The sequence below is a fragment of the Poeciliopsis prolifica genome, unplaced genomic scaffold (assembly GCF_027474105.1).
Source record: "Poeciliopsis prolifica strain line A6 unplaced genomic scaffold, Auburn_PproV2 SCAFFOLD018, whole genome shotgun sequence".
In the NCBI taxonomy this organism is placed as follows: domain Eukaryota; kingdom Metazoa; phylum Chordata; class Actinopteri; order Cyprinodontiformes; family Poeciliidae; genus Poeciliopsis; species Poeciliopsis prolifica.
This window is the reverse complement of record NW_026562393.1, coordinates 1,659,445-1,717,500: the sequence shown is the minus strand read 5'-3', so window position 1 is coordinate 1,717,500 and position 58,056 is coordinate 1,659,445. Positions and strand designations below refer to the sequence as shown.

General features: G+C 39.3%; 5 protein-coding genes and 1 long non-coding RNA gene across 8 annotated transcripts in view; 3 read left to right on the top strand and 3 right to left on the bottom strand.

Moving 5' to 3' along the window:
- tap2t (transporter associated with antigen processing, subunit type t, teleost specific) overlaps window positions 1–4,640 on the bottom strand; it is an 11,021-nt gene extending 6,381 nt beyond the window's left edge. Inside the window, exons 1-8 of one of the 2 annotated variants that reach the window (XM_055043285.1) lie at window positions 4,441–4,640; window positions 3,087–3,622; window positions 2,160–2,274; window positions 1,941–2,071; window positions 1,573–1,778; window positions 501–698; window positions 269–397; window positions 1–181 (exon numbers count right to left, since the gene is read on the bottom strand). The exon at window positions 1–181 is cut by the window's left edge and continues 11 nt beyond it. In XM_055043285.1, the coding sequence (XP_054899260.1) occupies window positions 1–181; window positions 269–397; window positions 501–698; window positions 1,573–1,778; window positions 1,941–2,071; window positions 2,160–2,274; window positions 3,087–3,582 (1,456 nt within the window). In that variant the 5' untranslated portion in view covers window positions 3,583–3,622; window positions 4,441–4,640. Of the gene's footprint in view, window positions 182–268; window positions 398–500; window positions 699–1,572; window positions 1,779–1,940; window positions 2,072–2,159; window positions 2,275–3,086; window positions 3,749–4,440 lie in introns of those variants that run through there. The other variant, XM_055043284.1, reaches the window with a different exon arrangement.
- A 4,442-nt stretch (window positions 4,641–9,082) lies between these two features.
- Window positions 9,083–21,760, bottom strand: slc16a5a (solute carrier family 16 member 5a). Its single transcript, XM_055043166.1, has 5 exons — window positions 21,520–21,760; window positions 18,174–18,640; window positions 14,246–14,389; window positions 12,448–13,281; window positions 9,083–9,381 (listed from the first exon to the last, which is right to left on the bottom strand). The coding sequence occupies exons 2-5, from the start codon at window positions 18,535–18,537 to the stop codon at window positions 9,167–9,169; spliced, it is 1,557 nt and encodes a 518-aa protein (XP_054899141.1). The 5' UTR covers window positions 18,538–18,640; window positions 21,520–21,760; the 3' UTR covers window positions 9,083–9,166.
- Window positions 9,209–14,640, top strand: LOC129368260 (uncharacterized). The gene is made up of 2 exons (XR_008606827.1): window positions 9,209–9,404; window positions 14,227–14,640. It is a non-coding gene; the product is annotated as an uncharacterized LOC129368260 (long non-coding RNA).
- Window positions 21,761–24,209: 2,449 nt separating the features above from the next.
- Window positions 24,210–33,594, bottom strand: kctd2 (potassium channel tetramerization domain containing 2). Its single transcript, XM_055042967.1, has 6 exons — window positions 32,947–33,594; window positions 31,107–31,215; window positions 30,914–31,005; window positions 30,622–30,717; window positions 30,223–30,348; window positions 24,210–30,033 (listed from the first exon to the last, which is right to left on the bottom strand). The coding sequence occupies exons 1-6, from the start codon at window positions 33,307–33,309 to the stop codon at window positions 30,004–30,006; spliced, it is 816 nt and encodes a 271-aa protein (XP_054898942.1). The 5' UTR covers window positions 33,310–33,594; the 3' UTR covers window positions 24,210–30,003.
- A 704-nt stretch (window positions 33,595–34,298) lies between these two features.
- Window positions 34,299–43,517, top strand: tubgcp2 (tubulin, gamma complex associated protein 2). Its single transcript, XM_055043253.1, has 18 exons — window positions 34,299–34,374; window positions 34,736–34,899; window positions 35,513–35,641; window positions 35,800–35,967; window positions 36,548–36,704; window positions 36,804–37,011; window positions 37,575–37,774; window positions 38,035–38,224; window positions 38,622–38,767; window positions 38,842–39,022; window positions 39,141–39,321; window positions 39,862–40,034; window positions 40,560–40,688; window positions 41,005–41,125; window positions 41,203–41,346; window positions 42,112–42,228; window positions 42,659–42,816; window positions 43,176–43,517. Exons 2-18 carry the CDS (start codon window positions 34,750–34,752, stop codon window positions 43,249–43,251), a joined length of 2,628 nt encoding a protein of 875 aa, XP_054899228.1. The 5' UTR covers window positions 34,299–34,374; window positions 34,736–34,749; the 3' UTR covers window positions 43,252–43,517.
- A 1,356-nt stretch (window positions 43,518–44,873) lies between these two features.
- On the top strand, window positions 44,874–56,573 carry LOC129368318 (zinc metalloproteinase-disintegrin-like protein H4 subunit A). Of its 2 annotated transcripts, XM_055043244.1 has the most exons (23): window positions 44,874–45,004; window positions 47,119–47,225; window positions 48,185–48,258; window positions 48,336–48,411; window positions 48,675–48,751; window positions 49,004–49,214; window positions 49,590–49,655; window positions 50,168–50,230; window positions 50,313–50,482; window positions 50,569–50,650; window positions 50,728–50,867; window positions 50,961–51,147; window positions 51,562–51,651; window positions 51,863–52,061; window positions 52,145–52,247; window positions 52,353–52,518; window positions 52,603–52,683; window positions 52,969–53,053; window positions 53,327–53,450; window positions 53,522–53,666; window positions 53,751–53,798; window positions 54,415–54,465; window positions 55,273–56,573. In XM_055043244.1, the coding sequence occupies exons 1-23, from the start codon at window positions 44,962–44,964 to the stop codon at window positions 55,399–55,401; spliced, it is 2,517 nt and encodes an 838-aa protein (XP_054899219.1). In that variant the 5' UTR covers window positions 44,874–44,961; the 3' UTR covers window positions 55,402–56,573. The 2 variants fall into 2 exon arrangements, 1 of the variants encoding a protein (XP_054899219.1); XR_008606842.1 differs by lacking the exons at window positions 54,415–54,465; window positions 55,273–56,573 and having other exon boundaries at window positions 53,565–53,666.
- The last annotated feature ends 1,483 nt before the right edge of the window (window positions 56,574–58,056 follow it).

The window sequence follows — 58,056 nt, the reverse complement described above, 5'->3', positions numbered from 1 at the left end:
GTTCACCAGAGGGAGCAGAGGGATAACTGAAACTGATATTTTGGAAAGCTATTCTCCCATCCAGCGTCTTAGGAGCCAAGTCTCCTTCCTCTTTGCTTTTTGGTGTCCTGTCCAGGTAACTCAGCACTTTGGAAATCACTCCCACTGTGGACATCGTCTCTCCGTAGCAATACATGATCTCCTGTGCCAAGAATAACGTCTTCATCAATAAAATCCAGAATGACTGACTCACATCTCAAACATATCGTGTATGTTTCACTGAGCTCACCCTTAGATTGACTGACATCGGCTTCTGGTACAAGAAAAAGGACACCAGACTACCGATGCTGAGCTGACCGGCAGAAATGAGGCTTCGGGCTTGAATCAGCATAAATATCTTTATACCCAGAGACACCAGCTGATTGCAAAAAGAACATAGAGGAATTACTCACACAGTTGTAAAAGAAAAATCTAATGGATATGTTTCACTCCTTGTGTTTGTTGGAAAAAATAGATCTCACCCTTCGTATTAGAAGATAAACAGCGCTGTATATGTCTGACTGTCTTTTGATGGCACACTGCTCTTCTAGAGCCACATGGTATCGCCTCAGCTCCTCTTTCTCTGCGTCGAAGCTGCGGACCGTTCGGATCCCGCTGATCGTCTGGGAAGCCAGATCTTTGTTCTGAGCGAGGCATTCCTGGGTCCGATCTTTCAGGTCCTGTGTGACACACAGGAAACAGCCATCCACTTATGGAGTTTAGACAATTCAATGAAAGCATTTTCTCACTGTCTTATCCGTGAGCCAACAAAATGAAACAAAATGAAGCATTTCCTGTCATTTTAAATTTTACGATCGCTGAGTTCAGGAAGGAAATCAGACATTCCTCTTCATGTCGACCCTCCAGCTCATCACCTTAAAACTCCTTTCGCACTTTTCTCCTTTTAGAACCACAAACTTCAATATATGTTAGTATAAATAACACATTATAAATAAAAAAATAGTAGCATGCTGTGCATTTACATTGAACACCCTTTACTCTGACATCCCTAAATAAAATTCAAAGCCATCAATTGCCTTCAAAATTCGCCTAATTGGTAAATTTTAATTAGATAGATATGTGTATTTAATCCATTGTAAGGAATTGCATGATTGTGAAGTGAAAGGATTTGGCCACATGGATACCAAATATTTTACAATTAAAACCCTAAGAAGTTTGCAGTGAATATGTATTCAAGATATAAAATCCACTGTAGCCGGTTAGCTTTACAAAACGTCTAATTAGTGAATGAACTCCACTTGTGAAGTTGTGGAGAAGTTTAAAGCAAGCAGGTTCAGCTTTAAACCAATATTAAACAGAGATTTGTTCGATCTTGAGATGAAACGAATCCATCAGTTCCAGCAAACAGGGACCAAACCAAAAGACCTCAAACTAGGGCATCAACCTTTTCGTTACAGCAGAAGAACCTGTCTACCCATCTCCTGGGTGGAGGGCAAGAACATCCAGGGTTTGCAGGGTAACTAACAGAAAACCTTCCTACAAAAAGCCCCGAAAGGAATTGAAGTGAATCTGAGGTATATAGCAAAAACCCACCTTGGACAGCTTGATGTATTTATTTTGCAACATGGCCAGGAGTGGCATCTCTATGCAAGTAAGCACGGTCAGCTCCCAGGACAGGCCCAACATCACTCGAAGCATGAGGAACGTTTTGACTGTGCTGCGAACTGTTGCATTGGCATTCAGAGCCACGGTTCGTCCCATCCTGTCAACGTCACTGTGCAGCCGAGAGGACAGTCGTCCTGGACAGAAAAAAGGTCTTGGTAAATTACAAAGTCCTGCAAGGTTCCATTGTTAGTAAAATAAGTTCACAAGTTCTCAGTTCACGGTCTGCGAGTCTTCAACTAAAGCATTGAAACACTTTTAAAAGATGCTTGTGATTATTACATTTAAAAATCTCTCACCTGGGTTGTTCTCCTCAAAGAAGTGCACCTCTTGCTTCAGGAGGTTGTGAAACAGCAGATGTTTCAGTCTCTTGTTCAGTCTGGCCAAAGCAGCCATAAAAATGCCTCCTCTCATCCCAGAGAACAGCGCGCTGTCAGTGCAGGTAGATACATCAGCTGTCAACCCCTGAATGATCAAGTGGTCTTCTTGTCAGGCCACAAATTGTTGTATTTTATTACCTTCCAGAAGAAATAAGCACTAGATGCCCGACTGCATAACCAAAACCGCTTTGAAGCTGTTGACCGCTGAGCAAGTCAATCACTTTTCCCTGATATAAAGGGATGTAAGTATCACCTGTTGGAAGAAAAGGAAAAAAAAATACTGTAAGTTGGTTTACTTACTTTAAAAGCAATGAATGGCAGCAATGGTTCGTTAAAAGAAAAAAGAAAAAAAGCATGGCACGCTTACTGGTACCAGAAGCGAAATGAAGGTTTTAAGCAATGGTTTCAAAACCACAAACATGCTGTTCCTATGGTGTGAAGAAGCTTTACTGGGATTCTAGGAAAGGTGTTCAGTTTACTGTAGCTGTTTGCATATCAGAAAACATGTGTTATATGACTGTAAGCAAAAAGTAATGAACGTTTGGTGGAACATCAACCCCTGATATGTGTTGATTTTAATGTGTGTCCATTTCATATGTATATTAGGATGAAGGGTGTAACATTCAGTGTTTAACTGTGTCACCTCATGTGCCACACACATAAGGCATGAAATTGTATATCCAAAAAGAAGAAATATAAATGAAGGCAATGCTGAAACACATAACCAGCTATTGTCAGCTACATGTATCCATGTTCTTCCAGGAAGCTAATATAAATTTAGTGGATGTTGCTTGCATATTTTCTCTACAGTCTATGTTTTAAAAATCCAAAACAAATATTATGTATTAATCACTGAATAATAAAACATCAACAACAGTAGGAATAATTATTGCTTGCATATGTTTGTATCAAAATAAACTGCATTGCAAATGTTCTTTTTAATTGTTGTATTTTTGATGGGTTTTGATGGTATTTAATTGATGTCATCACACTGTGAGAATCTCTTATCAGTCAATAATTATTACTAAATGTTAGATAAGGTTGACTATCAGAGGTTATACATACAGATGACTCCCATGATGAGGAAGCTAAAAGCTGCGATCAGATGAACTGTGTCTGGTTTGAAGTACGTCAGCACTCTCATGAGCAAACGTTTAGTGTCCAGATTGTCTTTTGTCTTCTGTCCATTTGGAGAAAGCCATTGTTCCCACACCAAACAGGCCAACGATGAGGACGCAGCACCCATCAACAGCATGCTGATATCAGGAGAAGGTCCTATGGGCCGCTCTGAGGGAGGTGTGCTGAGGATCCGTCCAGTTTCAAACACAGGGGAAATAAGGCAAAGGAGCGCTGCTAACCTTTGGAGTACTGCCCGCTGTTTTCCATCTGTTAGCGCTGAGATAAACACATGGAGAAAAAGCCACTTTATCAGTCCGAAGGCCCAAACTCCGGCCAGTCCGCCAGAGCTGGAGCACTTCCACAGCACCAAGCAAGCCCACTGTGTTGAACACAGCAATGCATCGAGGAGAATGATGCACAACGCCCATATTATCACCGCCATTAGTTTCTGTTGATGGTTGGTCCAACTCCAACGGCTCGAGCTGATCCAAAAGAGACAAGACATATACATCAGCTTTATTTCAAGTAGATTGTATGTAAATATTTTTGACTAATCAAAAATGTGTAGTATAAATATTGTCTTCAATATAACACCCATGTTTCCTTCCACACTCTATATGAGTACCTGTACAGTTTAAAAGACCAAGATGGAGGCTTCTGATGCAAGCACTTAAAAATAAATATTTAATTTCCAGATTTGTTATGAAAGATGATTTAGTGAAATATTGTTTGTCAGAAGAATATAAACCAGTGTATTTGTTCAAATTTGAAACAACAGATGCATCTTTAAAGTCTAACACAGTAGGTCCATGTTAATTTATAGAATGTACAAAACCCATAAGCCAATATAAAATGACATTGGTCATATGGTGAACATTAACACATTTCCCCGAATATAACCTGGTTTTTCATAATCTTCCAGAACAGAAAAATATGTAAACTACATTGCAGACTTATTTTATTTAACATGGAGCGTTTGTTTTTATGCTCTTCTTCATGTTGAAAACTTTGCACGCAGTTGTCAGGAGCACGGAAAGCTAATTTTAGTCGTACCGTGTTAGCAAAGAGAACCCAGCATTGTTTTGTATCGTAAAACAGTAATAATGAGTCATTTGATAGCTTTTTTAAACCCAGGCACTAGACCAAAGCCAAGCTAAAAGTACTGCAGTGTTCAGCTTCCATGTTAGCTAAAAACCGTCAACCTGCAGCTACTAAATATGCATTATGTTAAACCTGTTAGCTACTTAACATTTGCCTGAAGCCCATGGTATGATTTAAACACATGATTCGAGTGACTTACCGTTCTCTAGTGCCTAGCCTCAAGAAGCTAGCTGCTAGCTGCTAACTTACTTTCGGTTTCACTTTTACCTTCACTTGAGTCATAGCTGTTTGCTAATTATCAGGGAACATAAAAAACACGAAAAAATATTTATACACCGGTGTCTTCATTAGACTCGGTTGTTTCTTGCTCCTCAACAGTAATATAGGTGTAAAGTTAAGTTTTGACAGTTGCACCCGCGCAATTGAGTCATTCACACTTCAGCCACGAGATGGCGACAGTGTACAATATACCAAGAAGAATATATTACACACTGTGCAGCGCTTTCCCGACAATTTACAAATATTAAATTGAATTACGATCGAACCACCTTTCAGCCAAGCTGCAACTCCTCTGGAGTATGTCTCTTCCAGATTTGTATATTTAGACACAACTATTTTTACTTCTACTTGAGTAATATTGCAAAGTTTTGCTATGAAGTTTCTGGACGTTGCATGCTTGTCTGTGTGTAACTTCTCTGAAAAAGGACTAACATGTTTTAATCAAAATGTATGAGACACAGACACTGCGTCTCATACACACCTTACTTGTGTACAAGTTTTGTTCTGTTAAATGTGATTTTCTGTCTGTTGTGGAGATCAATTGAATATACTATAAATACCATATATTGTCATTGTAATTACTTTGCCCTTTTCAAACACAAATTAATGTAAGCATTGGTAGATAAGTTTCATATTAAAAAAATAATTTGGAAGTTTTTATTCTGCTCAAAATGTATTTTGTTAACACATTTCTACATATTAGCCTGAATTTGCACATTTCTTTATATTGTCAATATTGAATCAGATTTTACTAAGCAACCGATTGAATCAGTTATTGTCCTCGACTACTCTTTTCATGAAACACTTTTTGAGTGAAAATGTTTGACTGTTGCAAACATTAAGTGGAATATCTTAAGATTTCTACTTTTTACTTATGGATTGCACAATAGATAACTCAATTTAACTGATTCTCCCAGCTGAGCCGAGAATCTTTGTAGCTCCTCCAGAGTTACCATCAACGTCTTTGCTGCTTATGTTTTTAATGCTCTCCAACCAGCCTGTAAGCTTAGATGATCCACTCCCTCCGGCTTAGTTGAAAATGCATTAAAAAAAAATAAACTAGAGCTTATAGTCTATCCAGTAACGGGAGACTTTCATCGTTTTGTTGTCTAAATTGAAGAATGAAATACACATAAAAACTCACACAAGATAAAATCAAAATTCAACTATTTATTACTCTCTTACATCATAATGTATAAATAAAGAATTTCTAAAGATACAATTTGGTAAACAGCAAGACAAGTCTCCAAAATGTGCTAACAAATCCTCTGACAAGTAATAAACCTTCGGGTTAAACAGTTTATTACTACGACACATTGGATACCTGAAATATTTCTTAAATGCTCAACAGTTTCTCGCTCACTTTATTAGCTCTGAACTTAAATGGACGAAGTGACTGTTAACTGAAACATCGAATTGTTGAAAAGATACACCGCCATGTTGGAGCTGCTTTCGTTTTTTCACCACAAGGTTTGGTTCAGTGGAAACTGTGAAACACAAGGCATCATCTGTGAAAAGGGAGAAGTTTACCTAACAAACCAGCTACGTAAAAAGGCACTGTTCCATGACCGGGTGAGAGCAACAAACATGACTTGTTTTCCATTAAAACAATAAATTTTTGATTTTCTGACACCTTCAGCGGTTTAAAATAGATTATACTTGAAGCTATTGGAAAACGTTAACCTCGATGCGTTTAAAAAGTCCAAAACAAACCCTGCTCAAACTGCTAGACACTTTAAAGTGACGCTGATTCACACAATTTTTATTTGATTAAAATACTAGAGTTAAGCTACAAATCAAAATATGTCCCTGTACCCAAATACAGTTGCATCTCAATAAGTTACATTAGCATCAATTTATTTCACTGAATCACATAATACCTCCCTGAATTCAGGTTTACATAATTGAGAGAATGGCTGTGCGCTTTGTGCCTAGCAGAGTCATCAACTCACGCTACAAAAAAAGAGCAATGCTAAAATTGCCAGCTATTCAGTGCTGTATCAAAGCCCATCAATGGAAAGTTGAGTGGAAGGAAAACTAATATAAAAATGGAACATATCTGAGACATGAGCTACAAGACACTCCTGCAGAACAGGGAGCAGATGGAGCTTCCCCTGGTCAAGGAGAACCAGGAGCAAAAATGCACAGGAGTTGAAAGCAGTTTTTAAAAGTAACCTGGGTTTTCTTAACAGCAGAGATTCAGGTTTTAAACCAAATTACTGAAATAATATTCTAGCAGACATATATTAAGAATATAAGCATCAGGTCAATTCAGGCTTTTGCAAGTTATCCAGTTTTGAAATTTTATCTAATTTTAGTTGCTTTTACTTTTGACATTGTCTGAATTGGTATGTATTGCAGACCCATTGGCCTTAAAGTGGCAGTGTGATAATCTCATCACTATACAGTAATAGTGTACTGTAGATCCATATACTTATGGATCTGCTCCATTTTAGCACTTTATTCTTAGAGAAATCATTAAGCATGTAAGCTTTGGAGTCAGGCTCTTTAATCAATAGATTTATGAGTCTCATAAGACTGATAGTTAATATAAACCTGGATTAATTTGACTTGTTCCTTCAGGCTTTGACACAGTTTAACTGAAAATGACAGGATATTCAAAAAGATAAAACATAATTGAGACATAAACGAGACAAATTTGACCTCAGTATGATTGGATGAGTCAAGGTGGGACTTTCAAATCTTAAAATGATAAATTGTTAAGCATGGTGGTGGCAGCATTATGCTGCTGAGCCACTTTGCACCTGAGATACTGGTGTCCATGGTCTCCAGTTCAGCTTGGTTTTCCAAAGATCCCAATTTCCCATCAGAACTGGATTCTGAATAAATTACTGCGGTTCTGATCCTCCTCAAAGCCAGTGATAAGAAACAAAACAATTAAAAATAAATTTTTGATTCTGCCAAGAAGGTGAGTCAAAATCCAGACAGAATTACCATAAAGCTTCACAAGGTGGGTCACTCAGTTGCAGCAACTTATTTTTGAAATTTAGGAGATGAAGCAAGATAAAGCACAGATGCAAATCTAAGTTTCAGTCAAGACATTCGGTCTGGTGGTTTCCTAAGACATTCTTGTTTTATAAGCCAAACATTTGGGTTACAGTTGGCTGGTCATGCACATCACATACAGAGAGATCTCTGGACCTGATGGAAAAAAGCAGATTGTGCAGAACAAAGGCACCTTTTCCAGAGAACAACCCAACACAAACGGTAAAACACAGTGGAAGTGTTATATGTGGTTACATAAATGCCAAAAAACAAATCCTCTGTCAGACAGCCAGAGTTGAAAGTTTAACAATTAGTTTGATTATGACAAAGAAATCATTTATTTATGCTACATGACATAAATTCAAGGTGCAGAAGGTTACAGTTGTTTTAGTGCATTTCCTAACTAGTTGCTTTTTTTCTTCTGTTGTGCTTCAGGTCCAGTGAACACCTTTGAATTGAATTTATTGTTCACGCAAACATGGCAACACACTGAACTTTTTTTAATTTAATGTGTTTAAATCTTAATGCAGAAGGAGTGAATAGTTCAAGAATGCTCTTCTGGGGTCATCTGAGTTTGGTCTTTGGATATTTGGTTAATAGTAAACAGACGGGTAATCGGGAGTGATCCGTTCCTACCTCAGTTGATCTTCACCCTACACTCCTTTGCACACTCAAAGACTAAAATAGCGATAAATCCAGCAAAGATTCAGAATTAGTGTGCATTTTCTTTTCTTATAAACGTCCCGGCATGATTAATAGTCTAGTGATACAGATGGCGTGGATAAGACCAGCAGCATTTTACAATAAACAGTACAATCACATTCATGTTGTAAGTGCACATTTGTTCATTTTGGTATGCAACTTTAACCCAACTAGCTGCGTTTCCATTACAAACGTGCACAAAACTTTGTTGAAAAAACAATTTCACAACTGCGGTGTTTCCGTTAAGTAAGAAACGCAACGAAGTTCACGTGAATAAATTTGTTCACCTCATAAATCATAAAAAAACAAAAAAAAAAAACATGCTGTGGCATCATCATGCTACCGCTTCCTGTTGTCTTCATCTATTCTGCCAGTAATAACATATGCTGCTTGATCACATGATGCGAAAACAAGGTTTTCTTTTCACTTTTTCAAAATACAATAATTTTGATACGGCTGAAACAACTTCATCCTAGTACAAAAACTTTTTAACCAAAAATGTGAGCTTCTAAAGCAAATTTCCTTTTGTAATTCCGAATTGTGCGATTATACGGTCAATGGAAACGCAGCTAGTGAAAGTTATTCCAAGTATTTTACTGGCAGGCTGCTCCAAGTATCAGGAATAATCTGCCAAACTGTCAGAGCTCTGAATGGCGACATGGACACAGTGGCAGCAGGTTCCCAGGCTGGTGATACGCTCCGTCCCCAGGCTGAGACTCCGTCCCCAGGCTGAGACTCCGTCCCCAGGCTGAGGCCCCGTCCCCAGGCTGAGGCTCCGTCCCCAGGCTGAGGCTCCGTCCCCAGGCTGAGGCTCCGTCCCCAGGCTGAGGCCCCGTCCCCAGGCTGAGGCCCCGTCCCCAGGCTGAGACTCCCTCCCCAGGCTGAGGCTCCGTCCCCAGGCTGAGGCCCCGTCCCCAGGCTGAGGCCCCGTCTCCCTGCTAGGGCTGGTCACTGTACTCGCAGACAGGAGAGGCGTCGGCCGCAGGTTTCTCCGCTTCGGGCTGAGCAGAGAGCCGACCCTGCTGCGACGCCTTCCTGTCCTTTTTGTCCAGCCAGAGGAAAGACAGCATCAGGAAGAGACCGGAGGAGGCAACAACGGCACTGCAAGCGATAAAGACGTAGAAATATTGTTGCGTGCGGTCCACCAGGATCCCTGTAGCAAAGGAAACAGTGACAGTAAGTATTTTAACGCTACAAGTTGCTGCAGAACTGCTAACTGCAAGATGCCAAACACTTGCCATAAGCAGTGGCTTTAAGCTTTCCTTTCTTGGAGTGCTAAAATAATTGTGACTAAATGATTATTGAATTAATTAAACTATTTTTAAATGGAGTACACACGGTAAAATGCCATTTGCCAAATACCATACTCAGAGCAGTAACAAAGCCAAAACTGTACAAAATAATTGAATTTGAGGTAAAAAAAAAAAAAAAAAAAACTGTAAATTTGTGGGTTCATCAGGTTCAAATTCTGTAAAAACTTAGACATAATTAGACCTCTTTAACGCACCTTTTCCTAAATAATTAACCTGCTAATCCAGAAAATAGCCTACAGATCAGCCTTACAATCTATTGATTTCTGCTGTGCATCAGAAATCTGGACTTGCAAACAAATGTTTCATATTTTAAAAAAGGAACTGAATCATTTGTTTATTTGTAACTTTTAATGCATTTCTAATATTGCATAAAAAAATTTAAAAAAAAGGTATACAATTTAAGATTGATTCATTTAAAAATACTGTATGTTTTTGTTCAAGCGGTGCTTCCTGGCTGCTCCGTCTGCCCGTCTCCTCCTCCACAGTCTCTTATCTCAACACCAATCACCCAGAGAGACAAATGTTCGTCATTCCACCTCCCATAACTTGTGCAATAAACCAAAACCTTTAGAGTCAGTCTAAGCTCCATGTTTAGCCTCTGCATATAAAACATCTGTTGGAATATTCCAAATCTCACAGATTTGTTTTCTGCTTTTAAATGGCAACTAAAGGATTTTCAACAACTTTTATGAACTTTTATTGGAGAAATTGGGTAAAGGATATCAGGCAGACAACACTAGAAGACAAGGTTCATCCTCTGGCAGATTTTTTTTGTGTCAAGGCCAAAATTACCACCAGTTTTTCCCCCATGTGATCTGTCTGACACAAGCAGCACTAGTCTTTGAGAATCTGATGTAATTTGCTGAAAAGCAATATTCTGATTTACACAAACATGCAGAAGCACGTTTTCCCTGAAGTCATGCATTGCAGCTCATTTAAATCTGGGTAAACTGTGCAGACGAAGTGGGACGCCATTTACTCTGAACTACATTTGCATTTTGTTCCTGAGCAATAGACACACACAAACTCAGGTTCACAAACATTTGGCACCGGCATCTACATTAGTAAATGTTTGATAATTACTTATCCATATTTACAGAATGCTATTTAAGCATCTTGGAGTTTCAGTGTTCATGATTAGGATTAATTTCTACTTTATACACAACCTCAAACCTAATGCTGTGTTTATCCAGAGTGATTTCCCAAGCTGGTGGCAACATTAAGCATTTTCCTGTTTGGAAAAGAAAGTTTACCGGAAACGAAAAGATGTCTATCAGAAAGTGCAGCTACTTTATGCAGAAAGCGGTAATGAACGACATGAGGTCAGGCTGCACAGCATGTGCATAATGAATATTTAGTGATTATTATGAGATTGTGCCACAAATTAAATTCATCTTCAAAAATATAAACAGAAAAAGAATGAAACTGAAAACAATAATAATAATATATCCAGCAGTAAAGTTATAGACTAGAATTAGTTCTTTTTGATATTTTTTAAATTTTGGCTGAAGGAAAAATAAAAAAAACATTTTCACTTTAAAAGCCTGAAAAACTGGTGTTTACAAAAATGCACATCATTTAGGCTGACAACTCAATTATTTATTTTAAATGAAGAATTAAATTTAATTGTAGAAACCACTCAATTGTGACTGAATCATTTTTTTGAAAGTTACATCTTTTATATGAACGTTTCCTAGAAATACAATCATTTTCTAACCTGTCATTGTCGACTCATGACTGTGAAGCAACTCGCGTGTACAGCTGGCATAAACCGATCCCGACTTGTTGCTGAGGTTGCGTCATAGATCATCTAAATAGCAGCCTGCTAACTGTAATCTGAGCCCTGAGCGACAGGAACCTTACGATCTTTTCCCCCTCTGCTGCTACTCACAATGTAATGTAGCATATGTCAGGTCCCTAACTCTGTCTTAACACGCCTTATTGACTGAAAACAAACTGCAGTCTGCCCATCACCCTTTAGAGCAAACATGAGAAGTTCTTCCTGAGGACAAGTCATTGTGACATTGTATTAAAATACTGTATTATTTTGTTGATTATTTGTATTCAAATATAGAAAACTGGAGTTTGTTCAACTTGCAAGAAGAGCTGAATAAACGATCCTCACAAATTTACTGGAACCAACAAGAGCAAAACAGAAACTGGAGACACAGATGAGAAAATAAAATATTTTGATGTAACAGTAAGCCATCATCCACTTTCATAAGTACCAGTTCAGCCATTTTCCATTCAAATGTTTTCACCATAAACAAAAAGACTGTTTCACAGTTACACCATGCCACAATTTATCTACCGAAAACTAAGCAAAAATGCACCAATTGAAGGTGGAAACAAATTTACTTCTTACCATTTCTGAAGAAACTGAGAAGATTTTGCTGATCATGTGCAATTATTAATTGATAATCATCAAATGTGACTGTTGCAGGTCTAGAAAGGATAAGTCAGCATGACTTTTAGGTTTGCAAAGTTACAACTCAACCACAAGACTTCTGCAAACAAATTTTTTCCACCAACACTTGTCAGCATTTCGACTTATTTGGAAAAACAGATGACATGTTGCAAAAGGTTCGATACGATGAAGCTTTGAGTTCTGGCAGACACCAATAAGAACCAAATATGATGTCAGCACAAATTACCCATATTTTTACTCATGTTGTGGTGCAAAATGTTAGAAAAGGCTTGATCAAGTGATATTACTCAGAGAGCAATAGTCAACAACAGTGGATAGAAACGCTGGGACGGACTAAATACTGAAATTTTAGATGGAGGCCGATATGATCCAATACTTTTCCGGATGTTATCCGACTGATTTCCAATATCTGATCAGGACACTCTCAGTCTTTACTTTGTGAACTGCAGTTATCATTTTACGATATTTTGTGCGTTACCTGCCAGCGGAGGTCCAATAAGCAGCGTGACGCTCTCCATGACGGCGAGCAGCCCCAGCGCCGACGGAAAGCGCCTCATCTCCACTATATCCATCAGGACGGTGAACATCAGCGACCCGACCACGCTCATCGAAAGTCCGTACGTGACCACGTACGCCACCAGCACGGGGAAGCCGGCCCCGATGCAGCAGATGCAGTCACTGAGCCCGTTGAAGAGCAAGGCGGAGGCAAACACATAAACATGGCGCCCTTTGAACCAGGGCATGTTGAACATGATGGCGAACGGCGGCCGCACCACAATGTTAACGATACCCAGGATGGAGAGCAGCAGCGCGGCCCGGCTCGGCTCCATGCCGTGGGCCGTGGCGTACGGAACCAGATACACCAGCGGCACCACGAAGCCCAGCATCATTAAGGTGATGCCTATGGCAAACACACGGTAATGCCGGTTGTGGAGGAACTGATCGAAGGCCATGTGTTCTTTGACGGAGGCCACCAAAAACCTCCAGGCGGTCCTGAGCCTCGATTCCCGCTTCGTCTGCTTTTCTGACGGAGGAGGTGTGCGGTCCATCAGCGGCTGGCCGCGATGCTTTTTGGGCTGCAGGGGCCGCATCACAGCGCCGCACGCGCAGCAGTTCAGCAGGACGGCCCCCAGGATGAGAAAGCTTCCCCTCCAGCCGAACTCTGAGTGGAGGTAGTTTCCCAGGAAAGGCAGAGTGCAGAGTCCCAGGGCCGTTCCCGTGGAGGACATGGCGTTGGCAAACGCACGCCGACGCACAAAGTAGTGGCCCAGGATGGTGACAGCCGGCTGGAAACTGAAGCAGAAGCCGAGTCCTGAAACAGACGAGATGCTGTTTTTAATAAATGAGAAATAAAAATGAAAGACTTGAGATCTTCTGCTGTAGCAATGCACCGATCAGAATTAAATGGCTAATTCTCAATATCTGTTCTTTGTAAAGCTTTGATTTTCACACATTTTTAGAAACCTGAAATCATCAATATCAGAAGCAGAGGCGATGTCACACTGTGTGAGTGAGAGTTTATCGTCTCTCAATAATAAATCCTCAGAGCATCTGCCAGAAGATCTCAACTAGAGCTGCAACTAACGATTATTTCAGCAATCTGTTGATTATTCTGATGATTAATTGGATTAAAAAATCTGAACATTTTATTATTTAACCTCCATTTTCATACAATAGAAATATGTTAAAATATAAGCATATATAAAAAAAATTTCCTTTTTAGATAAGAAAACAAACATCTTCTTGCCTTCAATGCAGTAACAGAAATCATTTAGTGCATGCATGATTATTTGTAGTAAAGGATGCATCTAATCTGCTTCAACGCTTGTAAAAGTCCTTCTAACATCAACATTTAAAAAGCTCGGTCCTTTCTGCTCGACCCCACTACCATGTAGGGCAAATCTGTTGAATATTCTTTTAGATTTATTATTAATTCAAAAGCAAAATGTGCTTTATACAAGTTTTTTTTGTAACTGAATTTGAACCAAATGAAGCTAAAACTTCCCACTTGAGTTCTGGGTAGAACATAACTACAGACAAAAGGATTTATTTTATTTTTTTACCTTTTATTCAAAATATTTCTGTATTTTGTTCACTTTTGGCCAAATTAATGATCCGATTGTGTTGTTTTCTTGTTTGTTTTTTCAGCAAATTGCTTTTTTTAAAGAGTTTCTGTACTTCAATTACTAAATTAGTGAATTATTTCAATGACAAATTAATTGGAGTAATCGTTTCACCTTTAACCTCGTGTCATCAGTATAGATCACTTTGCTGACCTGTAATTACTCCAGCGGTGACGTAAAGCTCGGCGATGGAGTTGGTAAACGAGCTGGCGGCCATTCCGAGCCCACTCAGCACCCCGCCCAGCATGACGGTGGCCCTGCAGCCGAGCTTCCCCACCAGCACGCTGCAGAACGGACCTGCGGATCACAGGAAATGCTCTTGGTGCAATGCACACTTGTACAGGCAGAGGCTGCTTTCCAAATCCTGCCTACTTCACATAACCTGCTCAGCTGCAATCTGAGAGGAGGAATGATCTAAAAAAAAAAAATGAAGTGTTTGCTTTCTTGTATTTACAATCATCATGTTGAATTTGTAAAGCTGTAAAACTGTTAGGCTGTGAGACATTTTACGTCACGTTCAAAAAATGTACAGAAAAGTTTCTCTGCTCTTTAGTGTGCTGTGTGTCTTTAACTGCAGCTCATAGATGATTTATGAGAGGGAAGCTTCACACTGTGAATCTGAAAGCCTGAGTATTAAATACAGAGATCCCCTTAGTTAAATGTCAGACGGTGGAGTATCAAGTTTAACACTGCGCAACTTTGTTTCTGAGCTACAGGCTGCTACATATTTCCAGTGACAGTGTTTGACCTTGTTGAGCCAACTGCAGAAAAAACAAGCCTCACAACACCACAATTATAAGCTCTTTTTAGCATTTAATGTCCACAGTCTGAACACTGACATCTGTAGATCCTTCGACTTATAAAACTGGAAAGGAAGTGGCAGCCTGGTACAGCTTAATGAAGATAAACCTTCTTATGCCATTTTTCTGGGATTAAGAGCGTTTCAAAGCTCAAAGCATTCCTGCCCCTAAAATCCATTAAAACTGCGTGAAAACCTAACATTCAGTGCTGCAGTTCCAGAGCTTCCCGAACCCGATTTGATCAAACAGCTGAACAGCAACGATATGATTTCAATTAGATTTGGTCTGCGGTGGATCCACAAAGCTTAGGCACCAAACCCAAGCCCATCTGACATGAACAGAGTAGGAAAGAGGAAGTTCACACCGTGACGTGAAGAGGTTCATAAATGAGATCAATACACAGAAAAGCGTGCTGGTCTTCACGCTGTTCTCGGGAATTTGCGTCATCAACAGCAGAGGGGGAGGGGGGGTTGAGAAACGTGTGAGAAACTTCAAATTTTACCCATCGTCAATAACTTTCCGTTTACACATTAACTGAATCAAAAGGCTTCCTGTTCAACAAAATCAACCTGTGCAGACAAGTCAGACGGCCAAATATATTCGATTATATTAACTGAAGTGGTTCCAAATAGATGCTTCTTTCAGAATGTGTTGCTATATCCTCTTATAAGTCTAAAGAAGTTGTAATTTCTACTCCACTTTTCCATCTACTTATGTAGCTGCATGCATGTGAATGTTTTAACCCATGTGTCTCTGATGTAAGCAATAACTGTTTCCAAATAACTCGCAGACTTGGAAACTGGCCGGCTCAGTTTAGCGAGAGCAGGTCAGCTAAATCAAAATGCCGTGCACAGTTTTCCAAGAAAAGTTACTCTGCTGAGCCACAGCTAATTGGATACAGTAGCTATGGTATGCTTGACAAATAAAATCCAGCAAAACAACTAAGAAAAAAAGTAATGACATGCTTAAAATGCATGGTGGCTGCTTGGTATAAATAAACCTGAACTTTTCCATTAGCATGTCATTTCACTTTTGTCCCAAGGGAACAGGGGATTTTACATTCTTCCTCCCAACAAATTTGATTGATTTTCATATGTAATTGTCCAGGATATACATCATATTTGAAGGTGGATAAAAACATTTAAAGAAAAGTGTCCATAATGCTAATGATAACATTATAGATCGGACAATAAAAACTGGTATTTGGTGACAAAATACCACTTTTGCTTTTGGCCGAAAACCTGGTATTTGAAGAGGTGTGTTTAAAACTCACTGCGTGTTGACTTTAGATACCTTTGTCCACACATCCGACCCACCCTGTTTAATGTGTTACACTGAGCTTAAATAAAAGTCTGATTAAAAAAAAAAAAACATTACTGGCTGCACAGATCGTTCTCTTAGTCGTCAACAAATCCTGGTGGAGGACCGCAAAAATTTTTTTTAAAACTATTACAAAACAACATACCGTCTCAAAATAAGATATTTAGTGGCACCATTCATTGTTTAGCTTATGAATGGTGCTAAACCATGAATGGTTTTAGCACCATTCATTGTTTAATGGTTTTAGTTTTAATGGTGCTAAAACTAAAATGGTCAGTTTTAGCACCATTAATGGTGAGGACAGAGCTTAGTGGCTCTGTCTTCACTTTGCATTTGAAGCCTGATCTCTGTCACTGCATACGTTTCACCGAGCCCATTTTATCAGTAAAGAGGCTTTAATAACAAATTTTTGCCCTACTGCAACTCACAGAAATAAAAATATGCTCAAATATTGGTGGCTTCAAACAGTCCCAGGCCAGGTTAGTGGCTGAGGGTTCGTTTTACTGTTCCTGTTACAGATGGATAATATACGACTAGGAGAACTACCTCCAACTGCACCTCAAATCTCCAAATAAATGGTAGAAACGTGAACATGTTCCAGCTGGACGAAGATCCCAAACTGATTTTGGAATAGATCAGATTAGCCAACATTAAGCTTGTGGAATAGTCCAGATGAAAACCCTGTTGAAAATGTATGGACTGAGCTTAAATGTCTGGTGAGAGGAAAACACCAATTTGAAACAACTCAATTTTTCAGAATGACATCTTTCAAAGTCAGAAGTTAATTTGTAGCTGCAAAAAATAACTGGTTTCTCTGCTATGTTCAAAATGAATCTTAAACCAAATAAAGTTGAGGATTCAAGCTCATTTTTTGTCTCAACAATTCACGATTAATTCAAACATTCTCATCGATTCCAAAATGTATTGCAGTTTCTTGTTGTATATTCCCTGAAAAAGAATTCCTTAAATGAATCATTAATCCCTGAAACTGGTATGAAACTCTTGCCAAGGATGAGTGGATGTACGTTACTGGAACCACATGCAGGCTTCAGCCTGTCTGGGTGCCTGAACATATTTAAGCAAGTAAAGAGAAGGGAATAGATGGATGGAGCAAAACGCAGGAGCCTGTGAAAACTAAAACGGTCAGTTTTGGTTTTGGGAAATAAGCCTGCCACGGTTTCTCATGAAATAATCTCATCTAAACCAACACAAACACAGCAAGACTTGCAAATTCCTACTCTCACCTTTCACATGTTTCCCTGAACAATACAAGCATCTATCCCACCCTCTGTAGTGTATAAAAGGCCAACTTCTAAGGATATTACATTTGTGGATGTTAATATAACTGCAACCGCAGTCATATTAATGTCAACATTGTTATATTACTATTATTGTAGGCATGAAGAACTCCAAAGAATGTTTAAAAGCCCCAAAACCGTCCATATTGTTGGGATTGTTAGCCATTTTCTCAGCTGTTTGTTTAATGAGAGCATTAAGAAATATCAAAAAATGTATGTTATTGTGTCTATAGTAGTGACAGACTTCTTTGTGCGACTGGTGTCCTGAAGAAGACAAAGGGAGTCTTCTTCAAGAGCAATCACAGATATACAGTTACCTAAAACAGACGGGAAAAATAAGTAATCGTCCCTTTTATCGTCATCACAACAACGCCACAAACTACTGAGAGAAAACTTACTTTGTGTTAAATATCTAAAATGCTGGTGGCATGTTCTTTTTTGTATTTTTAAGAAGTTATGAGCATGAAGAGACTGAGTGGCTAAAGTCTTTCCTCTGCCTGCATCCCCCAGAATGCTGCACGGTCCAGTCAAATTATTGGATGTTAAATCGGGCGTATTATTTATTGATATTGATCACTATTGCAGCATATATTATTAATTTATTGTCCAGTTCATATGTTCCACCTTTGACCTTTAAAGACAACCATGACTAAGCCGGTTTACCTCCTGCGTGAAGCGCCGACGTCATGATGGACGGCACCCAGGACGTTTCGCTGTTGGAGGCGTGGAACTCGTTCTGCAGGTCTGTGTAGAAGATCCCCACGCAGGAGGGGAAGCCCAGGGTCATAGCCAGGACCAGGATGGTTGCAACCAGCACTGCCCAGCCCCAGCCGCCATCCGGAGCGGTGACAGCTCCTCCCGTTATAGCGACGGGGTCTCCGCTTTCACTCCCCCGCCCTCGCTCACAGTCAGTAGCCGCTTCCTGCCCCTCATCCTGGTCCAAACCGTTGGCCAGGTCGAAGGCCTTGGAGGTCTCCGAGTGGAGACTGGGATCACTCGAGCCCCTGATTCCATTCCGCTGAGTCATTTTCTGCTCGGCTCTTGAGGCGGGACTCTGGTGTTAGCTCTGCAGGGTGTGAAGGAACGTTGGCTGCCCATGTCACTGCAACCACTGGGTCCTTTCAGGAGACCTGGGATCACAATCACATGAGGAGCAACGTCAGAGTGCACACACTTCAATCCCTTTTATTTTTTATCTACTCTTCTTAGCAGATTAGCTCAGATCAGCTTAGGCTCTGACCAGCTTCCCTGCACCTGCTGAAGGAACGTTTCCTCACAGCATGATGCTGCCACCACCATGTTTCAATATGTGGGTGTAGTTGTTATGTGTTCCACACAGATCATTGAACATGTCCTAAAATTAACCCCGGTTTCATCTGACCAGAGTACTTTCCTCCGCACCGATCTGTTCACGTCCAAGTTTTAATATATAAATACACATTGGCATCGAATCAGCACTGCAAGTTGAAGATCTGCACTAATATCATACAAAACAAATCTCATTGAACCCATTTAAATGTACTCAACAGACTTCTTAAATTATTTAGGATACCCTGACATGTTGAATGTGATGTTTTAGAATTTTAATAACTTCAGAAACAAAAAAAAAATCTTGCAATCTTCTATTATGTTAAAGACACAAAATCCTGCAATGCTGACGCACATTAATTTGCCATTTTAACACTGACAAAATAAATAAATTCAACACATCTACATGTGTTTACCAGGGTTTGTTGAGAGGAAAAAAAAGAAAACCCTTACATTTGCATTTTTTTCCAGCTTTTCGTGCCAGTTAGATAAGAGTGTTTGCTTTTAGTTATGACTGGGACCAGGCTGGAGCACAGAGGAGGCCGCGCCTTCACAGCCCTATCTTATAAATAATGAAGCGGACCTGCACTTCCTTGTTAGGCAGCTGCCAAAACAACCTATTTTTAGGTCTTGTCTTATAATATTACTTTGGTTTAAACCCTTATAAATTTCTTCATAGTTGGCAGCCTTTACAGTTTTCTTTGTGAAGACTTTTTTAAACTATTTTTTGAGATAATTAAAAACAACATCTACAAATAGAAATTCATTTAATCTCAGCTGAAAAGTGAGTGGTATTTGTAAAAAGACAGTTGATTATGTGAGGTTGCTGCAAGGTGACCAAGTTGACCAAAAAAAAAAAACAAAAAAAAAACAACTTGGAGCTTTGATCTCGTCTAACATTACAAATTTTCTACAGAGGTTTTCACAGAGCCAATAAAAAAAGCTCCAAAGCTGGAAAATGGACAGAAGATCTTCCCTCATTAATTCAATTAGTCCTTCATTTAGTCATTTTTGCACAATCAAAACCTGCAGGGAGAGAAGCCTGTTGAGCACATTTCCTGTGCATATCCATTTGTCTGCATTTCATAATAAAACATGACCAGACATCCAGAACTTTACGCCTGCAGCCATTCATTTAGCAAAAACCTAAAAAATTTTCGGAGGAACCGGTCTGCTCAGCTTCAGAGGGAATCGAGCCAACGTGACACCAGCATGAGCTTGTGAAAACCACTGAATGAAAGGCCTTCTGTGAAAACTTTCCCCCAGCAGTTGGTCCAAAGACATTCAACACCATTAGCACTTGCAACTGCTGAGCAAATCTCCTGAGACTCTATTCCCAAAAACAAATCTTTCAACCCTGAGGTGTTATGAGGACATGATACAGATTATCTGATCTTTACCATCTTCACTCAAGTGTACAAAAACACAACAGGGATTCATTATTTATTTATTTTGTATTTTTTAACTACGCTATTTTTCCAAATATCTTTATCTAATTTTTAATAGGAGTGCATTGATTTCATATTTCTGGACTATTTCCAATTAGTTAAAACAGATGGCCTGCCAATACTGATTTTGGCCAAAACCTTTTTTTGTTTTTTGTCTGCAATGTCACTAAATATAGCAAAAAAAAAGTCACTGAGTTGTTGTTAACTGGTCCAATACTTCACATGTCCCTCAATGCTGCAGCGTTGACACATGCTCTCAAACAGACTTTGTGATGGGCAAAACCGTGACTTAGGCATGGGCCAATGTGGGACTGTCAAGGTTAAATTGATAACACACATTTATGTTATTCAGACAAAAATTAAAGCAAAGCTGTTGGTCGTAATTGAGTTAATTTAAAAACAGAAAACCACCCCTTAAACTTATTGCTGATAATATTATTAAAGTTAAAATACTGTTAAACAATTATAACTGTTCATTCAGGTTTTATAGAGTAACGTCAATCAATAGGATGGCATTAGTGGTTAATTATATTAAATGAACAAACACGCCTCTTGCAGCCTATGAAAACTTCAATAGCAGTAATTTTTGGAACATGTTTCATTCATTTGTTTGGATTTAATCTACAAATAATTTGCAACATATTTTCTCAGATTGTCAGCAGATGCTGCTTGTCTGGCACAACAACTTGGAAGAAGAGGATCAGTGATGCGTCAACATCTTGGTTTATGACGTTGACTTGTTTTTCTGCAGAAGAGTGCAGTTGACGTGGGGGAGGTTACTGTGGGGTGGCAGAAAAACTCATTTGCCCCAGGAACTATTCCTCGTCCTGCCAGCAATCCTCGTGGATCGCATTAATCTCTGGTGAAATAGTTTGAGGGCAGCTGACCTTCCTGACAGGATGGAGGAGCCGCTTCACTGTCACTGGATGAAGCCTCAGCTGTTAAACTCTCTCGTCAAACAGCCTTTTTAAGGCTCCCTCTCGACTCGTCTTTATTTTCCCTCGTTTCCGTCTTAAAAAGTCACGCGTGTAAAACCCGGGGGTCCGACCCAAATACTTTCAGACCACGCTGCCTCCACCGCCACCAGATGAAAATGTAAACATGTTTCTAAATCTCGCCGTTTCTCGCATCACCGTGAAGCTTCCCTCTGGACGGATGAAGCGCTTCAACATCAGCTCAGCAAACAGGAGGCTTTCACCAGGAGCCGTCTCTTCCGTATTGTTATTACATTTCAAACAAACGCAGTTGCTCACCTTTCCAGCTGCTCCTCGCTGTCTGCCGGAGGAAACGCCGCCGAGCTGATATTGACTCGTAACCGGCCACGGCGTCCGCCGCGTGGGCGGGGACTAGATGCGGATCACGGAGGCGACGGGAGTGAGCGGTGAGCAGGCCTCGATAAGCCCCGCCGCAGGCCGCCCCTGAGCCGATGTGGCAGGCGGTGTTAGCATTTAATAGCGTTAACAGCCAAAAGTTACCAGCAAAACAGTTTTTGCAAACCTTTAATGTGGACCATATGGGCGTTTGCCACAGTCATCATATGAAGAAAATATTATCTGCAGTCAGTGGGATGTTGGTGCCCCAATCATGCTGCTGAACAATCAAACCAACAATAGTTATTCTATGATGTATTTCTTCTGTTTAGCATTAGCAATGCTCAACGTGGAAAATTTAAAGATAGGCAAATGACTGAATAATAGCAACTAAATGCTGTTATGCACTGAATAACAATTTCTTTATTGTTTACATTGCTGTTACAATAATAATGGATGTCTTACTGCTTTTCCTGCTTTCTGCCACTGCTGGTGAAATATATCAAACATGTTTACTGTAATTTTGTGTTTATCAGCTGGTGTAACTTTCAAATAGTTCAAATTATTGCGAAATGCACCTTTTTTTGTTTGCTTCTTCTGGTATGACGTAAGCAAATTGCAAATGATGCTAATGACAACAACCATGCTGCACACACAGAGCAGCTTGGCACTAAAGCAGATCTGGTGTTGACAAAGTGTAGGGACCCCCCAAAAGAAGCTTGGACCGGGTCTGATGTCCAGCCCTGTTTCTTCTCCACACATACCTGTCTGTGAGGAAGTGACAGTCATGCTGCACGTCCTACCAACCCTCAACCTTATCAGCTCAGTGCCTGAGGCCTTTAATCTCTACTAGCTGCCTGCTTCGCATTTTGCTGATTAAACCCACCTGATCATGGATCCACCAATCACCTGCCTGGCATTTATTAGCCTCTTAGGTATAGATGATTCTCCCTCGGTCCAGCTCTTGACACTGTTAACGTTATTTTTCTTCTTGGTGCAATCTGTGTCAGTCTATCTACTGTGTTGCGAGTTCTCCTTGGTTTTGATTAAATGAGACAACAGCTTGCCATAAGGGTCTGCATGAAAAACAGTGGAAGGTGGACACAATGTACAATTCATAGAGGGGAAGTAGCTACAGAATCAGCTGCTGCTTTAACCAACACGTTGCGGACTGAATCACCGAGCCTGAAGAATTTGTTTCAATTTGATTCACCAAATCAGACTTTTAAAGACTATTTATCAAAATGTTCATTCTAGAAAGGAAGAATATATTTTTGGGTATGGATGTGAAACCAACAAAAAATTATTTGTGTGAAGAATTTTAAATTTGGGCTAGGATGTAAAGCAATATCCAACATCTTAAAGAGAAACAAGACAGTGTGGCTACAAACCAAATGCAAAATTGAAAGGTGAGGGAATCTCATAATTCACAATCTCGCAGTTCTGGACTTTATAGCAAAGAGGGAACACTTCAAGAGAAAGTCGTCCAGCAAATAATGTATCAATATGTCCAAATCTGTTGAGAAAAACTGAAACTTTTCGCCCTGCATCAGAATTAACGCTGCACATCATCCCAACAATGTGCAAGTGAAACGTTCAGGGACGCAGAAGATGGTCAGGATAAATACAGGGAAAGAAAAACTGTTAGCGGCGGCAAAAGACTTGAGACTGGAGCCTAGGTTCAACTTCAACTTAAACCAGTAATCTGAAAATACTCATGCAAAATGAATTAGCTACAGGTTATCATGAAAAGTTGGACTGTTTAAACTATCCCAATGTCGATTAAACTCTGAAAAATGTGCTTTGGGCGACCTCTGGTGGCCGTTTGCTATTGTGCAGTCGAGGCTGAATGAGGGTAATGCCAAATCGCTCTCAACATAATAATACATACATCATAAAGTTTTATATGTGTCTTACTAGAATGCAATTAGAAACTAAAAATGTTGGAAAGTTAATTTTATTATGTTTTAAAACATGATGAGAGCACTATTGTTTTAGTGACCATTTAATTTAATGTAATTAATTTAAATTCAGCAAACTGGACCTTAGTGTCTGATTAGTTCATCCACAGAGCAGGTCAACTTTAGGGCAATTATTTCTTAAAAGAGCAGTAGCCATGCCCACTGACATCCTCACACCACAAGTTTGAACTAATATACATAAAGAGATTGATTACTGTTGTAATTAGGTTCCTAAATGTTTAGGTTCATAGTTTGTGATTAATCGCTGCAGATTCTGACACCCAGGCGAGAACGAGTTTCTTTGCATTTATTACTCTGCTTTTCTGTTCTCTGACTGATTTGGAAATAATTTTGTTCAACTTGTGTTGTTTTTAAAATGCTGCGGTCTATTAATAAATTGAAATTGATAGTAAAGGTTGACAGATAAATTCGTGATTTCACCAATGAAACGTTTTAAAAGTGAATTAACTATGTTGTTTTGGAGATAAAACTGATATATATTTTTTAATTTGAAGATATTGTGAAGAATAAAATTTGTGCTACGTTTCTTTTGCATGTCTGAACTTATTTAGTTTATTTCTAGCACAACGTGGTCGGTTTTCAGTCGCAACCTGAAAGTCTGAGCTTATCAAGAGAAATGCAGACGCTGTTATCTTTCTCCTCAAATGTTTAATCAACTTGTCTTTCTATTTGGATATATAATATAAAGTATATTATTAAAGTAGGACACCAGTTTGTATTTTCTTTAGACAAACAGAAACAATAAATAGTCAGTGAGCCATGTTTTAAAACACAGACATAATTTTTTTATGATTACAAACCAGACAGGGCTTTGTTAAAATTGTTACATGTAACGTAACAACATTGGTAGACAAAATTTGAAAAAATATAAAATAAATTGAAGTGAAACAAACAATTAAATGTTACATGTTCTCCACAGTCTTCATTAACAATATTCACATTTGACATCAATACTGTTGATAAATGAGCACAAAGTAAGTCAATATGTGACATTTCTAATACATCTAAATGAGTATATGCATGTGCATGTCCACAAATGCATGCAGGTGCTTACAGGTTAACTGGTGAGTTGATCCACAAGACATTTTCAGTTTCTATATATGTATATATATTTTTTTGCACGGTCTTCTGCAGGTCGCAAAAAACAAACAAAAAAAAAACAACAACTCCTTAACCCAAAACTTGTTGCAGAAAGGTTTCCAGTCTGACTGGCAGGTTACCGGTAATTTATGTGTTCAAAACTACATACACGGCACAAAACAAACAAAGAAACAAAACAACAAATAACAGAACCATGTCGTCCATGAGCCACAAATACGTCTATTTGTTGACCAACTGTTCCACACAGAAATATACAACTTACAAACCACAGAGCCATGCCGTCATCTTCGCCCCCATCATGCTTCACATCAACTTTGAGCAAACACAGAGGTCAAAGTTCAGTACATAAGATTATCCTTAAAACAATACATGCTCTCATCTTTTTATGTACCCAGATACTTTTTTTTTTTTTGGCAGTACTGTACAACATTTCATATTTTAATTGATGATCAAATCTTTTGCTCATTAACAGCGTGTTTCTATAGGAGAATCACACGGCAAAGTTTAGTTAGGTAAGTGGTTCCCAACATATTTGATCCCATAAAATAAAGCTGTGCAGAAAACCTAATACGACAGGACGAATCTTTGTTGCATCTGACTTTAATCTAAGACTTTTATAGTGTCTTTAAGCTTATAATGAAAGCCTTCCAGATAAACTGTGGCTGTGATCAGCATCATCACTGCTTTCAACCAAAAACTACAGCTGATAAATCATCCCACCTCAAAGAATATCTATAACTAGCTGGAAGCTAAGATTAGCAGTAGCTAAATGCCAATATCAATTTCATTTAAAAAGGGTTGTGTGCTAAATGCCAGGTAGTATGGTGACAACATATTTTTGCCATTTAAATTCAATTTGCCTCAATACTAAAATTGCCAGATAAAACTTTTAAAAATATTTGTACGAAATGTTTTTTGTTCAGGCTGAATGTGAGAAACAATGATTAGCATTAGCACTGCTAAGATCAGTTCACAAAGATTCCTGAATTTTTACTTATTTTAAAAAAGCGTTAATACAATTTGCTTAAACAGACTGACTTTGGGAATGCATTTATTTGCACAAGCTAGATCTTAAAGTCACAGCTGAGAAAAAAAAAAAGTCACAACTGACCCCAACTGGCTCAAATAATCACCGTTGTCGGCAATGTTTTATAAGCATTATCTGAGACAACCTTTTGACAGTAAACAGTAATATATGCTTTCTAAATAGTAATTTAATTGATTAACTTAAATTAACACTGACTACCAAGACAGCTTATTAAAAAAATCATTTTAAAGAAGGTTTCCCTCATGCTAACTCTGGGAGGCTATAATTAGCATCTTTCACAAAAATCTCTTTGAGGTCTAATACTGATAACACTTTCATTTTAAAAACTTCCTAAACATGGAGTTAAATGTCTTTTAATCAAAATGATAGTTGATTTTACAAGCTAACATTTTCTTTCAAGCACAAACCAGGTAAAATCGCTTTCAACCTTTGAGTTTTTGAGATTGGATCAATCTCGGACTTTAAAAGGAACATTGGACAGTTTTAACTTTAATCACAAACATATGAATTATTAAATGGGGACATTAGCATGCCACTTAATAAAATATAAGCTGCAAAAGGATCTCAAGTTCTCAGTCAAATTGATTTCTTTTAAAAAGTGCCCTGCTAACAATTTACTAAGATACAAGCAGAAGAAGAGAAATTCTTTGTAAAACAAATGTTGTAAGTGCACCCACTAAATGACTTCTCATATAAAATAATTCCAACTAATCATTAGAAATGTTTGTACCAGAAAGGGGGAAAGTGCAACTGGAAGTTGGTGAGCTCAAAATCAGTGCTAGCTTAAAACGATCCAAGCCATTAGCCATTTGTGGGACTTTATCAGTTTTCCCAAACTGGTTTCACAAAGCAAATATGAAGTTACATATATGCTGAATCATTCTGAAACGCCAGAATGATTCAGTTCAGGTTTAACCATTCTTTATGATACAGTTTTTATGCTTGTCTCAAGCTAACATTTTCCTTTTGACAAAAAAAGCATGAAAACATCACATTTTCTGATGAAACTTGCAACTGTCCTTAAGTGTCGATGGCAGATGCACACAAAAAACTTGTTTGGGGCACAACTGACTTTTTTTTTATGCTTGTGCCGCCCCTTGGTAGAAGGGCGCCCAGGCCAGAGAGCCATAATGCCTATATTCAGAATGATTTTCATTTGGTTAAAAGAAAAAAAAACAAACACTACACACATTATACTTTAGGTAGAAACCTCCTGACTTTTTTTAAGGGTATGACAGGCACCTTCTCATAAAAGGGGAGTACTACTGAGCACAACACTGGTGAAAGGCACAACACTGAACACAGACGAAGGAAAGCAACAGCCAAGGTAAGAAACCAAATACTCCTTCATGAAATGTTTGGGTATTTTCAACTGCAGGCTGTCTGCTCATAACTACTGCTAGTAGAATATAGCTTCACAACACACACACTGAAGAAAGAGAAGGAAAGAAAACGTTGCCTCAAAGTTTGGGCTCCGAGTCCCAACTTAACGGTAAGCATGAAAACACCGATTGTTGTTTTTCTTCCCTCATCAAGATGCATCACTTTTGTTCATGCTTGATTTAAATGCCATCGATATGTTTATCTTAAGGATGAAACATAAAGGCGATGAATGGCAGTAGTATAGATGATCTGTATTAAAAAATATATCCGTTAGCATGTAAAGAGTGGAACCTCCAGCTTTAAGAATAATTAAAATATGAATATGCTTTTAGTGTACTACATGAAAATAAAATGTAACAAGCTGAAAAGCGTTAGAAAAAAAATGTGATGCTGTTTTAGGGAGCAGGGTTTCCCATTGTGAAGATATGCAGAGGTTTTGAAAAGTTACAATTTCAAACATATGTAAATATTACACCATGTCGTTTTATACAGTCTAGAGAAAGTGCAGAGGAAAGCAGATATTTCTCCAGCTGTCAGGAGTATAGCACGCCCCCCCCCCCACACCTGTTGCTGTTTGATGATGTTCAGTTGGCTGAAAACAGCCATTTCCCTTGACCAGAACATCAGGGAGGTTTGATATTCTGCAACTTTACTTGAAACCTACTGTTAACTCAGCCCAAGTTTTTGCTTTAAAATCAAACGTTATACATTTTGTACATCATGATAACCAACGTCAGTATGTTAGCGGCAGGAAACATAAATATTACTTTTCTTTTTTAAAAATATAAAAGCAACTAGAACTATTGATACATGATTGCTTCTACTTTTTTTGTTTGCACATTTAGTGATACTGTGGTTATTTTTCTCAAGGTTACAGAACCAAAAACTCTGATGCCTTTTAGCAAGGCGGACCGGGCCAATGTTTTAGGACAAACTACTTGTTATGGTCATCCATCAAGCAGGAAATTTTAAAACAAAAAGAGAAAAAAAATAATCAGAAAATGTTGTTTCCTGCATTTTCTTTCAGTTAAAAAGAACAGTTCTAATGGTTGGTATGAATCATAAAACTATATTTCTAAGTTATCTCAACTAAATTGATACACTGGTATTAGAATCCAAAAAGTAAAACTCCCATTAACTAGATTCCTTGTGCATCAATAATATATGTAAAGCTTTTTTCTGATACCTTTTTTTTTATTATTAATGCATACTGATATTTTTCCTTTCAATCAACCTTCTATCAATGTTCTTGGCTACAGCTTTCTGCGAACAATGAGCATTGTGACTTAATTTCAACATAGAAAGTGTCGACGAGCGTCTTCTGAAGTGATCAGTCTTCACCACAATTACATCAGCCAACAACTGTGTACTATTTTTGGTGGTCTTATGTAATATTTGAATTTTCTGAAAAGCTGAATTTCTAGGTTTCCTTTGGCTAAAAGTCACTTTTATCAAAATGACCGAGCAGATACAACACTAGATATACATCCCTCTTAGTAGAAAAAAATCGATATATAAACTTTTCAACTACATTCTAATTAAATAAGTTTAGCTGTGCATTTCAAAAGAAAACCTGCTGCATTTAAGTTGCTGGCAACAAAACAAAACAAAACAAAAAAAGCTAAAGAGCTGGTAAAAAAGGAGCGTTTGATTTGAAGAGAATAAGAGTCAGAACCCTTCTACTCTGAGAGGTTCTCTAACAAACTGCAAGGTTCCTGCATCGATGTAGGCTCAGGGTTTAAGTGCGAGCAGGACAGTTTGCTCGCGCCGCGGTTGCTACACATGCTGCAGACTTCGAGACGACTTTTGGCTGCAAGGCTGAGAAGTAAACACAATATACAGCGAATGTGTTGAGGCAGACTACAGACTGGCCACTATTCGAACCTCGCCTCTCTTCTATGTTCAGACGGCAACAAGCGAAAGGTTTCTTCATCCCTAATTACAATTTTTAGATATGCAATAGATCAAAGTAGGATATATAAGCTGTAAAACACCTTTTTTTGTTTATTTCCTTTTTTTTTTTGCAGGTACACTACAGAAATTTCAGTGATGGGCAGAAAGCAGAGAGGCACTGCACACACAAACTCACTCTAATGGGCGCTTAGTCTGGTAACAAAACTGATATTCTCCCCCCTTGTTTAAATAAACTCACCCACAAGAATATGTAAATATAAGACAGCTATGATACAGAAGTAAGTAATTACACCATTTGCATTTAAAATTTCATATATTTTCATCTTGACGACTATATAGGTTTTAATATAGATTCCTTACATGCCTGGACACATTTGTGCACTACTGGAGTAACGGTCTGTTTTGAGTCAGCTGCTTTCTTTTGTGTGGAAATATTCCAAATTTTCACAGATTGAAATGAGCCACACAGGGAACAAAAAAAAGGTCTCTTCCTTCTTCTCTGTGAGCCTTTAATGAGCGGAGAAGATGCTGCGCCTACTTTGCTCCGTCTCTAGAAGTAACGAGGAAATCTGCTGCGTCAAGGCTCCGTTTGCAGTCAGGGTTTTAAAAAAAATGGAGTCCCTTTAATTCTTTTATGCTGGGGTCCTGAGGAGTTTCTGCTGAATTGATCCAAATTTGTGACACACAGCGAACATCCCAGATCTGATAAAAGCCGCTAAAGCAAAAGATTTATTCTGTGGATCCATCCAGTGAGATCAACAAAACTTCATTGTCGCAGCCAAAGAGGAGAATCGCCTCACAAGTCGTGTCTTTAAAACGGGAGAAGAAACAAGGAGAGAAGTCGGGGTCGCCTTGCAACGCTAAAGACGAGGAGGCGTCAGGGAGCCTCCGCTATGGAAAGGCACGCTGGAGGAGGGGGCAGCTGTCTGATCGAAGATAACAGGAGTGTGCGCTCATGTTTTTGATGATGATGTAGTTCCGCTCCGACTCTCCGGCTCCTTACATCCGGGAGCCTCGCTCTTGAAGGATCTGAGGGCCAGAAGTAAAAGTTGAATTGAAAGAGAGTTTTGAGATTATTCTAAATCTTTGTTATTTTTTTAAAGGCGAGGCATCCATGCAGGTGAATCCTACAACAAGTTAAATGATTTTAATATTGGTAAAACAGTTTTTTATCATCCACATGTCCAGCTACCTGCTTAAAAGTTCATAAACACCCACCTTGGCTTTCTCTGTGGGCTCGATAACGATGCCGTTTGTTGAGTTGTTGAGTTCCCGGGAAACGACGCACAGAAACTCTGCCTGGTCCTCGTTCCCATAGTTGTAGGAGGAGCCAATGCTGATGAGCTGGAGACAAAAGTAAAAAAATACAACCCGACTGTAATACTTTTATATCATTTTTTATTTAAAAATATTAAAAGTAATCGAAGAAGTTAATCATTGACATCAATGTCCGATAAATCCCTGTGTTTAAAGTTCCTGAAGTTCAGCATGTCTGCTACATATTTACCTTTGAGCATGAAATGTAGGAGTTAAAAGATTTTGCTTCAGCATCTGATGTAAAATATGTAGCAATAGCTTTAAAATAGAAGCCCAAAGCCAAAGCTTCTTTATCTGCACCTGCTCAAATTTCCAACCGTCTGACATAGTTGAGACCATCTGTGTGAGTTCCTCCTCTTGGCACTGCAGAACTCGATACACGTGCTTCACTGGGCCCTGAGGGACGCCGCACACACACACAAACACACACACACACACACACACACAAATAAACATCAGTCATCTGAAAGCAAGCTCACAATTGTTAAGCAAGCTCACAATTATTCAACTCCATATCATTTGTTGTGGAGTTGTTTCTCCACAACAAATGAATCAGTTCAGCTGCTCCGTAGCCCGTTTGGTCTCACATTACCTGAGATGTTCGGTTCTCATTGTCCCGTATTCGCTCTTTCACCGACCTCACCAGGGAGGCGATGTTGTAGAACTCGGCTTCTTCGAGAACGCCTAAAACATTGGTGCATTTAAATGATTATTATCTCTTTTAAGTCAAGATTTTCAGATGGAACTGATCACAGCGTTCACTGTCAGATGCTGTCCTGCATTACCTTCCTCAGCCAGGTTCTTATCCATGATCAGCTTTCCGTGTCGAAGGTAATTCAGGATGGGGCCGAAGTATGTGGGGTCCCTGTCGATAAGGTAGGCTCCGGTCTCGTCCTGTAATTAATCACGCAACAGTGATCTGTCATCTTTCTCTGACTGTACCGCACGGAAAACCCGAGCTTTACCAATGGAGTGCATGGCGTCAGTGTGGAATTGAAGATGATTAATGGCACAAATGCATTTTTGTTAGTTTTTTAAACAAGGAGACAAAAAGGTATTTTTGTTTGGTGACTACTTTAAACTGATGCTTTGTTGGAGGACCTCATGATTCTGTTTAAGCATTCAGTCTTCTTCAGCTCACATCTGCCATCAATTATAGTGATTCTGATCATCCAGTGATAAAGTTCAGCTGTCCTGGAAGGAATTTCATGGCATCTGATCATTTCCATCCTTTTGTTAAAGCCATAGTTTCCATAGATCCAACAGGATTTCATACATACAATGACACATCAGCAGTAACTGTGGACAATTTGTTTCCCTCCAATATATTTAAGCACTTAAAGAACATTGTTTTGTTTACTTGCTAACCATATTACTGTGGCCAAAAATGTTTGAACTTTGACATTTGGCAACAACCAAACACTTCAGAGGGGGACCGGCATAGACTGGAGTGGTAGATTTCTTTTTCTTTAGCAACAATTTCAAGTAATGTCATTTAAACCATAAGGTTTGGTTTTCTAAAGAGCTCCAGGATTATTACAAACTTTCAATTAGCCCAAATCTACCAGTTAACCCCAACACATGAACTTATCCTACATCACTGACATGGCTAAATGTAAGACCAGTAATACCAATAATACTGGTAGAGAGAAGAATAAAGAAAAACATCCTATTGCTCCATCATCAAGAACAGAAAAGCTGTTTGGAAAATCAATAGTAATGCGAGAGGGACTGGAAGCAGTGCCTCTGTCTAGACAAACTGTGTCATTTTAAGGTGTTTTAAGAGGAATGCAGCATTTATTTGTTTTGAGTGTTAGCTATAGCAGATGGAAAAATGAAGCAGGTTACAAACAGCTTTGTGATGCTATTTCCGCCATAATTAATGGGCACAGCTGTACAACAAACAATCAAGAAAATAAAATGACTCCGTCTGGAAGAGCATAAATATACACTGTGATGAATACCAAAATACAGCATGCATTTTGGGGTAGTATGCAACCTTCAGTTTACAACCAAATCTGTGAGAAGTAATCCTAATCCTGTATGAAAACATGTACAATTGTTCATATAAATCAAATATGTAAAACATCGTAAGACTTAAATATAAACAAGGAGTCCCACTTAGGTTGCTCAGGCGAATTGAAAGAAATTAAAGAATAGGTTGGACACATTTTCAGTAAATTAACATAAGTTCTGGGAAACATAACATACAACACAAAGAAATAGGCTTTTGAGGGGCCAACACAGACCAATCACAAAACAAGCTTTTGGAGCAAAAGACAAGTGCAGGTTTCTTGACAGTAAGAAGCCTTCTGTCCATCAGACTCGAGCTCCAGCTCCCCTTACACTCAAATTCTTCAGAATCTTAACCCAAATTTGTCAAACGCTGTTCACCATGTTTCCTGATATGACTGACCAGCTCCATCCTTGTACCTCATGTGATGTCATAGCCCACATAGATACTACAGACAATTAGCAGTGCATAATTTGTAGTGTTTTATAAAAGAAATTATTTTGTAAATCATGTGGAGTAATTACTTCATCACCTAACTTTAATTATCAATGCACATCTATTAGTAGAAGAGGTAGAAAACACCACTTTGCAGTATCTGTAAGTGTACTCACTTTATCAGAATCCAGGTCAGGATCTTCTTGACACAGTCGGAATAAGAAAGACTTTGGATCCCGACATAATGTCTGTTTGGTCGTGATGAAGTAGGTCCCGCCAACATTAAGCCGAACCCACCGTGAGCCCGGCTTGTCTAACGGCTCAGAGGGCGAGCTTGGGTTGCTCTTCAGCGGAAAGCCGAACAGCGACCTGCCGCTGCCCCCGCTGCTGCCTCCTCCGCCGGGGCTGAGCTGGCTGCTGCTCCGCGGAGGAACCAAGAGAGTGGGCGACGCCAGACGCATCGAGCCCCGAACGTCGCGATGTTCGGGCTGCTCTATGGTCGCTGTTCCACTCGGCTCCACGACGTGCAGTTCAGCCATTCCCCCCCCCCTCCCCCCCCTTCTAAACAACACTCACGGCAGAACCGTTTAGCTAACGACCCACTGCGGGGAACCAGTTTCTCCCAGCCGACTGGTTGTAAACAGAGCGGGGGGACTGTTCTCCGAGGGCATCAGGGCGTTGCCGCCTCCGCCTACAGACCGCAGATTAGGACACAAATATGACCACTAGACACTGGAAGATCTCTGCAGTCCTATCGTTAGTCGGTTCTTCCTCATATTCAGTGGTCATTCTCTGCTATTCAAACGTTATTCAGAGCAGGGCAATTCTTCCGGGTTGTAACGTGATTACTGTTTACTTCCTCTGTGTCATGGTTTTTCAAAATAAAAGCGTCCTTTGCTTACCCTGTATAGTGATATTTTTCTTGTTTTCTTTGCAAAGACACACGTGCAATAAAAATAACACTACATAATTCAACTGAAGTTACTAAGACCAATAAAAACTTATTTTTAATTCTGAATCTGTATGTTATTGTAAGAAAGTAACTGCAAAGGAAGAAGGTTGTTCAGAGTAATACAGGCCAGCATGTTACTGGCAAGTTGTCTGGGGAAACAAAGAGAAGTATAAAAAAATAACCAGAATATTGTTGCAGTTGAGTTTGGAATCAACATTTTCTGTGCAATAATCCCTTAAACACCACTAGAAAATAGAGCAAATATTACATCTAAATTTGTACCAAATCAAAATAAATAAATAAATAAATATGAAGTATTAAAAGCTTGAAATGTAATTTAAAAAAGATTACAGTTGTTAATTGCGCACTCCACAAATGCCTACTGACATTTTTGTTTTATCAATGAAAGCTTATCTAACTATCAGTCAAATAACTTATTACTATTTGCAAATATTAACACTTATAATGGTTATTGTATTTTCAGAACTTGATAAAACAAGAGAAAGGAGCACAGTCGTGCAGTGTGTGTTTTTGACCTCTAGAGGCCAGTGTTGAGTCCGTGATAGGAATGTTTTTAAACGAAGGAGAATTTGAGTGGTGGTGGGCGCGTTTGGTGTCTCTGCTGTTGAAATCTATTTTATTCGACCAACAGGTATTGTACTAACCATAGAGTTTTTCTATATATATTTTACGGCTTAGAAAAAGGGTGTAATATTGTTATATGTTGGTATTTACTGTTTTATTTCTTAACTGGGTAAGCTATCAACTATTTAGCATCTACATCTTGCAGGCTAGTTAGCTTTTTAGCATCAGAAAACGTAAACTGCAGCTGCGCGTCGTCGTTATTAAGTGGAACAAACAGCTTTTAAAATTGTTTAGAATTAAGTTATATTAGCATAAGGTGGCTAAGACTATTGTCCATTTGAATCAGCAGCTCTGATGAAGATGTTTTTCTGAATTAGAGCTTAGCTAGTCCCAACCTCTCCACTTAAACAGAATAAAATGTCTTTCAGCTGCCACAGCCATCATGAGTGAATTTAGGATCCACCACGATGTGAACGAGCTGCTCAGCCTCCTGCAGGTCCGAGGAGGGGATGGGGCGGAGGGATACATCGACCTGCTGCAGAAGCACAGGACTCCTTATGTCACCACCACAGTCTCGGCTCACAGTGCCAAGGTGGGTCACAACACCAACACAAATACGAGACACATAAAGAGGACAGAAACGAGGTCAAAAATCATCCTCTGTTCTGTTACATCCATCTATTACTTGCTGGTCATTTTTTTGTTGATGTTACTTTTTTTTACTTGTGAAAATGTTACATATTTATATATTTTTCAATAGAACTAAATTTTGATGTATACTTCGGTATCACAACTCTACTGAGCGTTAAAATATGATTTTGCATTCATTAATGAAAGGAGATACAAGGTTTCCCTCAGGAAACTTGCTAAGCCCTGTGGTTGGGACGCTCACGCAGTCATTCATGCAACGGCCTGCTGTGTTTTTGAGTTAAAACATGTTTAAAGTTGACAAGAAATTTGTAAATATCACTTGATAATGATGTTATTGAAAGATTGGAAGATTAATATTTGAACATCAACTATAAAATCTTTAAAAAATGCAAACATTTGAGAAAAAAAAACTGAAATAAATAAGTGATGCTTACCCTGATGGGTGCACAAGTAAAGCCTGGTGACCCGCCAGGTTTGTAATACATTGGGGAAACTCTGGAGATATGTTGCCAGGGAAATATTTTGTTTATAAATTTATGTTGTATAATTTTCAGGTGAAATTAGCAGAGTTCTCAAAAACACCTGAAGACTTTCTGAGGAAATACGAGGAGCTGAAGTCCAAAAATGTCCGTAATCTTGACCCTCTGGTATATCTGCTCTCTAAACTCTGTGAGGATAAAGAGGTAATGTGCAGCATATTTGGAGTGATTTTATTTTTCTTCTTCTTGTTTTCTAATTTTTCTTTTGTCAAACATTTCATAGAAACATTTTTCTAGCTCAACATAGAATTTTTTGAGATTCAGTAACCTTTCCACCTGCTTTTGCTGTATTTATGTTTTAGACACTTCAGTCTCTACAACAAAATGCCAAAGAGAGGTCAGAGTCTTCAAACCCAACTACTGCAACCAGTTACACTCTGCCTCAAACAAGCACAAAGATTTCCATGCAGGAGCTGGATGAACTGCGGAAGAAGCTCGGCAACGTGACGGCCAGCTCCAACGCCCCTTTGGTGAGTTAAAAAAAATAAAATTGTCTAGTGACTGGAGGTAGATGACTCTCATCTTCTTTGGTCCTGAGTGGTTGGCAGCTCAAAAATGTGGTTTTGTTCCAGTCGCTGAGCTGACTCCAGTCACAGCTACCAGGTTGCCATGACAACAACACTTTTTTTAACGACATCTCGTGACATATTTGCTGCTCATTATCACTGCAATATAGTGAAAAAGCAATCGCTTAAAAGGATAGTAAAACCATATTTTCAAAGGGACTGCTCTCACATACGTGATGTCTCTGCTTATAGACGTCAAAAAATACAGATTCATTTTTTAATAACTTCTATCATCTCTGTGCTTTATGTGACTTTAGTTTTATAACGCCTCGTTGCTAACTCTGAGTCTTCTTCCTGCAGTTTCAACATTCATACTGAAGAGTTGTGCTGTGGGCACAACCTGGCAGTGTTTAATTTCATTTGATCACTTGTCAGGAAAAAAAAATCGGACTTTTTAAAATTCAGATCGTGCTGAAGATCCTCCACATCGCTGTAATTTGTAGTCCAGCAAAATTTATCGCGTTTAATTTTTTTGTGACCGTAGCCTGCTGAAGTCACACGAAAGATGCTGAGAGACAAACACAACAAGAAGAACCCCACACAGCCCAACCCCGTGTTTCCTAACTGGGTCTATGACCGTCCCGCTCTCGTCGGAGACTTCATCACCAGCCCTGCTCCTGCAGATCAAGCTGTCACCATCGGTAACACGGAGCGGGCTGTCCTACTGATTTATGTCACTTGTGTGTTACTGTGCTGATTCCTGTGTAATTTTATTTTATTTTTTTACCTCTTGTGGCCAGGCACGTTGCCCCTCCCCTCTCAGGAGCAGTTTGTGGTTGAAGATCTGCTGTTTGTCCTGGTTGGGGTGGACGGACGAGACATCACTGCTCAGCCTGTCCTGGGGAGGCAGAACCGTTCTTTTATAGTTGATGCAACGCTGGACATGTCCATCAAGGAGCTGGTTAACAGAATATTGCCAGTTGCATCGTATTACTCAACTATAACACGGTAAAGAGAAGAAACAGAATCTTAGGTTGTCATTTTCATAATTACACTGTAATCATCAATGTTAACAGAAACAAACGCTTAAAATCTACTACTTTATGATTAAAATACTGCAGATATAGATCATTTTGGATTTCCGTCCCCATTTAAGTAAATACTTCCTTTAATGACGTAATTTATATACTATCGTCCTCGCTTCACTTGTAATAATCAAATGTAGTTTTTTTCTACATCTATGTTACATGAAATTGTTAATTTACTCTCGTCTTTGTTTAGTCATTTTTCCTCCAAGTAAAAATGCTCAGAAAACTAATGTTGTCTTCACTCACTTAAAGCTGTAGAATATATTTGCTACTAAGGATTAAGAACTCAGGAAAATCATAAAAAATGTGTTAGAATCCAGAAAATAATTCAGAAGACGTTTACTCTGCTGTGAAGTTACAATATAAACCACATGCTGACTGACTGGATCTGTTCGAGAGAGGAATGATGAATTACTAAAAAGGTTGAACTTTTAAACATGATTCATTTTGATCAGCTTGAAAGAGCTTGAATGTGTTTTCCAGGTTCATTGAGGAGAAGTCGTCCTTTGAGTACGGCCAGGTGAACCACGCTCTGACGGCGGCGATGAGGACCCTGATGAAGGAGTACCTGATCCTGGTCACTCAGCTGGAGCACCTCCAGCGGCAAGGCCTTCTGTCTCTGCAGAAACTCTGGTTCTACATCCAACCCACCATGAGGACCATGGAGATCCTGGCGTCTATCGGTAAGAAGCTGAACACTTTTTTGATCTGATATTTGACTGTGTAGTCCCTGCTTCTACCTGCAAGTTTGTTTTGCCTGACGTTCTCACTAGAGGGCGACAGAGACACAAACAACAAAATGCAGACCTACTTTTAATAAAGCAATCTTCTGTTCTTCAGAACACCTTTAAAATAAAAATAGTCATGTATTGCCTCATGACTGACAACAACTCTTGCCGGAATAACTCTCACTAACCTTTTTCTGTAAAAATAAAATTTTCAGCTTCTTCTTTGGACAAAGGGGAATGTATGGGAGGAGCGACACTGAGCCTTCTTCATGACCGGACCTTCAACTACACGGGTGATAGCCAGGCTCAGGAGCTGTGCCTCTACCTCACTAAAGCAGCCAGCGTCCCGTACTTTGAAATCCTGGAGAAGTGGATCTACAGAGGAATCATCAAGGATCCCTACAGGTTCGTACAGCTAAATCAGAAAGAGAAAAGTATTTTCTTTATATTTTTACATCAATGAAAAATAAAAAAGCCAAAGGAAAGTATGAATTACCTGAACCTTGTCAAATTTTACCTTGTTACAACTTTTTCTTCTATGTTTGCATAAAAGCAAAGAAGAAAAATTGTGTTTCTTCTTTTAAAATTAAAAAACCCTCTTTATCTTGACACTTGAGAAACAAATCTAAACATTTATCATTTTTCATTCACCTAGCAATTTATGCACTACTTTGTGTCGGGCTATGGCAGAATGCCAACACAATGCAGTTTGTGGTTGTAATGTAACAAAATATGAAGAAACATGATGCTGCAAAAAAGACTTGAGATGTTCTTATTGTGTCTGCATTTTGTTGCTGCACAGCGAGTTTATGGTGGAGGAGCATGAGCTGCAGAAGGAGAAAATCCAGGAAGATTACAACGACAAATACTGGGATCAGAGATACACCATCGTACAGCACCGGATTCCCTCTTTTCTCCAGAAAATGGCCGACAAAATACTGAGCACAGGTAAGAACAAACAAAAGCATGAAGCGGCTTTTTAGTTCCTGCGTTTCAGCAGTTGTTTTTTTACTATTTTATAGGAAAGTACCTGAATGTGGTGCGGGAGTGCGGCCGAGATGTGACGTGTCCGGATGCCAAGGAGGTGCTGTACACGCTGAAGGAACGGGCCTACGTGGAGCAAATAGAGAAAGCTTACAACTACGCCAGCAAGGTCCTACTGGACTTCCTCATGGACGAGAAGGAGTTGGTTTTACGTCTCAGGTGAATGATGGAGAAATGCTTCAGTGAAAGTTTCCGCTTGTTTTCTGCACCTCTCCCTTGAGTGAAACAACTCAACCTACTGACCTTAAATGATAAGCGTCTACTTTATGTCCACTAGGTCAATCAAGCACTATTTTTTAATGGACAAAGGAGATTTCTTTGTGCACTTCATGGACCTGACAGAGGAAGAGCTAAAGAAACCGGTGGATGACATTGTTCCGCCCCGACTCGAAGCGCTGCTGGAGCTGGCTCTGAGGATGAGCACAGCCAACACCGACCCCTTCAAAGACGACCTGAAGGTGGGAGAAAGTTGCATCACTGCTTTCCTTATGGTTCAGTTTCAGTCAGGCCTTGCAGAAACGGCTTGAGTTTGGAACATTAAACAAAGTTAATTATCAGGAAAAACTTAAGTAAAAGTGGAGAGTCCTTGTTCATACCCACCCCTCGGTTTCTACACAGCCTGGGAAAATATGGAATTTGATTCCTTCAAGGATGTTTCCGGCTGGCACTCACTGAGAGTGTCTGTAATCAGAACTATGACTATAATATTAAGTACAGTCAGTAGTTTTTCCAGGTTCAGTACCAGAACTCAGAGAAATTTAATGTTGATCTTTAAACCTTGGAATTTTAATATAGAAAAGGATGGACTGCTTGTGGTTTTTTTTTCTTTTTAAATATTCAACATTAGATGAGCTAGAATTAAATCTTCCCTTAATTTTAGGGGGATTTTGTAGTTTTTATGGACAGCAAGTTAATCAACAGAAAACAAGTGAAAAAAATATCAAAATCTTTATTCCATGCAAGTTGAAAAATCGCTCACTTTTTTCTGATGTCCTCAGATCGACTTGATGCCTCATGATGTGATCACTCAGCTGCTGCGCGTGCTCGCCATTGAGACCAAGCAGGAGAAGGCCATCATCAATGCGGAGCCCACCGATGGGGCCCTTAGCGGGCTGGAGGCCTTCTCCTTTGACTACATCGTCAAGTGGCCGCTGTCGCTCATCATCAACAGGTTCCTCTTAATCACACTTAAACACAGATTATCTTTTTTTATTTCAAACTTTAAATAGCGTTGAACAGAAATCTGCAAGCATAACCTCCATTTTCTAATGACTTTCCTGGAGAAATGTTGGGATTTAGTTAAAATTCAAAGTGGTGGCTGATGACTATGAAGCAGATATGCTGTAAGCCTTGAGCAGCTTAAACTGAAATCTAAACAGAGAACCTTGAACATCACAGCTGATTTTGGTTAAGTTGACTAATTTGATAAAAAATTGATGGAAAATGTGACATTTAAAATGTGAAACCCCATAACCCTAACCCAGAGGAAAATTGAAGCAAATGTGTAGATAAAGATGCTGTCATCAGGATTTTTTATAGGCTGAGACTCTATTTATTGACATAGACATATGGTTCCACTATTTCATAGTGTATTATTGTTAAATCCAATCAGATATTTATTCAAATCTGTGAAACCTTTTTAATCGTTTATTTGGAAATGAGTAGAAAGCTTTAGCCATCCTTTTTATTCTTTCAGGAAAGCTCTGACCAGGTACCAGATGCTTTTCAGACACATGTTTTACTGTAAACATGTGGAGCGGCTGCTGTGCAATGTCTGGATCAGCAACAAAGACTTCAAGTTGTATACTTTGCCTTCTGCTAAATGGTGAGTTTTAAGAATTTAATGTTTTCCAAAGGTTAATTAAGCAAAGGTGGAAAAGTGTAAACAAAAATGGACCAGAAAATAGTTGATGCATAATGGACTTACAGACCATCTGAAATCAAGACAGCCTGGGATTTCATCCCTAATTATTATAACTAGACATTAGTCATAGAAACTGATGACAGAAGACTCATACTTGTAATGAGAAAGTAATGCAAATAACTGTAAAAATGTTGAAATCTTTGCAAAATGCACTTACAAGACACATAAAACGGAATCTAAAGTGGTAATATTTGAGTTAAAGATGATTTTTGTGCAGGTTTGCAGCTGCGTTCGCCCTGCGCCAGAGAATGCTCAACTTCGTTCAGAACATCCAGTACTACATGATGTTCGAGGTGATGGAGCCGACCTGGCACATCATGGAGAACAACCTGAAAACCGTGAGAGAATTATTTCAATAAATCCTCACGCAGCTTTGATCTGTTTCCAGTACTGACTGTTTGCTCTCCTTCGTCAGGCTTCGAACATCGACGATGTTCTGTGCCATCACACCAGCTTCCTGGACAACTGTCTGAAGGACTGCATGCTGACGAACCCCGAGCTGCTCAGGATCTTTTCCAAGCTCATGTCCGTCTGCGTCATGTTCACTAACTGCATACAGGTCTGTGGAAGTGAGAAAATAACAAGAAAAAAAGATCAACTTAAACCGTAGGGTTCAAACGGCCGACGTCTTAAATCATACTTGCACATCGGCAAAGAAGTTTCAAAAATAGACTGAAGTTAAAAAACATGAATTCTCAGGATGCAGCTGTTTCCTGTTCTGACAGAAGCTCAGTATGTAACTATACATATGAAAGCAGATGTTTACATACACTATAAAACATTTTTCTCTCATTGTTGGACAGTAATTCAGACTGAACCTTTTCTGTTTTAAGTCAACAGGATTCAGGGTATCTGTGCTTCCTTAAAAAGTATTGAGTCTTTAATTCATGCATTTAAAACTGGGAGGAAAACAAATAAGTTGGCCTTAAATACGTTAATCACGTCGTAATTTTTATTGTGGCAAAATTTAAGACTGTAGTTTTCTTTTAGTGTTAATTAATTAAAGATTGTAGTCATGCTCAGACTTCTGCACTGAGTTCTGTGCATTGAGGTGGTTGAGGCTACCACTAACCACTAGTCTTAAATTTGTGTTGGTGAAACTTGCAGATTTTATTTAATTTTTTCACGCCAAACTCAAAGATTTATGTACATTTGCTTAAAATGGCTTGATTTGCCTTTAAACAGTGCAAGTTAGGTTTTTTCTCTGAGTGCATTTGTAAAGACTAATCTGGATTTTTATTCAGCTTTCGGAGATCTGATCTCTTCCTCTGAGCTGCCTGAAAAGTAATATTCTGTCTCTTTTGTGTTTTCTTGGGTCTTGTAGACATTTACCCAGAGTATGAGGCTGGAGCGCCTCTCCCACGAACAGGGAGCGGTGGACAGATCTGCAGCTGCAAGCGAACAGCTGGATGAGGTCGAGAAAAAGAGGCCAAACACCAAGGTATTTAAAGACGATGCTCCTTACAACTCTGCCCTCTTAGAAACTCACCGTGCTGCTATTAATGGTAAATTGAGATGTTTTTATTTCACTGTGTTGTACCAAATATGAACCAATACAGTTAAATCTGCTTTTTTTATAGTTTTTCACTGAACGTGTGTTAGATTATTAAATTAAACTCGTGCAAACAATTTTAACTTAACGTTTTGTATGCAGTAGAAAGTAGGTTGCAGTGTATTGACCAGAAGAAAAATAAAGTGATATAATTACCATGTAGGCACTGGGAAGGAATGAATAGCTGTCAATTTAACCTTCCAGTTAAATGAAGCCAGATTCACCAAACCGAAGAATGAAAAATGCCATCCATCCATTGCCCACACCTGTGAGCGGTTTTGGTTGATTGTCCAGTTTGCGTTTCTCTTTGCTGCTTCAGTTTTTAGGCGAGGACGGCCTCCAGTCAGACGGCAGCTTCGAAGCCACCATCGGAAAGTTCGACAGTAACTTTAGCTTGATGCTGCTGGACCTGCTGGACAAGCTGAGCATCTACAGCACCAACGACTGCGAGCACAGCATGATCAGCATCATCTACAGGTAAACCCAGCAGCATCGCTTCCAACTTTACAGCTCTGACGCTTCCCTTCACTGTTTTCCCAGAGCAAACCGGGAATCTGAGCTTTTGCACAAAAATGGTGGCATAAATGTGCTTAAGATAAAGTATGCCTTATGCACTTTATATGTTTTATGAAAATAAAACAAAGGTGAGAAACAGAGAGAGTACCACATATTTTTCCTTCCTGCTTTTTATATATTCACAAAGTAATTTATCATATGCTAGTTTAATTGATCATCTTAAATAGCTTTATTATTAAATTGTGCAGTTAAAGTAACAATGCTTTTTCATCAGTTTCAAATGGTTTTAAGAGGAAGTTCTGATGTGTTTGACTCCACAGGCTGGACTTTAACGGATTCTACACAGAGCGGCTGGAGAGGATGGCTGTGGAGCGCAGCCAGAAAGCTGCAGCGTAGCATGTCTTCTCCTGTGTTTGTAAATAAAATGTCATTCTGCAATAAAAAGACCTCTCTTCATGGTTGTGCATCAAAGTGCACCTTTTAACCACGGTGCAAACAGCTGCATCTATGTGCATATTGTTATATAATATTGTATGAAATGTAGTTTGAATGTGCAGAGTCATATTAATGCTTCAGCTCTGAGAAATGTAACTCAACGTTAACTTATTGTGCCTGTATAGTGGAAATGTGTATTTGAAGTTAAATAAAACTTGTGATCTTTAGTCAGCATCTTTTGTATTTAAAAAAAATCCCCATGTGAACAACCTCCTCTGCATTTGTTAGAGAAAAATGCTTAAATAATTTCACTGAATTGTTTGCTTGTGTGCTGGTCAATTGCAAACAACTTCAAGACTCTAACAGGAAAAAGTTTAGCGAATTCAGAATAAAAGCCTGTGATTAACCACAAAGAAAACTGATGTTAGAGCAAGAGTTGGAGAATTTAAGAAAGGAATGTAAGTGCAGCTCAATTGGTGACAATCGAGCTGCACTTAATTCAACGCAGTGGTTCTTACTGAAACTAGGTAAGGAAGATAAAGGCTTCTTTTTAAACGGTCTTGGAGCTAAATGGAATAATTCATTTAAGATGTCACTATAGACTTCAATCATTTCCATTTTAGTTCAGTGAGGCAGCCAGAAAATATCTGAAACACGTAGAGATAAGTGAAGAATTATGCTGGTGACTATCAGAAAATGTTTAGAAGATATTTGTGCAGACTTTGTGCCAGATAATGCAACATGCCTTCTCAAGGTTGGAGAAGATGGGGGTTTTGTTGCCAGTTCCACTTGAGTTTGTTGCAACCTATTGGAGAAAACTAGAAATGGGTTTAAACATTAGATATTTTTAATGCTGTTTTATTTACCCAGTTCAGTTTATACACTTTGGAACAAATAACTACAGAGAAAACTGAATTGTATCACGCTTGTATGTGCTTATTGAAGAGGCTGCTTACTTGATCTTTCTATGGTTTACTCTCTACAAAGAGGATAAACCATAGAATTTGGTTTTCTAAACTATTGAGCTGTTTACAAAGGACTTATTAATGGAAAGTTTAGTGGAAGGTAAAAATATCTGCACAGTTGCCAAACAAGTATTTAGTGCATGTCCTGTTTAGCACATGCACTAAATACATAAATCAAGATTGGTCATATTTAATTACATTTTTCTTCTGAGAATAAAAATAAGTTAGAAAATGTGCTCTGGTGTGGCTTGTCAGTGTAAGGGTGCTTTTTTTGAACATGTAAATTTAAATATTTTGATAAGCCCACATTTCAGCATATTTTTTTTTGTTTGTTTTGATGTAATATTAAATGTTTTTCCTGGTTGTAATCAGAATGCCATAATAATTAACAGAAATAAAGACTTGAAAACATCAGTCTGTAAGTAACTGATCTATGTAATGTATTTCACATAGTGAGTTAGTTACAGAATTTTCAATAATATCCTAAATATTGAATGGGTCCTTACAAAAAAACAGTTTTTTGTAGGAACAAGTTTTGGTTTTATTTTGAAACGTTATTTGCCGGAAGTGACTCATCGTCTTCTCGTAACGGTTTCGGTAAATGACTAGATGGAGTGATCTAACTAACCCCCTCAGACGGAGCCTCAGCGACGATTCACGGCAAAGTTACCCGACAGCAGAGAGGCTGTCGGCAGGCGGACGTCCAATGTTCGTCGGGCAGAACATGCTGTCTCTGTGCCTGGTCTGGGGTAAGTTTTATTTGTTTATTTATTTTCGCTGAACCAGAAAAAAAAGGTTAAAAAGTTATATAGACTCAGATAACCTTTCAGCTAATAGACCCTTTTAGCATAAAGGTTCTAAAAGTCTTCTGCAGCAACAAGTTAAGACTTTTAAGTACAATAAGGTTTTAAAAACCAGTTAAAAACTTCTGAAATACACATTGGGCATTAGCTTTAAGTTGTTATGCGTCATTTTTTTTATGTTTTCACTTGTGTAGAACATTATGTTGGCGGTAGATAAAGATAAACAGCCCAACACTTTTTTCCCCTATTTAATGTATCGACAATTTTACTACTATTTAAGCTATTTAAAGCTGCATCACAAAACATTACAAACTCATAAAAAATACTTTAATCTTGGTGAGAACAAAACGGCTCCACCTCAGTCAGGATCTCGCAGTTTTAGCCGTTTATGTTGCTTTTCTGCAACATAAACAAATGATGATATTGGGACCCAGTGCTTCGTTGAGTTTAGCTGTCATTTCCCCCGTTTCTAAAGACTTTGGCTTCCTGGACGTCTATATTGAGTCTTAATACAGTTTTATCCTGAGGTATGTTCTGAGCAGGCACGCAAATGTCCAGCAGCTTCTATAAAACCATTTTGCTCTTCTTCCTACTCAATAAAAATAGTACAGAATTTACACGTTCCTCTGCAAAACGGAATTGATCCAATTTTAGGACGTCTTGGCAGCTTTTTTTTTTCTCAACAGTTACAAAGCAACAATTTTACTTCTGTTTTTACCATGACTGCATGATATCTGAAAACCACCCAAACAGAAAAGCAAGCCCTTATTTCTGGTTTAATACTCTACTAGACAAGATTTTTTTTTTCTGTGAGGCTTTGACCTTCCAGTACACATTTTAATAAAAAAAAATATTTATTTCAGAACTATTATAAACTAAGAAAAAGAACAACACTCAATGTTTTTTTTTTTTTGTTTTATTTGCCATTGCTGCAATTGAGCAATCGTGTCTAGAATGGCGCCGCTTGCAGCGGCTGCATGTTGGAACAGATCTGGTGTCTGATTTGTTCTCTTTCCAGACTTTTCGCTTTCTTTTTTTCTTTTTTATTTGGTTGAGTCATTCCATGTTTGTACAATTCTTCCCAATAGTTTTGGATGCTGTGCAGCTGTTCAAATTTGTGCTCTTACTTCTTTACTTTAGTACAGTTGTTATAACCGTGGTAGCAAAGTATTGGTTTTATACCTGGCAGCAGCAGCTGATTAGCATCTCAAAAGCTCAAATAATATCTGAACTATGACCCCCAAAACAACAAGTAGGCTACATGGATACAGAACAGAACCACAGAAAGGAGAGATAAGGAGGAAGGTCAAGCCATCATTCATAATGTGTGAGGATCATATTTCCTATTCCGTTTCTCTGCTTGGCTTTCTAACCAGGCAGAGACTTAAAGAGGAGCGACAAGAAGAAAAGATGGTGGATTAGCAGTGCTAACAACAGACAGGACATAATATTGTGGAATATTGTCTCTGCTGCTCAGAAATTGAGCTGTCAGGACAACTTGGCAGTCATGATACTGTTGTACAGTAGACAGTCTGAAGATACTTCATTTATGTGTTATGTAACATTTGATGTCCCTTTGAGATAAACAAAGTATTTTTGAATAGAATTTAATTAAAGCAGGATTTTACTGTTTTTATAACGAAGACAAAAACTAAAATTAGCTGCTAAAAATTTGTTTAAAAAAAAGAATTGGCAAACATTACTAGAACAGCAGGTTCTACGTGTATTATCTAGAATTATCGTATTAATGGAAAGTTAAGTGCAAGGAAAAGGTGAAATGTTGCTGATAAATTGCTGAGTGCAAATTCTGGTCAGTACCCAGCTCTACTTTTCAGCGGGTTAACATATCTGAAATATAACATGATTTATTGGTCTAACTATGTATTTCCATTAGCTGTTAGCCAAATCCATCAAAACTGAATACAATAACGTCTTGAACTATTTCTCTCTGGGTCCACTGAATTCATAAAATCTAAAAATCTGACCTTTTAAATGTAATTATTAAAATACAAACTTTTTCCATGTGCTGAGATGCAGCGACCTGCGTTTGTGGTTTCCAGGTTTTGTCTTACACGGCTCAGGACATCTGTCTCATGTCCAGCAGTACGAAGTGGTCCGACCTCAGAGACGTCACGAGAGACGGAGCAGGAACCTTCAGGACAACCAGGTGAGATCGCCTCACCTGTTCATCAGTCTGGGAAATATTTCTCTGTCACATATGTGTAGGGATTTCTGGTCTTGTTTTGTCATCTTTGTTTAGTGATTTGCCCATGGCTGTCAGGTTCAAGAACAGCCACACCGCTCTGGGGATTTCTGTCCTCTCATTAGAACAGGCAAACCTTCAAAGGGCGACGCTTTGGTCGCATCCTGATCAGATTCTTGACTCTAGTTCGAGTTTCGGTGATGTAAATGAAGAGCTTTATCGGTCAGCTAGGCTCTTCCTTCACCACAGCAGACCATTCAAATTTAAGCAGATAATGTCTGAATCAAGCATATTTACAGACAAACAGACTTTTATCTTAAATGCAAAATATGTAATGTATATTTTGTACAGTCTTGGCCTGTTTTATTGCTCTGAATGTGCCGTTTTTGTTTTTTCTTTGCAAAGTGTCTTTTTAACGATTAATCAATTATTAAATTAGCTGATTATTTTCAGAATCAGGTCGTCACGATTAATCTGATTAATCATTTCAGCCCTGCTCAGATCCATTTATTCGTCTCTTGCTGCACTCATCACTCATAAGCAACATCAATTAATCTGAAACTGAAAATATGCCTCATATGTAGTTGCCTCATATGAGGCATTTTCATAAACTGTGAGATCCAGGATGTAAAGAATCTGGTGAGATCTGATAAAGAATCACATGATGTTGTCAAAGTAAAATGGTTCACTCCACGAATGTTTAGCAGGCTCCTTGAAAACACTGGATCCATTTTTTTGTAGCAAAGCTGTTGAAAATCAGTCAATTCATCACCAACAAAGTAATCACATAGACCTATTCATCTTCAGTGACAGGAAAAAAAACAACCCCAGTCCTCAATTTAACATTTAAATGGCCACAGTCATATGGATGATTTTACATAACTTAAAATCTCTACAGTAATGAATGATTATAACTTCTGCAGCTTTATCCTGACGCAGTTCAGTATGACTTGATGATTGAAGGCAAAAACCACTCTGTTCATCTGGAAAAGAACAGGTAAAAATCAGATTCTCACTAAAGTGTCTCAGCTTGTACCTGTAAAATCAAATGCTGACCTTTTATTCTGCTCACAGGAATCTTATTGGTGAACGTTACACTGAAACATATTATTCAGAGGATGGAAAAAGGGTGACAACATCACCAAATGAGGTACAACCTATTTTTGGTCATTTTAGAGAGTAATATTGTAGGACAGCAGCTCTTCAGTGTAGACCTGGAGAAGTTTCCTTAGTTGCACAATTCTGGTCTCTGGTATAAATATACAAAATGCTTGTCTTTAAATATTAGTATTAGGCCTCAGATTGTCCTCCAGTGACCCATGATAATAAAAATGCTGCATTCCAAATGTGCAACTCAGGATTTTATGGATGTGGAAAACAAAGAGGCTCTTTGTTAATGACGTTTCCTTGCAGGAACATTGCTTCTACCACGGACATGTTCAAGGTGAGGCTGACTCCTCGGTCAGCGTGGGAATCTGTTCGGGCATCAGGTAAAGCACGTCCTCACAACCCGACTCTTCCTCTTTGCATTTCATCTCTTACTCAAAGCAGCTTCCCGGGAAAATTACTGAGAGTACTCCTGCTTCATATTTTGTCAACTTCTTTAGTCTCATGGTTGTTTTCTATGATCTGCAAATATCTTATGTATCTCTTTTTTAACATTCTTGCCTTTATGTGAACAGTTTGTCCAAAGGCATGTTTACATTTGTAATTCCTGCTGCTGTTTCCTGTGTTGGTGCCAGCGGCTTTCTGAGAGTCCGGCAGCAGGTTTACCTGATCGAGCCTCTGGGACAGACTGCGGACGAAGAGCACGCTGTCTACAGACAGGAGCACCTGACGACGCCCGGCCAGCCCGGCACTGGCTTCTCTTCTAATGCCTCCAGGTTGTTTGATCGGGACCAGAACCAGGAGCCAAACCCTCAGCCAGAAGGCCTCTTCAGGTCCAGATCATGGGTTCGTCTTATGTTCCCTGGAATTGGAAATGTAGCAGCTGGTTTGCTAGCGGCTGGTTTGATTTACCTTTTAAGATTGGAAACGATATATGTCACCACAATGCCATTATATGATAGGGAGATCTGATAATGTATGATGGCCGATGATTTTCTTTCTGCTTTAATTTTTCCAAACAAACCGCGTTTGAGTCTTTTTCTCACTGTTTCGTCCTGAACATTTAACGTTTACGGCGCAGGCTGCAGATAGAGCCTACACTTTCTCTAAGAGTTTTTGCACTTTCTCCTGAGTTTCACAGAGTCTTTCTGAAAGGCATCGTCTTATTTTTGTTTCTCAATTTTAAATATGAAAACTAAATATCCTTTTTTTTCCATTCAGAAAACAAAATCACCACCAGGGCCTCAGAAGTTTGTCGAGCTGTACGTGGTGGTGGACAGCACTGAGGTGGGTACGTTGATTACAGATTCTGCTGCAACTCTTGTTTTACGAGCCGATGGATGCCAAGAGTAATAAACGAAGCATGCTGGAGAAAATGAATCCACTATCTGCCTTGTGGACGTGGGTTGATTACATCACAAAGCACAAGAATACAGCTGGCTAGTTGGCATTAGTAAGGAAAGAAATGTGTCTTAAATGCAGGAAAAAAGGAAAACTCAACAGGATAGATACAAACGGTTGTACTCAAAAGAACTCTGCCAAGAGTCCTTGTGATGTAAATCGATGTTTGAATGAAAATTGATAAGATTACATTTTAATAACTAAATACCAAAACCATAAGAAAAGCTGACCCTCATATATTGTTCCATTGGTAGCAAACTGCCTATGGAACAGGATTACAGAATTTTATTTTTCTGTAAAATCTTTTGGATTTTACAAAAAAGTTTGGCTCCTTGCTTTACATGTGTACATCTTTAGGAAAACCAATCTTGACAATGTTATATTTTCTCCTTTTGCAGTACAAACAGTATGGAGACGATACCAGGTCACGTATTCTCGGTGTTGTGAACCACATTGATAAGGTATATTTGTTCCCAGCTGTTTGCAGTTTGAAACGTAATCAGTTCTGCTTGTCTCTGAACATTCACTCTTCTCCGCCTGCAGCTGTACCGCTCCATCAACATCCGCATCATGCTGGTGGGCTTGGAGATTTGGCTCTACAAAGATCTCGTCGTCGTGGACAGAAACCCAGACACGACTCTGGAGAACCTGATGGTGTGGCGCCAGGCCGACCTCCTGAAGAGAGCAAAGCATGATAACATCCAGCTCGTGACGTGAGGACTGCCGAGGAGCAAATACCGGAGAAGTTTAAATCTTTGACCCACAGTTTGAGCTCATGTTAGACTCTCGTTTTCCACAGGGGCAAAGACTTTTCTGACGACACAGTCGGACTGGCCAATAAGTTTGCCATGTGCACCGTGAACTCTGGGGGAGTCAATCAGGTGGGTGTGACAGCAGAAGCAAATGGACAGCATTTTGTTTTACCTTTGAAAGCATCAGATCTCCATGTCTGCTTTAGGATCACCATGGTAACCCGCTCGGCCTCGCCTCCACCATTGCTCATGAGATGGGGCATAGCTTCGGCATGTCCCACGATGCTGCGGGGTGTGTGTGTGGCCCAGCTTACAGCAACAACTGCGTAATGACTGAAAAGCTCAAGTAAGAGCCAATGATGTTAAAACTGTTTTGTCAGCTTATTTCTCAATTTGTTTAAATCCTTAGCGAACGCTCTTGTGTTTACCTCCCTCTCAGTGTTGGAGGCCAGGGCTTCCCAGATTTTTTCAGTGACTGTAGCATCCGGCAACTCGCTCAGTTCATGGAGAGAGCTCAGCCCAGCTGCCTGGACCCACCAGGCCGCATCAGCACCATCGCATTAGGCCCTCACTGCGGTAATGGCCTTCTGGACCGTGGAGAGGAGTGTGACTGTGGTACAGCAGAGGTAAAAACCTTCAACTCTAGTAAACTCTAGTATAAGACGCTAAAGGCAGTTTAAAATGTCAATCGGAAGCATCTCTTCTATATTAGTAAAAATCTTTTTACTAAACTGTTCTCTTGGCCCTGCTTCTAATATAAATAACTCACAAAAACTCACAAGTTTATGTATAAAGCACATTTCAACAATTCAAAGTCAGTAAACTTATGAAATCAGTAAACCTCAGATTTTGTCAAATGCCACAAATGAAATCAAGTCATGTGCATAAAATATTTTGATCATTTGAAACTCAGTGTTTTGGCATTTTTGTAGTGTTCTGGAAGGAAGCCTTGACAGAAGCATTTTGAATGTTCCTAAGTTTTGCTCTTGGAAATAAATCTACACATTTCTCATGGTTGCTTGTTCATGTTTCCTTACTAGGAATGCATCAATCCTTGCTGCGATGCCTCAACGTGTCGCCTGACTGAGGGATCTCAATGCGCTCATGGAGAATGCTGTGAAAGCTGTCAGGTGCTGAACTCCTCTGTTCATTTACGGATTCTGCAGACTTTAAAACAGGACGTCAACTTTGAGCTCACAAGAAAAAGATACGATTAAACACAGTGATAAGCGCCGATGAGTGTTTAACATCACTGCAGAGAAATCTTTATCCTCCAGACTTTTTTTTTTTAAGCATTATTTTTATTTTTTTTATTGATCTGGCATGTTTTGCAACCCACAGCTGAAAGCGTCTGGCAGCATCTGCCGGAGAGCTGCTGGTTCATGTGACCTCCCTGAATACTGCAGCGGTGACTCAGCGGATTGTCCCGCAGACAGCTTCGAGATGAACGGCAAGCCTTGTTACAGCCAGGCGCCGGGCTACTGCTACGACGGCCAGTGTCCCACACGAGCGAAGCTCTGTTGGAGGCTGTTTGGAGAAGGTACTGCACACACATTCAGAAATATTGTTTAATGTGTTGCCAAAATGTCAAAATTATATCACTCTTTTGGTTTCATTTCGCAGGAGCTAAAGAGGGCCCTGATTTTTGTTTCGACCTGAATAAACGGGGTCAGGAAGGGGCCAACTGTGGGAGGGATGGACAGAGCTTCATCAAGTGTTCCCTTCAGTATGTATCATTTCAAATGAAATCTGTTCAGCACCTGCAGGTGCCAGGAATGTGACTAAATCCTCAGTAGATTTTTGATTAACTTAACCGTTTCTATTATTGCAGGGACAGGAAGTGCGGGTCTATGTTTTGTGTTGGAGGGGAGGAGCCAATCACTGGTAAATACACGGCCTTCAGAGTGTGGGGTGCGACGTGTAGGGTTCCTGTTGAGGTGGATAGTACCAGAAACTTTGATATGGTGCCAAATGGAACCACATGTGGAGACAATAAGGTAAAAAAATAACAAATCTCAGGAAGGAGACACTTTATGCAAATTATCTTGACTTCTTTTGCTCAAGGTAAAACGTTTTTGCAGGTTTGCCTCGGCAGCAAATGTGTGGATGTCTCAGTTTTCGGCAAAAGAGAGGAGTGTGCAAAGAAATGTAACAACAACGGGGTACGTCTCATAGTGTCTCTGTAGACCAGTTGTGCTTTTGCTCATGTAAGTGGGGCACATAGGCCTTTCCCAGCCATTAGGTAAATTAAAATGACTAACTCATTTTCGTTTTTTGCCAAATTAAGATCATGAATGCTCTTAAAGGGCCGGTTGTGCCAAAATCTTGATGAAAACTGATCTTGAGTTTGGTACTTGTGAACTAGATAAAACCAAATTAAAACTGGTTGTCACACTGTTGGAAAGTTTGGAAACCCTCTTGAAGTGTTTTTTAAACTTCATTTTTAGGTGTGTAACCACAAGAATGAATGCCACTGTAATCCTGGGTGGGCTCCGCCGCACTGTGACATCAAATATGCAGACATACCTAAAGGTAAACCTCCACATTTCTGCCGCTTTTAGACCAAACCCATTCTCATATTTTGTCGTCCTGCAGCCACAAACCTCAATGTGTTTTATATGGATTTATATGATAGACCGACTAAAAGTAGTTAATTATTGTAGATGAAAAAGTTCTGTGTAGTTTTAAAAAGAAATAAATACATCTGAAAAGTTTGGTGTGAAATGTTCAGTCTGTGAAGCATGTCATTTAATACGTTAATAAAATAGACGACATCAGAGTGTATTTTCCTTTTCCCGCCTGCAGGTCAGACTGTGATGATAGCTGGAGTGTGTGCAGGGGTCTCGACCCTGCTGGTGATCACACTGGTGATCGCAGGACTGATGTGCTGCAGGAAGAGCAACATAAGGGACAGAAACATGTATAAAAGGTAGATCGTCTCCTCCCCTCTTTGAACGCTCGGTTTGGATCCTCCCTGCTGACTGAGTCTTATTTGCACAGGAAAAAACAATCATCTCCCGGTAAACTGAACCCCGGGTTTCAGGAAAAAGCCGTCAGGGACAGACCTCAGATCAGCCAGCCCACTCTGATGGAGTCCACTTCCTCCCAGGTCTGCCGTCCTCTGGTTGTTGCTGTGTCTCCCCAGGTACACTCACCTCCTCCATGTTTATCCACTTAATAGCAGCATATTTTGTTCACCCAAAGTAACCAACTCCTTGTTGTTCCTCAGCCTGCTCCAAAACCTCCTTCAGTTTCCTGCACCTCTCAGGCCGAGCCGGTAAGCCTGCTGCTGGTTTTAATCTTTCAGAGATTTAATGCATAATTCAAACTCAGGATCACATTTGGAGTCAGCAGCTGAAGTCTTGGATCTCATCCGGCGTTCAAAAGACGATATAAATAAAAGATGGCGGCTATCTGTGTCCGGAGAGGAGAGAGACGGTCCATGTTGTCTCTGTTGGACAGGACGGTGACATCATGGTGTCGTTCTCTCTACCATTTTCTATTTTTATTTTTTTGGTGCTTTTTGTGTCAGCAATGATATTGCATTTTATGGAACTCCATATTTAGTTTATATTTACACAATTGTCTCTGAAGACAGATTATAGAAGCAGAAATATTTTTCTGGCCAGTACTAAAGAACAAACTAATAGAGAGATGATTTGTCCTGAAATGTTAGGAAACTTTGACTTTCTTGTGTCTGTTTTCATCCAAAAAAAAAGGTTTGGAACTAGAAAAAATGTAAACAAGGAATGTTACTGTCTTTTTGTTTAGCTAAAAACAACTTATTGTACTTTATCAACATCTTACGTTCAATATGTATTTTCTTGAGCATCTACTTTTATTGAAAGTGAGAAAAAAAAAACGTGTTTTTCTTTTGTTCTTCTTCATCACAGACGAAACCCGTACCTCCATCCAGACCTTTATCTCCTCTGAATAAACCAAAGGTGAGTCCGTTTGAAGTTCAGTCAAGTCTGAGCGAAAGTCGAACGGCTGCTGCTCAGATCCCCCGTCTGCCACGATTTCACAGTGAATCATTCCAACCAAACTCCCTCTGCGGGAGGAAACAGGGTAATTAGTGAATCACTCTAAGAACCACGTTTTAAACCACTTTTGTTTTAAGTCCAGAAGTGACTGCAGCTTCTTGTACGGTTTCACATTAAATCAGACAACAAAAAAACCCCACAATGTATCAAATAAAGAATCAAAGAAAGAAACCAAATCCTCTGAAGCTTTTTTATATTCTGTCACATAATTGTAGGGAGAACATCTTTAAACACGAGTTTCTATTTAGTATTTCAATGTATTAATCTCCGCCCGTCTTCCATGTCACTGTTCAAGAAAAGCATCCCTCAGCATGATGCTGCCACCACCATGTTTCCCTATGATAATGTGGTGTTCAGGGTCACGCATAATCTGATCAGATGAGTGAGGGAGTGAATACTTTATTAGAGGTTCACAGTCTGAGATCAAAATCTCAGCATTGGGGAAGAAGTGCTTCTATTTGTTCATTCGTTTAGTCTATTTGAGATTTTAGTGAATTTTTGGATGTGAGCAACACAATTTAACTCCTCTTATTGTCATTTTCCTGAAGTAGTTTCCTTTTATAGGTCTGTCAAAATAAAAGCATTCACGCTTCTCGGTTTGGTTCTCTCTAAAAGAAAGCGTCTCACCTCGGTTAAAGGCGCTTTAGATTGTTTTTCACTGGCACAAGAAGCTCATTAAAATCTCTTTGACTTTATTTTGATTTTCAGAGTCATGGAGCCAAACCTCGTCCTCCACCCGTACCTCCGGTCAAACCCTCCCCTCCTGTTGTTGCCAGATTCAAGAATCCCCCTCCGCCTCCTCCGCAGGCGAAGCCTCGCTTCATCAGACCTGCTTGACGTTCTGGTTGGTCTGAAGGGTTGAAAATACACTGACGGTGGAGGAGCTAAAGTTCAAATAACTTTAACAACTCAAGAGCAACAGTTGCACAGCTGCTGTGCAACTGGGATGTTTTTACTCTGTTGACAAAAACAAAAACTCTTTTCTACATTTTTTACGTCAAATACCGACATGCACTTTGACTTTTTGGGGGTATTTATTTCACATTAGTGTAGCTATAAGTAATGTATTAAAGTTATTTATTTTTCCTTTAGGGTTAATTTTTATAAAAGTATATTGCCTTTTTTTAAAAAAAAAAAACTTTTATTCTGAAGGCCTCCTTTTCTTACTATGTGTGTCTTTGGACACAAACTTTGACTATAACCTGCTTTTCTAATGTCTCTGAATAACAGGCTGAGGGCAGACGGGTCTCGTTGAATATTTTCTGCCCAATAAAGCCTCCAAATAAAGGCTCGCCGGTCAGATGCCTGATCCACTTTAATGTGAAGGAGCAGTTCTGCTCCCACTCCCTGCCCCCGTCCTCCTGACCTCGTCTCTACGGCCGAGTCCACCGCTCTGCGGATTGGACCGGACTTCATTTGGACTCCTGCTGTTCTAGCCCTGACCCGTATCTCTTAACAGCAGACGAGGATCAGAAAGCGCTGCTTTTTGATTAAACTCTCATTCACCTTGAACAACTCAGGCAGCGCTAATCTACTTGAGATAAAGTCTGAGTCAGAAGGTCTAATTCTGAAAGAGTCGACAAACAAAACCTCGATAATGGCTCCTTTTTTAAAAATAATAAAGGTTCCAATTAAAAACAATAGTCCCCTCTCCCGCTCCCCTCTGTCTTTTGTTTTACTTTCACAAATTGAAGTGAACTTCACTCAAAGCCAGTCTACATGTTTTCTACGTTTTGTACTTGACAGCTTATGAATGGTACCTGCGTATGGGAGGCTTTGCGCGGCTCAGACGAGCCGTCGATGTTTCGCTTCTCTGCGTGACTTTTGACTTGTCTTTAAACCACTGCTGTCTCCACTGCAACAGCCGGGGGGACACACGAAGTCATACCTTTACTACCAAAGCACAAAATATGTTCAGTTTTGTCTTTGTAGTAAAATAAATGACAGATTGAATGTGAAAACCATTTTTGTTGTTGTTCGCAACAAATAAAGTGTCACTTAAGTTTGCCTGAAAATTGTGCAATTTTTCATACGACGTAAACATTCACACTTTAGATGAAACAGACACTGCATGTTTGTTACAGCCTCTCTTTTTTTAGCCACAAACGGCATCAGTTCCATATTTTGATTTTTTTTTTTTTAGAGAAAGGTTAGAGGGGAAGACAGGTGGCAATGATCTCACTTTATTTCATTTACTTCAAGTTTAGAATGAGAGACTAAAGGATTTTGGTCAATTGTAAGATGAATCTGCTCTGAAGCATTAGAAATACTCAGAGCAAGAGAGACAGACGACTGAGATCAGTGATGGTCATTTTAGTGATTCGTGAGAAACAGCTGCCGTCGTTCTGACACGTAAAAAACGCCAACGACGAGTTCCTTCACTTTAGGGAAGGTCATTACTAATCCTAAAGGAAATAAAGGCACCATCTGTGACAACAGATGAATAAAAATGTGAAGCAGGAAGGATGAGACCAGGTTTTAGATTACTGCTCATGACTTTTTAACCAGTTTTATGTTAAATAGACAATTAAAAGTGTGTAAAACTTATTGATGAAGGGAACCTCCATCTACTGTAGCTTTCCTTACACTTTATTTGTATTTAACGTTTAGCATTAATATTAAAATCATAATTAAATAAAATCATTGTGATATTGGACTTCCTGTGATTCCCTCTGCCCCAAGAATAGAAAATGATTATTTCTGTACTCTTTAGTTTTGTCCATCATTTCAGGTGCTACCAATCTACAAGTTTTAAGGTTTTTCTCATTATGTAAAGAGATGCAGAATATATCAAGTTAGAGTGTGGTAAAGACATAAAAACTGAGTTTAATCGGTTTTAATTTAAGGATTGTTGGAATAATTTAGAGCTTTTCCCCTGTAAATAAATGGACATTGACAAAGTTCTGGATTCGACTAACTAAAGTCCAATAATTGTGAAAAATTTCTCCTATTTTCATCTACATTAAATCTGCATCCTCTCTAAAGAAGAGGATCTCATTGTTTTTTTTTTCTCCCCCTCTTCAAAGTTGAAAAAGAAATAAGCTTTCCACTGTGGGAAGTTAAAATAAAAATTTAACTGTCCCTTTGAGTCATCCAGGCGTGAAAATAGGGTTATTATTTGAGTAAATGTAACAATAAACTCAGGTTTCGTAGCTCTGGTGAGACAATGAAGAGGCTGATTCACTCAGGTCACAGTGGAGGCAGCTGCTGGTTAGAGGCGCATTCTGCAGGAGATTTTAGGATCACAGTATTTCTCAGAGGAGGCGACGGCCTTGACTGAACCGAGCAGCTGACTGTTTCAAAACAAGAAAAAGCTCCATCCACCACCAAAATGAGCGATTCCCAACTGCCGCTTAGTTGGAAATGTTTCCATGTGTGCAGAATCACCGGGTCCAGCAGGGAGGAAACTGGACCCGACCTGCCTGAGTCACTCAGTGGTTGTAGTTTAATCAGCTGAGTCACAAGTTTGATTCCAGCTGGCAGGACAAACTG

What these genes read in the sequence shown, in the direction of transcription:
- slc16a5a (XM_055043166.1), bottom strand. Translation starts at nt 18,537, where the DNA reads ATGACTCAGCGGAATGGAATCAGGGGCTCGAGTGATCCCAGTCTCCAC. An exon ending in GTCGGCGCTTCACGCAGGAG is followed by an intron (nt 14,390 to 18,173) that starts GTAAACCGGCTT and finishes TGTGATCCGCAG; the next exon opens with GTCCGTTCTGCAGCGTGCTG. An exon ending in CACCGCTGGAGTAATTACAG is followed by an intron (nt 13,282 to 14,245) that starts GTCAGCAAAGTG and finishes CGTCTGTTTCAG; the next exon opens with GACTCGGCTTCTGCTTCAGT.
- kctd2 (XM_055042967.1), bottom strand. Translation starts at nt 33,309, where the DNA reads ATGGCTGAACTGCACGTCGTGGAGCCGAGTGGAACAGCGACCATAGAG. An exon ending in CTGACCTGGATTCTGATAAA is followed by an intron (nt 31,216 to 32,946) that starts GTGAGTACACTT and finishes GATTAATTACAG; the next exon opens with GACGAGACCGGAGCCTACCT. An exon ending in ATGAGAACCGAACATCTCAG is followed by an intron (nt 30,718 to 30,913) that starts GTAATGTGAGAC and finishes GGCGTCCCTCAG; the next exon opens with GGCCCAGTGAAGCACGTGTA.
- tubgcp2 (XM_055043253.1), top strand. Translation starts at nt 34,750, where the DNA reads ATGAGTGAATTTAGGATCCACCACGATGTGAACGAGCTGCTCAGCCTC. An exon ending in AACTCTGTGAGGATAAAGAG is followed by an intron (nt 35,642 to 35,799) that starts GTAATGTGCAGC and finishes TTTATGTTTTAG; the next exon opens with ACACTTCAGTCTCTACAACA. An exon ending in CGACAAAATACTGAGCACAG is followed by an intron (nt 38,768 to 38,841) that starts GTAAGAACAAAC and finishes ACTATTTTATAG; the next exon opens with GAAAGTACCTGAATGTGGTG.
- LOC129368318 (XM_055043244.1), top strand. Translation starts at nt 44,962, where the DNA reads ATGTTCGTCGGGCAGAACATGCTGTCTCTGTGCCTGGTCTGGG. An exon ending in TTGTTGCTGTGTCTCCCCAG is followed by an intron (nt 53,667 to 53,750) that starts GTACACTCACCT and finishes GTTGTTCCTCAG; the next exon opens with CCTGCTCCAAAACCTCCTTC. An exon ending in GCACCTCTCAGGCCGAGCCG is followed by an intron (nt 53,799 to 54,414) that starts GTAAGCCTGCTG and finishes TCTTCATCACAG; the next exon opens with ACGAAACCCGTACCTCCATC.